This window comes from Eschrichtius robustus, chromosome 4, assembly GCF_028021215.1.
Source record: "Eschrichtius robustus isolate mEscRob2 chromosome 4, mEscRob2.pri, whole genome shotgun sequence".
In the NCBI taxonomy this organism is placed as follows: Eukaryota; Metazoa; Chordata; class Mammalia; order Artiodactyla; family Eschrichtiidae; genus Eschrichtius; species Eschrichtius robustus.
In genome coordinates, this window is record NC_090827.1 from 58,256,454 (window position 1) to 58,314,469 (window position 58,016).

General features: G+C 35.9%; 1 protein-coding gene across 1 annotated transcript; it reads right to left on the reverse strand.

Moving 5' to 3' along the window:
* Positions 1–492: 492 nt before the first annotated feature.
* Positions 493–57,676, reverse strand: MRPL1 (mitochondrial ribosomal protein L1). The gene is made up of 9 exons (XM_068542137.1): positions 57,601–57,676; positions 49,376–49,487; positions 38,733–38,991; positions 36,260–36,343; positions 35,058–35,129; positions 31,597–31,708; positions 25,272–25,378; positions 2,106–2,187; positions 493–685 (listed from the first exon to the last, which is right to left on the reverse strand). The coding sequence occupies exons 1-9, from the start codon at positions 57,638–57,640 to the stop codon at positions 567–569; spliced, it is 987 nt and encodes a 328-aa protein (XP_068398238.1). The 5' UTR covers positions 57,641–57,676; the 3' UTR covers positions 493–566.
* Between the last annotated feature and the right edge of the window lie 340 nt (positions 57,677–58,016).

Genomic DNA, 58,016 nt, shown 5'->3' on the forward strand with positions numbered 1-58,016 from the left:
AAATAAATAAATAAATAAAATATACAATATTGTTATTACAAAAAAATACAAATACTATAAATTGATTCCTAAGAGAAAAAAAAGGTTTTCCATCCACTTGTTTTAAGGGCTTAATCATTTTCCATATTCATGCTATCACAAAAGACATTAAGGAATTATTAGAATGAAGATTTTCCATATTTTTTCTTTAGAAAATAGTCATATTTGTGATGTAGCTCATGATTCTGCCATTCTCTGTCTTATGGGAACTGAGGATGTTACTTTTCCCTCAAATGGTATGGCTCTCAAGGGAAAGTTATTAAGCTAGAAATTGCTGCTATAATTACCAGATTGTAGAATCTGAATACTAAGGAAGAAAATTTAACAGGATCTAAAAGTTAGGTTCAGACACAGAGCAAATTTTATTTTCTTAGTTTTGAAAGTATTATAAGATTTTCCAGTGTTAAAATTTACTTTCAAGTATGATGATCAAGAAATAACAAGACACCAAACTTAGAAATTAAACAGTTTTTAATTTTCTCTGTTGTTTCTTGATCCACTGAAAATAATTTCTCAATGCAACACATTTAGGCAACTTTTTTGTCACTTTCTTTGGGTTCTACTTCTTTAGGCAATAATGACTCGATCTTTAGTAACAAACCTTCACTTGTTGAACTTCGAAGGAAAGCACGTACCACAAAGGGTCCTGAAAACAAAGACAAGAATCAATTTTCATTTTATTCCACAGATACCTAATGAGCAAATACAAACATACAACAAGAAACTTTATAGGACTCGTGTTATATTTTCACTTGAAAAGTACTGATATTACTGAACTATTATTTTGAATTATAACAAAGGGAAGATCGCTTCATTTCTAGAGTAGAAGACAAACTAGCTGTACCATAGTATATTAGAGATTTATAGATGAAACTACACATATTCACTAATAATTCATTTCTCTCTTTCAGAAGGTGATCACCTAGAATTTATTTCATTGCAAAGTCAACAGTAAAGGGAACAGGTGATGATATTTACATTTGATGGCAAGATTCTAAATATTTATTTAAAACAGTCAGCACAGATGCTAACTCTGTGTTACCAAACATTTAGTAAAATTCCTTAAAAATTAAAAAGCCTTTCTTAAGAACAATGTTAAGGGACCCATTTCTCTTAAAATGGCAAAGAGAAGATAACTCCATTGCTTTTAGAGATTTACTGTTCATCATTCTACTCCTGATATAGGTTCAGAGGCTCCTATACTCAAAACAAAGTTCTCCATGAAAGAGAAGAATCTATACACATACAGTCACTAAGTACTATGGTCATATCTAGCACAACAGAATTAACAAATGAGGTATTTATTCACCAGTGTGTTTAACTCCCAAAGAAGGTTAAACATAACGTGAGATTGTGTTTTAATTATACACTTGGTTTATAAAATGAAACATGACAGATTCCTATAATGGTAAGCCTGTTAAGTGCAGAGTCAATTGAGGGTTACAGACTCTTGCTTGCTTTCAAGCAGCGGAAAGAGAACACGTTTGCCTGAGGAAGGACTGTGAATGGCAGGTAATGCAGTGGGTGCAACACGTGTTCCTAGCCTATGACACAGCTTCCACGTCAAGTTCCACTGTTCTCCATGAATCACCCCATTTATAGATAGTGATTCTTGTGACATGATTAAAAACCTTGTTTCTTTTCTAAAATAAATAAGATTAAGAAAGCCAACTGCTAGTACCAGTGACAAAGTGAATGGTCTGGCTTCAAAATACCATCTATCTCATAAATGACTTTAGTTTCTGCTTAAACACTATTGTAAGTTTAAGGCAATCCGTTACAGTTTTCTTCCAAACTTTATTACATTTAATGGTAGAAATAATGTGGGAATTTATAAAGGTTTCACGATGTATTCCTTATTAATGTTAAAGAGGTCTCCTCTCCAAACAACTACAACTTCTTAATAAGGTCATTAGGAATCCTTTGGAGAATTAAATTGTATTTCTTTAATCCCTGGAAATATTATTGTTATTGCAGTTGCATATTAACTGGATTGTTTTCTTAATATTTTACATTTTTAAAGTATCACAGAGCTACAAGGAAGTCTACCCCAGAGAACCACTTACCCAAATTCAGCGGTCTTTGCCTACAAACTTCACTGATAACTGCTTGCAGATTGGCAGCTATCTGGTCACTTGACATATCCAGCTGAAAGAAAAGGATATATAACGTTAATGATGTGAAAGTGAGATGATAATACAATTTTTGATAACTGTATCAGTAGTTGTTCCAGACAGTTTTTTCAAATATTCAACTAGTGCAAATTATGTATTACGAGACCCTACTGTGAAAGAAAAAAACTTCCATAACTCTTTTTTTCAGAATACTACATTAACATGTCTTTACATGTCAAGACTTAATTACCTTTTAGAACACATTATAGCAAAGTGTTTTAAAGTTGCTCCACTTGCGATTCCTTGAATTCCAAGTAATTTCCCCAAAGCAAATCCTGGGGCAGAATACACCATTCCCCCCATCCCTTCCCTATCACCAAGGAATTAGTGATATTCTTTCTTCAAGTTATTTGTTTATTTTTTAAAAGAAACTAAGAAAATATTTAGAAGTTAATGCTTTCAAAAGTCCAAAATGAAACTACTTGACAACACACATTCACATAACATATCCCACACAGAGACATTTTCAAGATGCTATGCTAACACTCTAACTCTGCAATAACAATTATCGTGCTACTTAGTAAAAGCTACAGTAAGTAAATATATAGTGAATGAGCCCTATTCATAAAACACCTAAACCCAGCACACATCTTTGGAAAGTCCTTGAGTTTATCATTCAAATTCAGTGCATGTTATTCTTCTTAAATATACCAGTTAAAATCAGTTCTATTGCATTCCTATGTTTAGAGGATTTTGCACTTTGCCAAGTGAATCCAGTTTTTAAAATTCATATAAAACTTATTAATAGTGTAATTGGCAAAAATTAGACAGTAAGAGTTCAAACAAGAATTCTATTTTCCAATGACTCTTGAGACCATTGTGAGAAATGTGGTACTTAAGCATAAAGAGAATTCCTCCTGAAACAAATTATTATCATCATCATCAGACAACATTTATTCGACATTCACTTAGGCATGATGCAGTACCAAACCCTAAATGAGAAGGTTTGGGCATTACCGGAGGAATTTTCACTTTATGCCCATCCACAAGTGGGAGTTTGGAGAGGGAAAAAATCAAGCAATGCTTAGTTCTCCTTATTAAATCCATAGAACTTATAGACTTTAAGTTGTATTGAAGTAAGTAGTTCACTGACAGACAGGGCACCTTACATTTGCTATGGTAAAAAAAGAAAAGAAAACAAAACACCAAGAGTATCAACATGTGTCCTTTCATTCCTCTCTTAATTCTCCACTTTCCCTCAAAATGTCCTCCTTTCTATTATCAACTGAAGTAACCGACACAGCTCTAAGGAGTTCCTTTACCCTTTGTAAAGACCTATACCTACCTTAGATTTGGGAAAGCAATAGATACAAGAAAAAGCAAGAGGTCCAATATATCTTCCTTGATAGTTACAAGCTATACTGTTGGACTGTATATACTAAGCTTCTCAGATTTTTGTAATTGTACTTTCTGCAGACTTATATTGCCACTCCTACAATAAGCTAACAACATAGGCTTTAGAAATGCAAAACAAAAAAAAAAAACAACAACAAGAACAAAAAAGAAATGCAAAACAGATGCCTTCAATGGTTTCATTAAGTTTTAAAATATACAAATTGTTTTAAAATATAGTTTACACTTTTGTCCAAATTTTAGCACCTCTAATTATCAGTACTATGTCCTCTACTGAATCTTAAAATATATTTTTAGCCATAATACCTCATTTTACTTTTTCTTTTAGATATTTTGTAAAATTACGAAAAAGATATATTTTATGGGCATAACTTTGGTTACACAGTTGACTACCGATGATAAGATAGCTATGTAAAAAACAAATGTATGCATGCATGCATGCATTTTATCAAAACTTGCATAGGAAATTTATTTGGGCCGACAATGATCTAGAGATAACTCAGGAAAGCAACATTTACAAGCTTCTCCATCTATATCTCAGTTGCTCTGTTCTTCCAGTAGTGCTTTTCCACAGCGTAACATTTTGTGGCCTGACAAAGGTAAGGAGGACCATTTTGAGGATATATTATCTGTTAGATTCTCAATAGCAGAGCATTAGACTTGGCAAAGCAGGAAAAAAGTGGGGGCGGGGGGAGTGGAACGGGTTGACCTTGAAGGCAATATTGAACTATGTTAAGCATTGTATTTTTGTGTGTACATATGTGTGTATTTGAATATATAATAGTCACAACAGTACCTATATGTTTAGCTAAAGTGATTGTCCACTACAGGGCAAAATAGTTATTCCTTGTTCCGTAGCATAAATGTTTTTAAGAAAAGACTGATTTACTGAATCCTCCCTTCTGCTTAACATCCTTATTATAGCAGAAGTAATTCCCTAAGCAGACTAGATGGAAGACTTCCCAAAGATGTCAGGGTGGTGGCTCAATCGATACAGCTGAACTATACCTCTTTGCTTTAACTCTCAGATTTTCCTCTTTCTATGCAATTCCTAACCTTTGTCTTCAATCACTCTCCACCATTATGAGAAAACTAAAAAACTGTGGTTCTTAACCATTGTTTGTCCCTTTGAGATGCAGACATACGCAGGACAAACTACAGTCATGAGAGTGTCTAAGACAGTGATTCTTAAACTTTTTTCGGGTTATCAAACCTTGCTCCAGAAAAATGCACACAGGCACACAAAAATTTTAGCCTATGCTTTTAGGATCTTCAAGGATTCTTTGATTAAAAGAAAGGGGAAGAGAGAAGAAAGGCTCCTGAGGAAAGGGGCTCAGTTAAAAGGGCTACACTTTGAGAACCACCAGTGTCGCTGTTTAATTCGGCTCAAATACTTTGAAGGACTAAGGACAACGGTATGGAAAAAGGATTCAACTTAATTTTCTACATTTTACAGAGGACAGAAATAAAAAAGAAAAAGCAAAGTATGTGCGCACAGTTTTTAAATAATCACATGTTCCACCTAAAGTGGCCAGTTTGTGTCACTGTAAATGTTGTAACAGCCTCTAGATGACTGATCATCTCTAGCTGGGAACTGCAGAGAGGACTGCTGCTTTGGATAAGCACTTGTTAGAACACCTGACCTCCAAAACTCCTTCCAAGTGCAACGTTCTAGGGTTACGAAAAGGGTAGCCTGGCAATGGTTTCTGCAGGTGGGCCAATACTCAATTCCCTTGACTCCTGAAAGTCTAAACCAAGAAAAGGAAGACAAGACAGTCTGTGTATCTCCTATACAACATTAAGTAATAGTAGTATTAGTAGTAGTAGTAGTAGTGGCAGCAGCAGCGGCAGCGGCAGCAGTAATAATAATAATAATACTAGAGCAGCTCTATTTATTGGGTGCTTACTCTAAGCCAAACTCTGTTCTAAGCATTACATAGATATTCTCATTCATTTCTTCCAAGTATCCTAAAGATGGGAACCATTATCATTCCTCTTTTACAATTAGAAACTGAGACTTAGAAAACTTTGTAACTTATTCAAAAGCACCCACATGATAAGGAGTGGCCCAGCAGCTATGTGCGTGAGCTCTAAAGGCAGAGAGATGTGACTCTGAACCCCATTTCCACCATTTACTAGCTTGTGACCCTGGACACAGCTAGTAAGTGTTGGTAATCCTTATGAAAATTAAAGTGTCAGTTGTCTGGGAAACACAAATGAGTTGGTTATAAACTAAGGGGAGAAAAAGAGGAAACTAAGTGAAATACTGAAAGGGAAAGAATATACATTTAAGTGGGAAAAATATGAATTTTTCTTTCCACCTAATGAATCCTTTCCTACCTTCCCAGTTTTTAGATGTTAACAGCATACAATTCAGCAACATTTACTTGGCCTTCACTCTTTGTTGAGCAACATGCTGGGGACTAGGAACAGAAAGATGAGTAAGATACAAACCTTACCATCAACGAGCTTCCCATCTGGTCACTAAAATACAACACGACAGGGGCTGCTCTAATCACATGAACAAAGTGCCACAAGGGTAGAGAGGAAGAAGTGACTGACTTTGACAGAGAAGGCTTCACAAAGGTTATATTTAAATTGAGTCTTAAAGGATGAAGAATTCTGAAGGACAAAGAGGGTCTTCTAGGCAGATGGAGCAGCAAGAGGTAATGTGAGAACAGGCGGATCAGGTGACCAGAAGGCAGCTCACTGCATCTAGGCCCAGGGTTGCAAACTCAAATGGCCACAGTGGCCAGAGCAGGGAACATGCATGACTGAAGAGGACTGGGCTTGAGTGCATGTGCACACAGGACCCACGGGACACAGGCTGTGCATAGGTGGAGAGCACTGCTCCACAGGGAAGAGGCAGCAGCCGTTCAGTGCTAACAGAATGATTTCTGGATTTCTATGTGACACCATCTAGTTTTTAAATGCTGAATCAATAAAACAAAACAAGTCTGGGGGCCAAACTCAGCCTGTAAGCTGCCAATTTGTAACTCTAGACTTCAAGCTGCATCACTGAACATAACAGGAAATCCTGAATTTGAACTTGACATAGTGATTTGACACTAAATTATAAAAAGATCTGAATGTAAAGCTAAAGATTTTAGAATATATTCTGTCAACAGTGAGAAGCTACTTAATGTTTTTAAGCAGACAAATGGTATTTCTGGTTTATGTTTTAGAAAGAATTTTAGAGGAAGGGTGTAAAACAGGAGTTGGCAAACTTTCTCTGTAAATGGTCAGACAGTAAATGTTTTGGGCTTTGCAGGCCTAACGGTTTCTGTCACAAATACTCAATTCTGCTGTTGTGGTGCAAATGTCATCATAGACAATACATAAACAAATGACCACAGCTGTGCTTCAAGAAAACTTTACTTTCAAAAACAGGTGGAGAGGTGGAAGTGGCCCACAGGCCACAGTTTGCAGACCTCTGGTGTGGAAGATAGACCAAAGGATGTCTGAGAAAGTGAATGGGCAAAAGAAACCATTACTTTTTGCTAAAGCAGAAAAGATTTTTGTCTTGTTGTGTTTAACAGAGAGCTTTGTTGGGTGCTGATAGACTTTTGGTATCCTACAATGCATCTACTATGCAGATGAGGCAAAAAAATGTTTTGTCAAGCTAAGAATTGCACTGCCATTTAAAATAAAAGTAGGAAAAATGCTTAGCAACTGTTTCAACAACTGCCATAAATTTTATATATGCACTTGAAACAAGATGTTGCATGGGGCCTTTCTGGAAGTTTCTTCAGGACTGATGACCAGGGCCTAAATCTGAAAGCAAAAAAGGCATGTAGTGCGTGCCCTATATTTTAAAGAAAGATGACAACAATTAAGGCCAAAAAGTTCTCACCATAATCAACAACCATGCTAAGTAGAAGCAGGCCAAGAGGCAAGGCTCCAAGAGGCTCTTGTGTAGAGACTGGGGGCACTGCCAGAAGAAGATACTAGCTTGCTGAACATATGCTTGAAGGACATCAAATCAGTACGAGCTGGCCACTGGCCAGAGAAGTGGCAACAACCAAAGCAGGGACCACAGATACAGGCAGACAAGACGGGGCAGTTGCCTCTTCTCCCTATTCCCTTTGCTAAGCCTCTACCACAGAAGAGTTAGGCCTGGAACAGGGAGTGGGGTGAGGTATTTAGAACTGAATCAAGTCACTGCAGCACTCTACAGTCTAGAGTGGGAGAAGGTGAGTGAAATTTTACTAAGCCCTCCCTGCTTCAGATCACGAGCTATAAAAGCCTGGTTCCAAATTGAACAAGGAAAATCTCTGGATATGAGATTACAAGTTTTGAACTGAATCTCACTGCACTTTTAATTACTGAGAGCCACTAGAATTATGCCTGTCACCTAACATGCCTCTGCATAACAGAGAAGAAAAATTGTACATGGCACACTTGGAATCAGGGGATGGAGAAGACTATTTCATGTTTGTACTCCACTAAATTCAGACTTTTCAATAGAGCTGTACATTTACACATAGATTGTATTCTGTGCACATGAGAATTTATGTGAAGTTATGTTCATAGGAATCATGGTTACAATAATGAGTGATACTGGAAACAATCTAAATGCCCAAGAAAAGGAGTAAAATTGAATAAATTACGATATATCCACAATACAGCTATGAAAATAATACTTTGTAAGAATTTTAATGATTTCGGAGAATATTCAAGATACAGTAATTAAGGAAATGAGAATAGAAAACTCAATATATAGTATGACAGCAATTACATAAAAAATAAATGCATAGTGCCTTGGAAATCTCCTCCCCTTTCCTAGAGCCCTGATGATATGCCTGCCTCCTACCCCTTAAAATTCATTTACTCCCCTCCCCTCAGGGAGAAGGTGTTTTTAGGGCTCGAGGCTTCCCTTTTCCATTCCTTCATCAAGGTTTCTGAATAAGGTTTCTGCTCTGCTACACACACACACAAATACATGCATAGAGAAAGAGCAGTAATGAAAAGCACTAAAATGTTACCAATTGCAATTTTAAAATAACGTTTATATTCTTATTTATGCTATTCCGTATTTTTCAAATATTATTATTATGTGCATGTTATCACCTGTTGATAAAAAAAAAACAAACTAGTTTTAGTTTAGCATTTTAAACTATAAAACCAGTCCTTTAAGATGCTATAAATGACAAGGCATACTTTATTTCTTCACGTTTCCCTGAAACAAAATAAAAACCATTCTCACTGTTGGTACTGAGGGATAGACCCAGACCTCCACATCCCCCCACCACCATGGGTCCTAACAGCTAATTATGTTGTTACAGGCTTATATATATAATTATATTTTTTGACTTGAAAGGCAGTAAAAGTAACCTTTTTGGGGGTGTACAGTTCTATAAATTTTAACTCCTGCATATATTTGAGTAACTACTACCGCAGTACTGGACACAGAACCCAAAAAATTCTTCCTCATCCCTCATGTGGCCTCTCTTAGCCACTCCTAATCCCTGGTAACTTTTCATCTCTTTAAAAATGTCATACAGATGGAATAATTATATGTAACCTTTGTTTTCTTTCCTCCATAATTTAAAAAATTATGGTAAAATATACATAAAATTTACCATTTTAACCATTCTGAAGTATACAGTTCATTGGCATTAAGTACATTCACATTGTTGTACAACTCTGACCACCATCTATCTCTAGAACTCCTTCTATCTCCTGCATCTAAAAGTCTGTACCCATTAAACACTAACTCCCCATTCCCTTCAACCCCCAGCCCCTGACAACTACCATTCTACTTTCTGTTTCTATGAACTTAACTGCTCTAGGTACCTCATATCACATCTGGAATCATATAATATTTGTCCTTAGAGTGTAGGAAGTGCAAGTGTCAGAATTTCCTTCCTTTTTAAGGCTGAATAATATTCTACTGTATGTACATACGCATTTTGTTTATCCGTCCAGCCTTAGATGGACACTTGGGTTGCTTCCACCTTTTGGCTATTGTGAACAATGCTGCTATGAACATGGGTATACATATACCTCTCTGAGTCCCTGCTTTCAATTCTTTGGGGTATATATCTATAAGCGGAATTGATGGATCTTATGGTAATTCTGTTTAATTTTTTGAGGAACCGCCATACCATCTTCCACAGCAGCTGTACCACTTCACATCCCCATCAGCAATGCTCCCCATTCTCGCCAACACTAATTTCTGTTTTTTTGGTAACAGCCATTTCAGTAGGTGTAGTGCAGCATCTCATTTGGTTTTAATTTGCATTTTCTTGATGGCTAATGATGCTGAGCATCTTTCATGTGTTTATTGGCTATTTGTATATCTTATTTGGAGAAATGTATGTTCAGATACTTTGCTCACTTTATTTATCTTTTTATTATTGAGTTATAAGAGTACTTTATGGGGCTTCCCTGGTGGCGCAGTGGTTGAGAATCTGCCTGCCAATGCAGGGGACACGTGTTCGAGCCCTGGTCTGGGAGGATCCCACATGCCGCGGAGCAACTGAGCCTGTGCGTCTGGAGCCCGTGCTCCGCAACGGGAGAGGCTGCGACAGTGAGAGGCCCGTGCACCACACCGCGATGAAGAGTGGCACCCGCTCGCCGCAACTGGAGAAAGCCCTCGCACAGAAACGAAGACACAACGCAGCCAAAAATAAATAAATTAATTAAAAAAAAAAAAAGAGTACTTTATATATTTTATATACAAGTCTCTTATCAGGTATATATATAGTTTGCAGATAATTTCTGCCATTCAGTGGCTTGCCATATCATTCTGTTGATAGTGTCCTTTGATGCACAAAAGTCTTGTTTTGATAAAATACAATTTATCTCTTTTGTTACCTGTGCTTTTGGTGTCGGTATGTAACCTTTTGAGATACTTTCACTCAGGTTACAGTATGTAACCTTTTGAGACTGACCTAAATTGTTGTGTCTATCAATAGTTCACACCTTTTTTTATCACTGAGTCATACTCCATTATACGGACATACCACATGTTTTTTTTTTTTAATCCATTCACACATAGAAGGATAACTGAGTTTTTTCCATCTTTTGATGATTATCAATACAGTTCCTATAAATATTTGTGTTCAGATATTTGTGTGAATGTTAAGTTTTGATTTCACCACAAATGTTTCAACTCTATGGGAATGGGATTGGTGGACCTTACAGTAAACGTATGTTTAGCTTTACAAGACACTATCAAACTGTTTTCTAGAGTGGCTGTACTATTTTGTATTCCAACCATCAATGTATGAGAGTTTCTCCATAATCTTGCCATTTTTTAAAAAAGTAATTTTCTGCACAATACTTCCTCCTTTCCTTTTGGGACGCCGATGATATGAAAGTTAGATCTTTGTTATCGTCCCATAGGGCCTTGATGGTCTTTTTTATTTTTTTTCCCAATCTTTCATCTCTGTTTTTTAGATTGAATAATTTTTAAGATCTACCTTCAAGTTCTCTGACTCTTTCCTCTGTCACCTCCATTAATTTCAGCTCCAGAAGTTAATACACAATTTTTATGAGATCCCTTTCCTAAGCACCCTGCCCCTTGATATCCCCAGTACTTTCTGGTTCCCTGGGGCTCTCCTTTTCAGCACTCTGCCCAGAAAGCTGAGGTTTTACTTACATTTTGCCTCTTACTTCCTCCAACTGTTTTGGCAGTGGGGGCCAACTGGCAGGAAGACAGAGAAGATAAGAAAAGGGTGCATGCCCCTACCTCTTGAGACCATAGATCCTCCAATCAGAAAGTAAGGCAGCCCCTTTCCTCAATTTTACACACCTGTGTCTTCCTCTGCACCCACTGTCACTGTAAGAAGCCATGATCTCTATTTCCCAAGCCTGAGGTAGAGGGCTTCTCTTAGAGCTCTCCTGGGGCTCTCTCTGCCTGCATTGATGTCCACTTCCCAGGTTTCAGGCTATGCTGAGACCAGGCCATGTGACAACACAAAAGGAAAAATGGCAAACTCACCGCCAGTTTGGTGGTACTTCAAATTCTGGCCTTCCCTAATTCACCTGCTACTACTGACTTTTCAGAGTCTTCAAATAGCTGCTCCATGCATTCTGTCCAGGTTTTATAATAGGTGCACTCATTGAGAGAGATAGGGTGTCATGTGATTATTACACCATCTCACTTGGAACCAGAACTTCCCAGGCTTATGTTTTATATATTTATATTTTAGGGTTGGCAAACTTTTTCTGTAAAGGACCAAAGAGTAAATATTTTAGGCTTGGAGGGTCACATATGATTTCTGTTGCATATTCTTTTTTTATACAACCTCTTAAAAGACCATTCTAAGCTCACAGGTGGTACAAAAACAGACCATAGAGCCATTGTTTTCCAACTCCTGTATTAGAATACATTATTTATCTCCAAGTATACAAAAATTCATGCAAAGACAGGTTGTAGTATGATTTATGCTTTACATCACTTTAACAAATCAATATCTTTACCAAAATCTACGGGCGCTGTAAGGCAAAAGCAGCCTTCATCATTGCTCATGATAAAGTTGTTTGAAAAATCCGTAATTTTGTGTTACATTTAATATATTTAATAACTCATAATAGGATTTTATAGATGTTTTATTGTTTACTGTAAATACTATACTACTAAATGTAATTATTTGTTTAGAAGTAACACTAATGAAAATTGCAGGGAATTATCTTTCAGATCCATTCAGTTTCTTCTACCAGGATTTGGATAAAGACAGAATTCAGTAAAAGCTATCATACTTATCACTGGTTTTTGAAATAAAGCTAAAAAAAGAAAGCTGTGTGTGCAGTATACTGACAATTACTTATTAACAAATGGGTTGGCAAACAAAGGAAAGCAAGTCAGTTTACTTCCCTACTGCGTGTTGTGTCACATATTTTTCATCATGTGTTATTCTATTGATCAATGATCACTACATTGTTGAGTTACTGCAATGAATTAAAAAGCAAAGTTAGCTGTTTCTCTCAAATGGTATGGTTTTTCTTATGCTATTATTTATATCTGATTGAAGGGGAGAGTCACACTTCCAATCCCAAAAGTTCTGGGAAATTAAAATCTGATTTCATGACAGTATAGATAAGAAAACTAAAAATGATAATAAACTATTTTTAATTCTAATATGCCTACTGGTAAGAACACTGATGAAAATCCATACAATGGATATACCCTAAAATACTACAAGGACTATTCATCCCAGTTAAATAAATATACATCTCTCACAATAAAGCATCAAGCAAAATGCTGGCACATACTGGGTCCAGGATAAACCTTATTTTCTCCTCTTTCTTAGCCCCATACTTTTAGAAATCTAAGATCTACTGCCAGTCTACTTCTTTTATTTTTAATGAGAACTAAAAAGTATAGAATTTGACTTTCATATTCTACAGTTTATTTTCCACCTTTAAATTTCCTTATCTATGACACAGTACACTGCAATATACCAAAAATAATGCAATGAAAGAAAAGTTAATCATCAACTGGAAGAAACGGAGGAAAAGGAGGAGGCGAAGTGGCAATGAGCCATGAGCCAATGAGCTGCCGCCTTGTATCCAACTATTGTTTGTATCTAATTGATTTAAGCAATACTCCTTGCTTGCCACTTTCTCAACTTGTGGATCTAGATGCTTCAAAATAAGGCTTCATTTTCCATGCGCTATACTATTCACACCTCGTTTAACTGAACTCCGACACATTCACTTTTCCTGTTCTAACATGTTCGCTAAATCTGAAGGCTCTGATTTCAACACAAGATTTTACTATGCTTATATTCCCTTGCCCTGAACTTGTTTATTTTTGTTACCATATACATCATCTTTTATCAGCTGGCAAGTTGACAATATTCTTGCCACAAAACAATTCACTATTACACAAGCAAAACATAGTGATACACACCTATGAATGGAACATGTCTACAACTTTAAAAAGAGGGGGGAGAAAGCACATCAGAGACACTGCCTTTATATTAAGTATGTCAAAGATACAAGTATATTTGAAACCCAGACAAGAAACACTAGTTAAATCAGGTCTTGGCATGATTTATTATAAACAGAAATCTGAGATGTCCTATCCTCTGGTTTTTTATTTTTCTTTTAAGAAAATGGTTTGATTTGCCAATAGCATTATTATTTACAAGTCCTCAAAATCTGGATATTTACATGATTGTAAAAGGGTTCCAGTTGTTTTTCCTTTAATGCTATGATAACCATTCATGTCAAAGCTAGGCTATTATATTACATTTAAAAGATGTTCTTCAAAATTTCAATTATATTTAATGAAGTTTTTAGAAGTCTTCCTCAATCCAAATTATTTAAGATTTTATGTTCTAATTCCATATTAATAAATTAAAAGAAAAGAAATAGCAATAGTTTCTAAATCAAAACAGAACAAGTGGCATACATATTTTGAAAGTACAGTTTCTTTAGAATACTTTACTCTTTTATTTACTTAAGTTGATTTCACAGGATACTAGTAGGAATCTATCTGTCTTGTGATATAAGAAAATAAATAGGAAAAGTAGGACTCCACTCACTCACAGGAGGAATCAATGTTTCATAATAAACTTACTGACGCCACTAATTTGGAATTAGTAATAATTCAAAGACTGTCAAATATGTTTTAAAAGTTTTATGATGTAATGAATGTGAATGTAATGAATATGATGTAATGAATGTGATATAATGAATGTGAATTAAGATTACAGAAAAATATTTAAACATCTTTAGAGAACATTTACATTAAAAACACTGCTTAATATAAACCACTGATTTGTTAATTATATAGCATAATTAACTGAGGCAGCATCTATCAAGCAACATTTTTGGATTAGATACTCTGTGTTATCAGTTAGTTGTATTTCATTGAAAAACTATTCTGTGGCATTCACTTTCAACTAATTCACATTAATTTTCCCATAAATTTAATTCTATTTTTCATGTCTTTCCAACATGTAGGTGAATGAACAAGGAGGTAGGGAAGAGTAGAGAAGAGAAAAAAAAAGAGATACAGAAAAAGAAAATAGAAAAGAAAAACTTCAGAGAGCTATTAAAAGAAGGAAAAAATAAAAGGAAAGAGAAAGAGGGAGGAAGGAAGAAGGAAGGGAAAAGGGAGCCTGAAAACAAGTATCAGAAACAAACTACATTTAAAAAAAAAAACCCTACAAATAATAACAATTATTTTTAAATCATGTCAAATAATTTTCATCAAAGTACCAGAAATGAACTAACTCTTCATCCAGAGACTGAAAGAGTAAAACAACCATGAATGTTCAAATGGGAAGGAAAATATTACAAAGCTGCTCAAAAGCCTATTATAATTATTCTTGAATTAATCCTCAGCTAATCTCCTGCCTAGATTGGTGGCCAGAATTCGGAGAGCCAGGTAAGGGAAGAGGACTGGGTGGGGAGGAGGGAAGGATTTCTCAACATTCCATATACATATATTCACTTAATCTCCCTGTTTTCAATTTTCTCAACTCCTGATCTCCCCCAGTAAGAGACCTTTGTTTTAATCTTTCCCACCATCTGCTAGCATGGGAAAGGGCAGTTACCCAGGGTCATGAAATATGTAAAAATCTTCAAGAGTTTTCAACTAATCCTATTTCAGAGGGTTCTTGCCCCATCCCCACACATACCATTAACACTCAGTTCCAGAGATATCTAGAGCCAGATCCTAGCCTTTTTAAAGATCCTGAAATTTAAATTATATTAATATTTTGGCTTTCTCCATTGCTGACTTAAGATTTGACATTTTCTAATCAGTTACAACTGTGGTATGCATTCAATCCATCTTTACCTGGAAGCCTCAGAGCACATGTTATTTTCAAGTGTCCATGTGATACTTGGAAAAAGAATATTAATCTTATACTATGGGCCACAATGAAAGTCTTGAGGAATTTTTTAAAAGTAGAAACTAAAAAGGATGCAGTCTTCAACCATAAGGCAGTCAAACTAGGATATACCAAAAATTTAAAAAGTCAAAAAAGGTTCCAAAATTTTAAAATACTCTCCCAAATAAGAATAAAAAGTCCCATGGCAGATTATTTAGAAAATAATGACAAGAAAACTAAATATCAAACATGTAATTAGAGGCAAATTCACAAATTTAAACTCTTATTAAGAAAAAAAAAAACCTCACAAACCTCATATAAAACTTAGAAAATTAGAAAACAACAAAACAAATCTCAAGATAATATAATAAAGAAAAAGAGCAAATCAATAATTTATAAATAGAAAAAAATAGCAATAAATTCTAAAAACTATACTAAAAAACAAAAGTACTTTAAAAAACATACACAGGATAGCACAGGGAACTATATTCAATATCCTGCAATAAACCATAATGGAAAAGAATAGGAAAAAGAATGTATATACATGTATAATGGAATCACTTTGCTGTACAGTAGAAATTAACACATTGTAAATCAACTATTCTTCAATAAAACAAATTTTTAAAAAAATATACAGAAGAATGTCCTATTTTAGGCTATGCATATAAATTATGCATATAAAATATTTGCATATTTTATATGCAAATAAAAGTGTTATGATGAATGAAGTGTTATGATGTCTGCAACTTAAAGTGGTTTAGAAAATATAAAAGAATATCTACTATTTTCTCTAAGCAAACTACTTATACTAGTTTTTCTAAGCAAATGTGACAAAATTGGTGAATCTAGGTGATGAGTATATAGGTGTTTGTTATACTATTCTTTCAACCTTTCCATTCATTTAAAATTTTCCAAAATAAAAAACTGAGGAAAAAGATATGCTGACATTGAGGGTATTTAAAAATAAGAGCTTAAGCTCTTTCAAGTAAGAGCTTAACTAAGCTTTATTAAGCAATAAATTCCAAGAAAATGTGTAATGTTTCATTATTTTCTTACCTAAAATGTTATGTGATTTAATTTCTCTTTAGATTTTCTTTTCTAAAGTGCTATGAACCAAGGAGTCCCCAATGCTCTAAGATAAAATGAAGACAGATCATCAAGATTCCTGATTTTATGGTGTTTCAGAAAATATTACAGTGAAAAGTCATTTTCAAAAGCTTGTATGTACATGTATACTTGAATTACTTTGAAGTGAAAAATTAAAACAGAAAAAGTTGATTGGACATAATCCTATAGAGATTTTGTAAGCATTTAAGAATAAAAATATGTAGATGTTTTAATTGTGTAAATATAAAAGCTGGTATGCAGAAGTCATTCTTCTTTGTACTTATTCATTTTTAATGTTCTATAAAGTGAAATGTGAAGTAATATTTCCCTAGATAAATGGTTTTATGTGGATTTCAATCATATTCTAAGTCAAATATCTGCATAAATATCAGCTTCAATAAAAAAAAAAAAAGAAAAAGTTGATTGGAAATATAGCAGGTCACTAAACATTCTTTTGAAAGTGTGGAAAATCCCACTAAGTTTCTGTGCTGACACCAAAGCACTTATAAAGGGGCCAAAACTACAAAAAATGATCTGAAACTGAGTAGATTTTATAGTACACTGCACCCTTTAAAAGGTCCATTGTGCATTATAACACAAATCTACGTTTTTATCCTCAAACTTTATCTAACTTTATTAATCCCAGAAGATTTCTAGGTTAGACTTGATTTGAAAATCAAAGTCTAAAACCCATGAAAACTACAGTAACTATTTCTACATATGTGAGATTCTACTGAACTGGATTCAGACATAAAAGTTAGTTGCTACTTGAAAACATATATACAGAAACATGGGTCAAATTTTATAGGTTCTTTTAGGAGTGTATATAATAGGCCATGAGAGTCATAATTTATTATGGTATGAAATACTATGATAGGTTAAATACATCAAATAGGCACATTCCAAATTTTCCTTTAAACTACAGTTCATGTCCTTTCTTCTTGATAAATGCTCCCTACTACAAGTCCTAATGTACCGTATTTTACAGCTGTAGAATTTTTTTCCTAGTGAAAAGTTCTATGTCTTGATCTCCACCACTCTCAGCAAATGAAACCTAACAACAACACTATCACCTTTGATTTTAAAATATGTGAAGCAGTCAATATTAACAAAAGTGAAAGAAGGAAGAGAGAGAGAACATTTTAGTTTTTGACAAATATAATGATATTATGTGTGCCTCTGTAAAATGGGAAAGTCAACATTAATAGAAACTTGGAAAGAACTTTTACCTTATAATAAAGGACAAGTTAAGAAAACCAGTCAACAGTGGGACTGGCTTACAATTACACTTACAAGTGATCTCGAAACGTAGGCTGGAGGCCAAGATTCTTAAATCAAACAAGCAGTCTATCAGTGAGAAAAAACAAAGCATGTTTCTGAGAGCCTCCCAGCTGACATAAAATGGATTTGTGGTATGTTATACAATACTAACAGACACCCTTTGAAAATTACTTCAAAGTCTTCATTCTGGCAGGTTTCTGCTATAATATCTGGACACTGTTTAGTTTTTTTGTGTAATGTCAAAATATACACCTGACTAAGCATTCCTATAATGAATAAAGGACAAGATTCTTAATTCTGACTCTCATTTTGTGAAATCCCAGGAATGAAAATTTTCACTTTCAATATTACTTCTAAGGACTGTTTGAAAAGTTTAGTGTAAATTAAATTTTTATAAAATAAAATATTGATTCACCATATATAATATATATTTTTTAAGGGTGTTTAGGTTGTAACATTTCTGGAAGGACAAGATGAAACTATTAATAGGAGTTCCATAAGAAAACAATGCAGAGAGATGGGATTTAGTGTTCCCTTATACATTTTTGTAAACCGCTTGAATTTAACCAAGTGAATACATTAATTTGAAAAATTTTAAATGTCAACAGGTTTATCTGGGCAGCAGAATTATAACTATGACATTGTTTTCTAAATACTAAACTCAGATTAATCATTTGTAAATTATCTAATTACTACCTGAAATTAAACTGCTATTTAGAATATATATACTGAGACACATTATGTCTCAATTTCATTTTTTGAGAATCTGCCTTAGTTTCATTTCTATTTCGTGGAAAGAGTCATAATTTAAATTTTTTAAAAACTTAAGGTCCAGTTGAAGAAATGTGCTTTTTCTCCCCTGTAAACCTTTATTTTTAGTTTTATGCTTTAAGACATTTCCCTTGAACCTGATCACTTAGCAACTCACTTTTATCCCAACCAACTTATTCTTCATGCCAAGAGAGAAAATAAATGGTGATTGCATAACAGCAATATAAGAGACTGAAAAATAAAATATTCCAATAATAGTCTGTTCTGTCAGCATGATGTTCAATATATCATCTGAATGACATTTTCACTGATATGAGTATTTTATCTGATAGTGCATGTAGACATAAACAATTTCATGAATATGTAAACTACAGGTACAAATGGTAGGAAAGATTAAGAAGGAAACTAATTTACCTGCAAGTAATGCGGACAAATGTTAGATACTGGTTGGCTATAAGAGCATTAGTAAAGTTCTGATATACAAAGGCATTAGTGGTTGAGTTCTAATAACCAAGATGCTAATCCTCAAGTCAGATAATTAAGAAAGATCATTCAACTGATTGTATTTATCACTTTGATACAGAAGAAAAACCAGCTTAAACTACTCAAGATTAATTTCACATTACAGCAGTATTAGAACTGGATCCTGAAGCAATGTGGCAGTACAGAATTATAACAAGGGAATTCTAGGTGATTTAACTAAAGTAAGATAGTCTCTCCCATACAAGCAAATAAAAACACAAAACTAATATATTTCACTCTCCCTCAAAACATCTTTCTAGATTAGGAGTCAGCAAAACTTTTCTCTAAAGATCCAGACAGTAAATATTTTAAGCTTTGTAGGTCACATATAATCTCTGCAAACTCTTTGTTTTGCTTGTTTTTTAAAACTGTAAAGACGATTCTTAGGTCACAGGTTATAAAAAAAAAACAGGCCACAACTGGATTTGGTCCATGGCCGTACATGGGTTTGTTGACCCTGCTCTGGATAGGCCCCTTTTATCCAAAATGAGGCGGACCCTGAATGGGCATGTAAAGCTGTCAGTGCCCCTTCATCTGCACACTCATCCTAAATCCAATCCTTGTATCATATAGGTGGCAACAACAGAAACAAAGCAACAACAAAAATAAACCTTTAGTATTTCCAACTATATAATAAGAATAACATCACTCGTGGAAATCACCAACTTTTAAGGAAGATATATTACTTTGCTTTGAAATCTTTTAAAAAAAATCTGTTACCTCTGATAATTATAAAAATAAATATTTTTATGGAATAGTTATATTGTATTAGATACAACTGTAGATAGATTTTTATTCCTTTTTCAACAACTTTATTGAGGTATACTTGATAACTTTATAGAGGTATATTTTGCCTATTATGTTATTCACCATTTTCTAATTTATAATTCAATGATTTTTTAGTACGTTTATCAACCAACACCATAAATCAGTTTTAAAACTGATGATCCCTGAGGCACATTTACTGTTAATGCCTGTTTCCTCCCACCCCCTCGCCCCAGGCAACCACTAATCTACTTTTTGTCTTTATAGTTTCACCCTTTTTTTCGACATTTCACATAAATGTGGTTTCTGCATCTGCTTTCTTTCACTAAGCATAATGTTTTTGAGGTTCATCCACATCATAGCATATATCCATAGTTTGTTCCTTCTTATTGCTAAACAGTATTCCAAGGGATATGTTGCACATTCTTAAAGTGTCAATTTATTAAGTTTTGACATATGTATACACTCAAACCATCACCAGTCAGGATAACAAACATGTCAATCATCCCCAAAATTCCTTGTGCTCCTTTGTAATCCCTCCTCCCCACCCCATCCCAGCCACCTTGTCCCCAAGGCAACTACCAGTCTAGTTTTTGTCACTATACATTACTTTGCATTTGCCAGAATTTTACATAACTGGAATCACACAGTATGTACTCTTTTTTTTCTGACTTCTTTCATTCAGCATGATTTTTAAAATATTCATTCATGTTAAAGCATGCATCAACTGTTTCTTTTTATTACTGTATTAAAGAATATTCAATTGTATAGACATAACAAAGTTTGTTTATACATTCACCTGTCAATGGACACGTGAAATGTTTCTGGGTTTTGGCTATTACAAATAAATCTGATATATTTGTTTACAAATCTTCGCATAACCATATGTTTCCATTTCTCCTGAGTAAATATCTAAATGTGAAGTAGTGGGATCATATAGTAGGTGGGTATTAAACTTCTTAATCTACCAAACTGTTTGCCAAAGAAGTTGCATCATTTTACATTCCCACAGCAGCATATGAACATTCCAGTCGCTCCACATCCTCACCAACATTGGTATGATCAGTCTTTTTAATTTTAGTCATTCCAATAGATGTGTAATGATATCTCACTGTGATTTTAATTTGTATTTCCTTAACAACTACAATAATGTTGAGCATCTTTCAATGTGTTTGTCATTTGTCTGCCATGCGTTTGTCATCCCTTAGTGAGGTGTGTTCAAATCTTTTGATTTTTAAAACTGGATTGTTTTATTGTTGAGTTTTAAGAGTTCTTTATATATCGTGGATTTATCAGACAGATGATTTACAAATATTTTATCCCAATCTGCAATTTACCTTTTCATTCTCTTAACAGTATCTTTTAAAGAGAAAAAGCTTTTAATTTTTAAAAAGTACAATTTATCAAGCTGTTCTTTTGTGGATCACGCTGTTGGTGTCATATCTAAGAAATTATTCCCTGACCCAACATTTTCTTCTAGAAGTTTTATAATTTTAAGCTTTACATTTAGGTCTTTGACACATTTTGAGGTAATTATATATGGTATGAAGTGTGGATCAAAGTTCATTTTATCAGATACAGATATCTAACTGTTCCAGTGCCGTTTGTTGAAAAGACTTGTTTCGCCATTAAAAATGCTTTTGCATCTTGTTTTAAATCAGTTGTCCATATGCGTTTTGTCCTTTTTTTTTTTTTTGGACTCTCTATTCTACTCCATTGATTGTTTTGTCTCTTTTGACATCAACATCACATTGTCTTAATTCCTGTAGCTTTATAAATCTTGAAATCAGATAGACCTCCAACTTTGTCCTTTGTTAAAGATGTTTCGGCTAGTCTAGATCCTTTGTATTTTCACATGAATTTTAGAATCATGTCAATTCTACAAAAAACCTTAATGGGATTTTGACTGAGAATGTACTGCATCTATACATTACTTTGGGGATAACTGACACCTTAACAATATTAAGTTTACTAATCCCTGAACATAGTTCATTCCATCATTTATTTAGATCTTCTTTATTTAATTTCTCTCCACTATGTTTTGAAGTTTCCAGTGTATGGATCTTTCACATCTTTTGTCAGATTTATCCCTAAGTATTTCATATTTTCTAATACCACTATAAATGGCATTCCTTACTTTTAAATTTTAATTTGTAAATGTTCATTGCTGTTATATAGAAGCAAACTGATTTCTGTATATTGATCTTGTATCCTTCAACTTACTTAACTCACTTCCTTGTTCTAGTAACTAGATCATGTCATCTTTTGAAAAATAAGTTTTACTTCTTCCTTTCTAATCTGATGCCTCTTTTTTTTGCCTGACTACACTACTTAGAATCCCTAGATTAATGTTGAACAGAAGTGATGAGAGTGGATATCCTTATCTTGTTCCTGATCTTAGGAGGAGAGCATTCAGCCTTTCATCACTATGATATCAGCTGTTGCTTTTTCTTAGATGCCCTTTATCTGGTTGAGGACATTAACTTCTATTCCTAGTTTGCTGAGACATTTTAGTCAGGAACAAGTGTTGGATTCTGTCAAATGTTTTCTCTGTATCTACTGAGATGATCACATGACTTTTGATTTTTAGTTTGTTAATGTGGTAAATTATAATGATTGATTGTTGAATGTTAAACTAACCTTGAATTCCTAGGATAAGCCCTACTCGGTCATGATATGCTATTCTTTTTATACATTGCTGGATTCTATTTGCTAAAGTTTAGTTTATAATTTTAATATCTACATTCATGAATGATGCTGGACTGTGATTTCCTTTGTCTGGTTTTGGTATCAAGGTGATGCTAATCGCTTTAGGTGGGAGAGTAAATCAGGTCCCTGTTACTCCATCTTAGCCAGAAGTAGAATTCTGTTTAATAGTTATTAGGTCATTATCTCATCTACTCCTTCCCAATCTAGAAAGTATATATCATTATCAACATCATTTTACATGTAGGGAAAATGGGGAATGGGGAAAAACTGAGGCTCAGAGAGCAAGGTAACACAGTTCTAATCTGGAACTAGGATTTGAATCCACACATATGAATCTAAAACCCCTTCTCTTAACCTCCTACTATACTATACTATTTAAATAGTACTCAGGGGCTTCCCTGGTGGCGCAGTGGTTGAGAATCTGCCTGCCAATGCAGGGGACACGGGTTCGAGCCCTGGTCTGGGAAGATCCCACGTGCCGCGGAGCAGCTGGGCCCGTGAGCCACAATTACTGAGCCTGCGCGTCTGGAGCCTGTGCTCCGCAACAAGGGAGGCCGCGATAGTGAGAGGCGCGCGCACCGCGATGAAGAGTGGCCCCCACTTGCCACAACTAGAGAAAGCCCTCCCACAGAAACGAAGACCCAACACAGCCATAAATAAATAAATAAATAAAAATTTAAATAAATAAATAAATAAATAAATAGTACTCAGAAAAGATTCTCTTGAGGCACACAGATTAATTTCTTTTTCATTAAGAAAAAGCATTATATCTCTAAAAGACCCAGGTAGTCTGGTCTGGAGCCCATGTCTTAATCACTATGGTATTTGTTAAAAAGAATGAATGAGATGCCATGGTTTCTTAGACACTGAGTTAGGATCTATATAAACTATTAACTACTCAATATACTGAAAACATTACTTAAGAACAAAGATACATCTAGGAAGAAAGAGTCTTATAAAGATACTTTACAGACCTAAACAGTCCAACTAAAACAGTAACAATAGGTGTTATCATTCTAAAATTTTATTTAATCTTTGATACCACATTGTGAAATAGATATTACTATATAAATTTTACAGATGAGGAAATTTGAGACACAACAACATTAAGAAACTTGTTTGGGAGGAGGGGCAATATAGGAGTAAGGGGTTAAGAGGTACAAACTATTATGTATAAAATAAGCTACCAGGATATATTGTACAACATGGGGAACGTAAACAATATTTTATAATAACTATAAATGGATTATAACTTCTAAAAATTGTGAGTCACTATATTGTACACCTGTAACTTATATAATATTGTACATCAACCATACTTCAATTAAAGAAACATTTAAAAAAAAAGAAAAGAAACTTGTCTAAAATCTGCCATCCCTTAAGTAGCAGAACAGGTATTCAAGCCCAAGTCTCTACAGCTCTAGAATAGTCTCTTAAAATTTGTATTTGGTTTTCTGTTTGTGTTTCACATTGCCATGTTGCCATCCCTGAGAAACAAGACACACTGCCAAGGGCCTTTTGGGAACAAGGAAATTCCAACATCAGATTCAAGCAGAGCTCAACGCCAACTGAATTAGAGCTAAGCTTTGATGATAATGAAGGCGATGGGGGGTTTCCCAATCCCTGACTGGATTAAACTTGCTTTGCCCCCTTTCTAAAGCAAGTTTTCCTTCCATAAAACTAGATAAGTTCCTTTTATATATTTCTGATGATTTACAATAGGCACAGCTCAATGAGTTTGGACTGCTAGTGGTGGGCTATAATGCAGAATTGCTCTCAGGAGTAGGATGGGAGGAGGAATAATAGCTCTTCAAATAACTACAGTCATGAGGCAAAACAGGCTAAAGAGCCTGGACTCTTGAGGAGACTCCCAAGGTTTAAATACCAAGTATGCCTCATACTAGCTGTGAGACACTGGAAAAATTACTTAACCTCTTTGGGCTTCCATTCCTTCATCTAAAAATTAGGGATGATAACTTACCTCTTATAGGGTTCAGGATTAAAACACAGAATATATGAAAAATGTCTGGAATAGTGCCTAGCACTTGGTAGGCACTGTTTAAATTTGCCTAACAATATTATTATTACTCCTATAGTTACTGCACAGGAAAAAATTACATACATTAAATAGGCACGTTAGAAATTCTGTAGGATTAAGAAATATTAGCAAAAAACTATATCTTTTGAAACACAGTCCTATAAAAATCTGATTTATCTATATTAGTGTCCCAAAAATGGCTTTGGAAATTAATTTCCAGCATCTTCTATAAGTGGGCAAACAGCTTTTAAAACACAAGCAGGAAAAAAAAAAAACAAAAAAAACCAAAACAACACAAGCAGGGATAATCAGAAACAATTCATTAAAATAAAGCAAGTTACTCAATTCCATTAAAGTAGTATTAAATACTTACTATGGACTCAGCATTATGCAATACTCTATAAGGTACATGTAAGATCTAGACCCAACTCCCAAAATGCTTAAAATATTAGCAAAAATAATATAGAATAGACTAATAAGGCAAAGTACAAGTAAATGTCAGAGAGTGGCACATAACTCTAGAAAAGAAGGAATTCTAAAGCACTACTAAAATTTATGAATTCAACCTATAAAAAAAAAAATCTATGTATATATTTAGTGCCACTCCTAATGCTACTGACAAGGACAAGTTCAAAGGGCTGGTATGTTATAAGTTATTAATGAATCACTTAAGCAAAAAATAAAAGGGGTTACTGAATAATTTTCACTGTAACTTACTGTTGCTATTTTGGTCTCCAGAAAGTTCTCCCTTTCTTCATCTACCTTAATTTCATGTCCAGTTTTAAATAATTCAAGCATTTTGGGGATGTCTCGGCCAATGGAATCTGGTTAGAAAAGGAGAAAATCCAAAGTTATCACTACATCTAAACAAGTAGCAAAAATTACTGAATAAGAGAAACATTCAACCAAGTTAAGATATAAAAAATGATTTCTGGCAGATAGACTTTAGGGTGGCCCAATTCCTGGTGTTCATGCCTTTGTGTGATCCCTTCCCCTTGCATATGGATAAGGGTTGCAACGTGCTTCTAAGCAAGAGACAGTATGATTATGCATACCTGATTACATTACATAAAACTGCAATGCCTATCTTGGAGGAGTCTCTCTTCCTACTGGCTTTGAAGAAGCAAGCTACAATGTTGTGAGGTAGCATATGGAGAGAGCCATGGGTCAAGAAACTGAGATCCTCAGTCTAGAAACCTGCAAGGAACTGGATTCTGCCAAAAAGCCACATGAATCTGGAAGGGAACTTTCTCCAGTCAAGTCTCAGATAAAATCACAGCCCCAGCTGACACCTTGATTGTAGCTTTATGAGACCCTGAAGCAGAGAATCTAGCTTAGCTGTATACATATTCCTGACACACAGAAGCTGAGATAGTAAATGTGTGTTGTTTTAAGCCACTAAATTTGTGATATTATTGTTGTACAGTAATAAATAACTAATAAATAAGTATATACAATGATGATGCTTATACTTTAGAAACACTGATGACAAATTAAAATAAAACCTATAAAATAACCCATGATAAAAGCTGACAGTAGAGTCTTGAAATCTTTGAAGAACTTTTTACTTACCTTTGTGTGAAATTTGTCTGACCTGCCTTACCATAAAGAAAGGAAGGAACTAGAAAAGTAGCAAGATCTAGCAGTAGAAATAATATCTCAGTTGAGTGGTACAATCTGGAAGCAGCTCATTGCTGCACAAATGGTTACAGAAGCTGGCAGGAAGAAAGAGTTAAGAATTGAGACTTTATTGGATTCTAATGTCACTTTGTCCTCCATTAGGGTGGAAAAAAAGATGCAACTGAATAAAGAAAGGAGAAAAAAGGAATCAAGGTAAAAACTAAGAATTTTCAAAGGATCATGGAGGAGACTCCAAACGTAAACTATACCTTCCTAATCTTTAATCATTAACATTTTAACTCAAATTCAACACATAAAAATATATATATATATTTTTTAGTTTTACTTTAAACTTATTTTAAATTTATTTTTTATTGAAGGACAGTTGAATTACAATGTTGTGTTAATTACTGCTCTACAGCAAAGTGACTCAGTTATACATATATATATTCTTTTTCACATTCTCTTCCATTATGGTTTATCACAGGATATTGGATATAGTTCCCTGTGCTGTACAGTAGGACCTTGTTGTTTATCCATTCTATATATACCAGTTTGCATCCGCTAATCCCAAACTTCCAATCCAACCCTCTCCCATCCCCCTCCCTCTTGGCAACCACCAGTCTACTCTCTATGTCCCTGATTCTGTTTCTGTTTCACAGATAGGTTCATTTGTGTCATATTTTAGATTCCACATATAAGTGATATCATATGGTATTTGTCTTTCTCTTTCTGACTTACTTCACTTAGTATGATAATCTCTAGTTGCATACATACTTCTAATATTCTACAATACCATAACTTAACCTGAAAAAATTTCAATTTTGTACCTAGAAAATGTGATTTATTTGAAGGGTAAGAAATACAATAAGGAACATACCACTAGAGACACACCACTCTCAGTGTGTCTCCAGCAGCTCTTCCCATGATAAGTCAATATGAAAATCTCATTATATGCAGCCACTGTGGAAAACAGTATGGAGGTTCCTCAAAAAACTAAAATTAGAATTACCATATGATCCAGCAATCCCACTCCTGGGCATATATCCAGACAAAACTATAATTCAAAAAAATACATGGGGACTTCCCTGGTGGCACAGTGGTTAAGAATCCACCTCCCAATGCAGGGGACACAGGTTCAAGCCCTGTTCCAGGAAGATCCCACATGCTGCAGAGCAACTAAGCCCGTGCACCACAACTACTGAAGCCCGCACACCCTAGAGCCCGTGCTCTGCAACAAGAGAAGCCACCACAGTGAGAAGCCTGCACACCACAACGAAGACTAGCCCCCACTCGCCGCAACTAGAGAAAGCCCGCGTGCAGCAATGAAGACCCAACGCTGCCAAAAAGAAACCAAAAAAAAAACAAAAAAACACCACCATAATGAGAAATCCAGTTATAATGGGAAGTGGAGATTAATATTTTATATATGATGGTTACAGAAGGCTTCTCTGTTTAAGGTGATATTTGAATAAGAATGTGAGCCAGGCAAATTAGCAAAGAGCATTACAGACAGATGGGACAATGAGTCCAAAGACCTGAGAAAGAAGAACACTTAGTGCATAAAAAGAAGGGCAAAGAGGCCACTATGGCTGGAGTAAGGGAAATGAAGGAGAGCAACAGAACCAGCTGTAATATATCAATAATTCATCTATAATAATTATAATCATACCTAATCATCATTGAAGTCTTTCACACATAAACAGTTTTTAAACTAACACATGAGAGAGGGAAATTTAGAAATATTTCAAATTGGTTACACTGCAAAACTTCCCTGTGTTTTAGCATTTTTCTTTATATAATCAAATTGTATCAATAATGCAAGCAATACTCTGAAGTACAGCATGTCAATCTATGAGTTAAAAATAATTTACATTAGATTTCAATAATTTTATATCCATTACTCTCAAATATGATACAATACCAACTTCCATACAGAAAGCAGTGTCCTACTCAGTAGATGTGAATACTCTTTGGACAAGTCTGCTGGAATATCCTTTTGACAAGACTCCAACTGGAGCACTGATGTTCAATCCTAAGAACTATGTGTTAAGAGGAACACACAGTAGTGGGTTCCAGTTTTCTAATCATATCCCTTACCTGCCAACAACTTAGTATGCTTTAAAAGAATTCAACTATTTCCCATATGCCATAGTACCTACTATGGCTTAATATGCATAATAGAAAACTGATTCCATTAAGTCAAGATATTTTTCATACTAGTATTTTTTGTTTAGTAAATGCTAAAAAATAAGATTAGGAATAAAGAAAATCAAAAAATATCAATAAGATATATCTATATTAGATATGAAAGAATTTCAGAGGGCATTTGTATTGTGGAGAAAAAAAAGCTAAGTTGACAAGCAAAATGAAGGCCAATTTCTTCCAAGAAATTTTAAAAAGCAAGTTTTAAATGTCTTTTTTTAATGAGATAAAAAAGAAATACTCAGAAAACAAGCCAAATGTGCACTGGAAAAACAGAGAACTTGCCTATAGTTACGTAAGCAATTAAAATAAAACAAATAAAACTGCAGCATTAAACATGCTGCAAAATGTGCACATTCAATCCAGCCAGTTGGTTACACCCACTCCCACTAAAAAAACAAAATGTAAGATAAAATGGGAAACTAATGAGCTCAGCTGCAGGGGCTTGTTTGTTTGTTTTTTAATTCCATCCATTTGCTCAAAACGTAATTTCTATTTTACCCTTACGTCTTTCGTTGGATGTAAGGGGAATCAAATATTCCTAAACAAGATTCTGAATAAGCTCTAAAAATGCATAATACAAGCTTCATTTGTTCTAATGCACATCTGGCATATTCTGTTTTTACATTTTTGACAGGTTAATCATTTGTCATGTTTAAAGAACACAAATGTTTTGCCAGTGCTGTTAAGCAGATCATGTGGGGCTGAAAAGAAGTTAGGGAAGGAGAAACGTCTGCCTGGTTTTCCAAGATGATTTGTTAAGCAAATTGGGGGGTGCTGGGCGGGGAGAACATACCTAGGTAACTTGACCATGGTATACACAAGCTATGATTCATTATGAAAGCAGAAACAAAGCCCACTAATAAAAATAAACATTTTCAACAGAAACTTTTCTTATTTGAAATAAAGAAATAAGTTATCTGAAAACCTTTCAGTCCCAAAATTTGCAATGAAAATGGTAATAAAAAACCTCAATGCTAAAGAAAATTGAGGCCAAAAGAGTTACTCAAAGAAGGGATAAAGCAGCAAAGGTGACAAAATTAATTTCTGTGAAAAACCAGTTAACCGTGCAAAGCGAGGAGCGAGCTGAATACAGATATATTCAGTATTCAGTTTCAGTTTTGTTTTTTTTTTTAAATATATCAGCTTACTTTTTTTTTTTTTTTAAACTTTGGGTTTATTTTATTTATTTATTTATTTATTTTTGGCTGTGTTGGGTCTTCGTTTCTGTGCGAGGGTTTTCTCTAGTTGTGGCAAGTAGGGGCCACTCTTCATCGCGGTGCGCGGGCCTCTCATTATCACGGCCTCTCTTGTTGCGGAGCACAGGCTCCAGATGCGCAGGCTCAGTAATTGTGGCTCACGGGCCTAGTTGCTCCGCGGCATGTGGAATCTTCCCAGACCAGGGCTCGAACCCGTGTCCCCTGCATTGGCAGGCAGATTCTCAACCACTGCGCCACCAGGGAAGCCCCAGTTTCAGTTTTAATTGACTATATTTAATATTGTTTGGCTTTGTTGAGCTTGAATTTAATTAGAAAAAAATATGAGAATTATTTTCAAATTCAACTGCAACTCTGGTTTAATTTTTTAAATAATGTTCAATTTCAGGTCCTACTTAGGAAAGAAGGTAAGTGTGCTTCCATGAAAACAAACACTACTGTATTGGAAATCCCTAATAAAAAGTGTCAAACCTCAGTCCAATATCTCAAAAGGATGTGTTATTCAATGCAGGCTATCAAGAATAAACAAAACACTAGTACAACAAAACTGAAGAGTACATTTGAATTTGCTTACAGCATAGAACATGATCTATAATTCAGATGAGCATTAGTGGCTATCATGTATGAAGAATTATCGCAGGATTTTTTTTTAGCTCAACTAGAGTTAAAATTTGAAGACCAATCTACTAAAATAATTTTAAAATACTTGCTCTTTTACCTTATAAAATTTTATTTGAAATAACATCTATCTATAGCATATATCCAGCACCATCTAAAAGAAACAATGTCTGCAAATGAACTTACTTTTCCTCCCAAATCTACTCCCTGTTTCCATTAATGACATGAACTTATTAGGAGAGATCCCAAGGTTTAAATCTCAGCATCATTTGACTCTTCCCTTTCTCTCTCTCAACATGTCCCTTCCTAACTACTTAGTGCAAAGTCCTATTATCTTTGACATCCGTCCTCTTCACACCAGTCTCATTATGAAGACTTTAAACATTACCTTTATTAGTCTCTGGCGATTGCACCTGAACTGGTCTCCCTGCCTCTACGTTTGATTCATGCCAGTACATCTTACAAACTCTTGCTAAATTAAAGCTCTGAAGAATCCCCCACCTTAAAAACTTCTAAGAGATTCCTGCTGAATACAGAATAAAAGTCCAAATTTATTAGGATCTTATTCAAGATTCTGCTCAACATGGCATCAATCTACCTGTCCAACATATTCTCTTTCATTTCAAAGCAGGGGTACCATTCACTACAGCCAAAGAGAACTAACTGATATTTCTGGGATGTAGCCTATAATTTCTAACTTACTTCAGTGTCTATGATTAACAGATTCTTTCCACTTAAAATAATATCCCCCTTAATCTGCTCACCAAATTATTCAAGGTACAGTTTAAATGTCACCCCCTTCAGGGTGCCTTCTCTGATTTCCCCACCTATGTATAAATTCCTCCTCTACTGAACACCTACAGCACCTTGTGAATTTATCATATAATACTTCATACTTTATAACAAGGCTATTTATGTAGCACCCTTACTTCTCTTACTAGGTTTCATAAGGCGGAAATATCCACAAGGGAAAAGCTGCTCAAGGGAAATAACTGCAGAACCATACACAGTAAGCATTCATACATATATGTTGAATGCTAACATAAATGAGCATACATGTTATATTGATAAAGAGGTATAAAATAGTATGATGATAACATACCTAGTGGGTAATATGTTCCACTAATTTAAAACTAGAATATGGCCTAAATTTAAAGATCTGGTATTATAAAGTAACTAGGTCTTCAAATTACATTAAATCACCAATATTAGTGCCAAAGGAAAAAAATGCTAAATCCATATGTTCCTATATAACACAAAACTCAAACACCAGAACATATTATTTATTCTACACATATATTAGCAATTTTGTTTTCTAACTAAACATATATATTAGAAAGTTGTTGATAGCATATTGAAATAGTAAAAGAATTCTCCCTTACTTCGAGTAAGCTTAGGAAATCTTTTTTTCAGTTTCTTCCTTAATGGATTAAGCTCTGGCATTATTTCTGGAACAGCTACATAAAAGTCTGGTTGAATTTCATCATCCAAAATCTAAAAATCAGGGGGGAAAAGATAACCTTAGATTGTATAAAAAGCTTTATCCTTCTAAAAATAAAGTCTAATGTAGCAATAATTTCCCTTATAATTTAGAAAATAGCTATTAAGCACAATTCTTTAATCACAAGGATCATTTGAACACATTTATCAATTATGAAAACCATCAGAAGCAAAACATTTTCTGATGTTTTCTTTTAAAAATAGCCACATCCATTAAAAACAAACAAACAAACAAACATTTAATGGGCTTAATTCTTCCATGGCGTTATGTTAGGCAAAATGTTACAAGCTAGAACATATCACTGATGTGTACACAGCTCATACAGTCTCACAAAGTTGAATTCATATGTCCATCAAAACTGAAGAAATATGTTGAAAATTTTGTAATAGATCACATGTAAAATTAATAACCACTAGCTGCCAAATCACTAGCAACAACACTGCTTTCCTAAATTTGGAGCGTCAGGAGAACTGAATCTATAATTATTTTCACAAAGAATTGAAACCAAAATTCTCTTTGCCTCCAAAAAATAAAAGAGGAGTGGAATGGTCAAAGACAAGTTTACTTATAGTTTATTATCCATACTCTATTTCCATTCTAAGAGCAAAGAAAATAATTTCAATTTTTAAAAGACATTTTAAATTAATTCAGGCAGGCACCCAAAATAATTGTTTTACTCCTACAGTATACTCCATTTAAAAATTCAGTTGATTATAAAATGAAGCAACGTTTTAGAACAATACTGCCTGGGCAACAAATATTTTACCAATGATTTTTTTGCATAAAGTCTTATCACAGTATGTCATTCAAAGCCTTGGTTTGGGGTTACACACTGAACTGTAAAAACCTGGACTCTGGCAAAATTAAGTGTGATTCTGGAATTTTACCTTCCTTTTACTATTTCTTCTTTTTACAAATTCTTTACTCCCTAAACAACATACTGTGCTCCCCTAAACAATAACAACTTACTTTAAAAGAGAACTTAGAACATGCCAAGCATTCTGCTAAGCATCATACGTGGTTTAGTTCATCAAGTCTTTACAATAAATCTACAAAGAAAGTACTATTGACCACACAATCCAGATAAGGAAATGGAGGGCTTAAGGAGGACGAGTCAATCTGTGCACTTTTAAGAGGCAGACCCAGAACTGAAACACAGGCAGTGTGGTTCCAGAACCAGGGCTCTCATCACTAGAAACATGAAAGCAGAGGCAATTTTGAAATGTCAAAGAACTGAATGTGACATTTCTACTCCAACATCTTGTAATACTGAGTCTAAAACATGTTCCTTTGAATTAAATTTAAAATTATGTTTGAAAGTTATGCTATAGTTAACCTTAAGATCATATCATTGAATAATATAAAACTATATGGATGAAAATCATGCTTTAGACACAGTAAAAATGAAACTATTTAAAAATCCCTCAGAACCAAGCATACTTGTGATATTTCAGAAGTACTGTAATTAAAGCAAAATGAATTTAGTAAATAAAGTCTTACCTAAGAAATGACTAAAAGTTCAGTAAATTCATCCTACATTTACCTACTATAAGCACTAAGTAAAATAGTATTGATATTTAAACTAATTAAAAAATAGAAGAATGTGTAAAAAAAAAATTGCAGCCATGATACTATTTACAAAACTGTACTGAATTTACTTCACAACCTGAATACCTTTTGAAAATAAAATGGATGAGTTTTAAAAGATACCAGGGGGTAACCTGCAAGAATATATTCGTTTTGATGCCTCATATAGGTGGCATTTTTCCCTCTAATAATAGATCATCAGTGGGGCACCTAAAGAGAAATTCTGTACCTGTAATATTTTACTTACCAAATAATTTCAAAATGCACCTGGTTTCCTTATTTGGGTTACTTTTTTCAAAATATTTTATTTAATGAACTTAATGATACAGAATACTTTCTGCTCCCATACCATTTCTTTCTTGAGAAGTAACTTGTTACTTAACATTTAAGAAGTGGAGATATCTAACTCCACTGTTGCTATGACAGTTCTATAAGATACTCTTATGTTTGCGGAAGAAAACAGATGGAAGGCAGTACACAAGTTTAATAAGAATAGTTAGTTCTCTGACTCTGGGGTCCAAGCTACACTCTCAAATTCCAAAGAATCTGTGGTATTGTTTATTTTTTAATATTAAAAGAATTTTAATAACCTTACTAAATTAAAATTTATGATACATCAGAGAGAATTGGGTACCACCCTCTGACTTTGACCTAGAAGCTGTATCAAAGTACAATCTCTTCATATTTTCTATTAGTTCTGCTTCCAAAAATAATTCTCGAGATTCCCCTTAAAAATCCAGAATCCACACCAAATTCAGAGAACTACTGGGGTAGAAAAAAACACGCTGCAAGCACTGTTGTGCTTGGTCCAGTTAATGGTCCAGTTAAAACTTCCCCCAAATCAAAATCTGGATACAGGACAAAAGATAAATTTTCAAATCACTTTCTCCCATTCTAAAAACAAAACAATAAGTATTCCACAGTCTAAAGGATTAAATTTAGAAGAGAAGATTTTAGAGAATGTTAGGGAAATCTTTTGTATTTCAGAAATAACTCCCAAAATTCAACAGATGTGCCTCTTCTCCCCACATCCTTTTTTTTTTTTTGGCCATGTGGGATCTTAGTTCCTTCGTCAGTGAAAGTGAGGAGTCCTAACCACTGGACCACCAGAAAATTCCCCTCCCCACCTCTCTAAAAAAAAAAAATGTTATCTTTGTTTCAAATGGGCTCCACAAATTCTTTGTTATTTTCTCAAGGCAGGCTATATAATCATTTTTTTGCCTCCTTGCTAAGCCTACATTACTTGAACTGATGAAGTTGGGGAGGTAAAAGTTAAGAGTAACTAAAAGTACCATATTATAGAGGTCAGACACTATCCTTTGTGATCTACTAAAGCAAATCACACTTTTCACTCCAAGAAAGCAAAACAAATATCTGACCTTCAAAACGTGAATAGAGATATCCATGTGTGCTACCTTTTGTATTTCATCTCAAATCTCACATTCAAAACCAGAAAGAGGCATAGTGCCCTTTCCAGTCTACCCACAGAACTCTCACAAACATATAGGAAGCAAAGAAAAAAGAATCACAATATAAATCAAGCATAGTTAATATCAGAAAGTCTGGATAGTTTTCTCTTAGCTTGATTTTGAGACTCAAAAGAGTAGGAAAATTTTCCCCTGTTCTGTAAAGCTCTACTAACCATTTATCAAACGATATGAACAGAGTGGTTATGTTTCACATGTAATAAATCAATAGATGGCAAAGATAACAGAACAATTTCTATAACTAATGAACATGAAAACAATACTGTACCTTCTGAACCAGATTAGTTCCTCCTGCAAATGCAGCTCCATTTTCTTCTGCTATTTTTATCTCTGATGCATTCTACCAAAACACAATAGTATGAACATCAATCTTTAAGCAAATTCAGTCTGCTTTCAAGTATTTGTCAGAAATAATACCACAGTTCAAAATAAAAACTGTGTGTTTTTTTTTACTTTTAATTGAATGTGCATCAATTTTCAACTAGATGCATCAGAGATATTACATCCAGAACAAGTTTAGTTTAGAGGTGATTAAAGTGTTTCTTGACTTAACATATGAGGAAACACATCAAAATGGCATATTAGGAACCCACCAACTGGTCCTTAGTCTCCAATGCTATCAATACATCATCTTCCAAAAGTAAAAGATTAAAATATATTTAGTTTTGCTAATTTAAATGGAGACACTTTATCAAACCAATATACAAGAGTAAAATTTTTTAAATTTAAGAAACGAGAACCAAAATTTAGCCTATTGTCTGAAAATTCAAAAGAAAAATGCACAGTATTAGGGTTTTTTTTTTCTATATGTTCCATTCATGCCATTTGGTTTTACTGTGAAAATATATCACTCTCTTATTTACTCAAGTTTTGTGGCATTCCAAGAGCTATATTCTCTACTTTCCTAGGAAAAGAGTAAAGAATTTCTTCATTGAAAGTGAGACAGATAGAGAAGAATCAAAACACCTTACAAAACAAATTCATGAACATGTTATAAACAAATGTTTATAATACAAAAAGAATGACAAAGAGCTGTATTACTACACTTGTTATCGCCTTGACTTTCTTGACTTTCCAGACTAGACCATTTTAAAAGTGTGGTTTCTATGTCTTCACAGCCCACTGTGAATGGGCCCACTGCTTTAACGTCAATGTTACTCTTGTTTGAAGAGTTTCAGTAGGAAGCAGCAGCTAGCAGGATAAATTCTATACTTCTCTTCAGTTTCTTGTGAGAAACATAATATGGTAGATGAATAATGATGAAGTTAATGTGGTGGCTTAGCTCTTTCTCAAGCTAATGACATAACCTCAAATAAGTCATCTAATTGCTTTGAGCTTCATGTGGGGAAAATAAGTCTAGAGGAATGCTAAGGTTTCCTCTAACTCTACTCATTCAGTTATTCTAATCATTGACTAATGTGATATGTAAAAAAAATTAAACGATATGAAAAGTTGACAAAGGTTACTCACCCCTGTAAATACAGCAACTTTACTGATCTCTGAAACAAATGGGTATGGCAAACTAAGAACACTGGCAAATGGCTCCACTTTTTTCTAAATACACAACAATGGAAAAACAATTATGAAAAATTCATTCAGCTTTTCTATATCTGAAATATTCACTGGTTACACTTTAAGGCATAAGAGATTATATTTCTTTTGTAAGAAATCCTAATAAAAATCTATATCTCTCTCCCCAGCTCCATACTCCCGTGGCACTTGGCTTCTATCTCTACATCATTCATCACAGTCTCTCACATATTAAGAGATGTGTTTGCACAATCCATATCTTCCCCAGCACCTAGTACAATGTTTTCCGCATGATGGATGCCAATAAATGTTTGCTACCCTGAATTAAATTCAAAAGAACATGTAATTTTTTTTATACCATCAAGTAGGACATGTATATAGCTATGCATATTGAACAATATCCAGCTGATCTGCTCAGTAGGTCACCCCTAATTTCCATCATTGGCTCTAAACAATCAGGTAAATCAGATGATACTAACCTTAAATTCAAGATAGATTGCCAAACCTGAAAGGCTCTTCTGAGTGGGTCTATTTTGAAATTACCTGGACCACTCACCACTTTCAGATATATTCGGGAAGCCAGTTGGAAAATCCCAAATAAATAATGGCATGCATTTGAGGCGCCCTAATACAGGTGGAGTTTCTACAGGGCCTCAGAACTAATATGTTCAGTCATTGGGTCAAGGACCTGTCTAGGCCTATGGCTCAGATCTCTTAGGGAGACATCACAGGGAAACAAGTTCTAGGCCCATAGTTTTGGTGCAGCCTTAAGGTCTGGAAGAAAGAGTTGCTCCCTAATTAAAACTGTTTGAAAGATTATATTTTTAGAAAAGCTTTGCATAGAGATAACCTCCTGAGAATTTCTTTTCAGACAAGAAGGCACAAACTCTTAAGCACACTTTATATCAGACATGCAACTCAGTTTTACTGACTGGCATTCCGTTGCCATTAACATGTCACAACTGACTTCAGTAAATTTTTCAATGGCAAGCAATCACAACAATAGCATCCCCTGGGGGAATGCTGGCTTGTTTTACAAGCACTCTATCAATAATAAAAAATGTCTCAGGAAAACAACTGTACCCTTTCAATGTTATTAGTTTACAAGTGGCTTCCATTTATGAAATGAAACCTGTGGTCCTACAAGACTTCGTTATAAACTACATTAATGGTTGACTGAGAAAGTGATTATCTTGGACACTACAACATTTTAAAATAAAAGAACAGTAACACTATGGTATAAAATAAAATTACAACAGGGCTGGTATGAACTATAATAAATAAGAACTAAGAAATGAGACAGACCTTGGTTCAAATCCTAACTCCACCCCCTACTCTGGGACCTTGAGCAAGTTACTTCACTTTCTGTGTCTCAGCTTCCTCTTCTGAGATTATTATAGAATTAAATGAGCAAATGCATGCAAAGCATTTAGCACTGTGGCTGGTACATAGAAAGTTTCCAGTAAATGTTGATCGTTATTATTAAACTCTTACCAAATCCTTCACTATCATCTCATTTAATCCTCACTATAACCAAATGAACTAATAAGCATTTTATCCCCCTTTATAAAGAGAGGAAAAAACTGAGATTTAGAGAGGTTAAACCAGAAGCTCAAAGAGCAGGTAATTGGTGATGCCAGGATTCTGGCCTGTACTGTAACCCGACTCCAGAGCCTATGCTCTTAAGCACTATGCTGTACTGCCTCCTTCTACATGCTCAATTAATTGTTGTCGTTGAGGCTGTTAAATTGTATTCAAAAATACATACCTTCTAGTTTGACCAAAAAAAGACATTCTCAGAATAAAAATTAAAATATCATCTCCAAAAAAATTAGACTTCTTAAGTGAGAAGCTTTTAAAATTTAGAGCTGTAATGGACCTCAAATCTAATCTAGTGTTTTTCCCACTTTCAGAATTTTATAAACAAGTCTTCCATGGAACTGCAATATATAAACAGACAAAGTAGAAAGGTTCTGGCTGAGATTAGAGTAAGGGGCTTGGCACCCCACCCAAACTTAGTCTCAACTTTAGGATTCTAAGGAACACATCTGAAGGCTACTAAGCTAATCCAAAGTCCTCCTTTACAGAGAAGGAACAACATACCCAGGCAGCCTAAGTCATTTTTCAAAGTTACAGCAATAACTCAATTAATTTTAACACTACTTTTGTTGAAATTTATACCAGCGACTTTCAGATGAAGAAGAGATATATGTTCATCAACTCTGCAGAGTACATTCAACATTTTATTTTATATTTGGAAAATTAAGACAAACAAACATATTTTTCAACCTAAAGTTCAGAAAGAGCACAAGATTTTCTAAAAATTATTACAGGAGACAAAAATTGCTTAAATGAAGAAACAGCAATTCATTCAACCACTGTTCACAAATAAATTTTAATTGAGTCTACATACCTTCTTCCCCAGTGTCATATCCAGTGTCAAATCAAGATAGACACCTTGCTTTGGATTAGTAAAGTCCAGAACTTGAAATTTCTTAAGTAAGTGAATAGCTTTCTCCACCTCGTATATCTGCCTTGGATATAAGCGTTTGAGGTAGACATCATCTTCAGGTTCACCTTCCATAAAGGGATATGACTTTATTTTTTCTATCTCATCTTTTTTCTCATCCGATGCTTTTTCTTTGGCACCTTTTTTTGTTTTCTTTGCAGGCCTTAAAAAAAGAAAAAAATTCAAGATCAGTTATCTCAATACGTAGTCCAAGAGACTTAAAAAAAAGGCAATGTACATTAGACCAAAAAAAGACAAAAGATAAAGTTTATTTTAATTCAAAAGCATAATTATTTTATAGTTTTTCTAGTGCAACAAATATTAAGTGAACTTTTGAACTGTTTGCAATTGATACAAAGTTGGATAAGGCATTGATGTTGCTCTCCAGAAACTTAGAGGAGACAGACATGCAAAGAGATAATTTCAATACGATGTGGTAAATACTTTGAGAATGTTATCAGGGCCATAGGGAAAAGACATTAACCCAGCCTAGGAGGAAGGGAAGAGTTCTGAAAGAGATGACCCCAAAGTCAATTCTTGAAGGATAAGGAAGAATTAGCCCAGATATATACCCAAGAGAAATGAAAATATATGACCACACAAACACTTGTACACAAATATTCATAGCAGCATTACTCAAAAGAGTCAAAAAGTAAAACAACCCACATGTCCATCAACTGATGAATGGATACACAAAATGTGGTATATTCATACAGCAGAATATTAATAGGCAATGAAAGGAAATGAAGCACTGATACATGCTATAATTTGTATAAACCTTAAACACATTATGCTACGTGAAAGAAGCCAGTCACAAAAGCACCACATGTTGTATGGTTCCATTTATAGGAAATATCAAGAATGGGCACATCTATAAAAACTGAAAGTAGATTTGGTGGTTGTCTAGGGCCAGGGGAGAGGGTTAAGGAAATGGGGAGCGACTGCTAATGGACATGAGGTTTTGAGGGAAGATAATGAAAATGTTCTAAAACTGACTGTGGTGATGGTTGCACAATGCTGTGAATATACTAAAAACCACTGAATTGTACACTTTAAATGGGTGAATTGTTTCATACGTAAATTATATCGCAATAAAGCTATAGAGTTATCCAGGTAAAGAAACAATGTAATAAAAGTACTGAGGCATGATAAACAGAATGGTACATAAGGGGAGCTATTATAAGTTCTAGCTGACTAGAGCAGGGGTTGGTAAACTTTTTCTGTAAGGGATCAGAGAACAAATATTTTACGGTCTCTTGTCTCAATGACTCAACTCTGCCATTGTAATGTGAAAGCAGCCACAGCCAATTCAAAAATGAATGAGTGTAGCTGTGTTCCAATAAAACTTTATTTATGAACACTGGTTTAAATTTTATAATTTTCATGTGTCACAAAATAGTTCCTTTTTTCCTTTTTTTTTCCTAATCACTTAAAAATGTGAAAAACATTCTCAACTCATGAACTGTACAAAAATAGATGGCAGGCCAGATTTTTTGGCCCCCTGGCCGTATTTTGCTGACTCCTGAACTAAAGGTAAAGCAAAAGGCAGGAAACAGCAGCACATGAGGCTGGCAAATCTAGATCACAGAGGGCCTCCTCTAGAAGCAATGAGAAGCCACTGAACAGGAGTGGGATCTGTACTTCAGGTAGAGTATTCTGGCTGCAATATAAGGGATGGATTTGAAGGAAGCTAGATTGGAGACAATTAAGAGACAACTCGCTCCCTCTCTTCTTAAGGAGGTATGACAGCCTGAACCAGAGCAATGATGGTAATAGGCTGGACAGATTATAGAGATCTTTTACAAGGTAAATATTGAAGATAGGGAAAGGGGAAAGAAAAGACTCTAGAATACTTTGTAGGGTTCTGGCTTGGGTGACTAGACATAGAGTAGTATCATTAACTAAAACCAGAAATAAAGAAAGCAAAACAGGTTTCTTATGACGGAGGTAGTCACAGAGATGAGTTCAGTTTGGGGCAACAGAGTTTGAGTGTGGGGTTAGTTGCATCACTGGCCCCAATTCCTTACCCCCTCTCTCTATTCAAGTCCCTCTGCTAAGTGACTCTGCAGTTCCTCCCAATTAAAAGGGTGGAGTATATTTCTCAGTGCCTTGATTTGGTCATGTGACTAGTATACCACTAGAATAAAGCAAAAGTGACAGTTTCTATGCTCTAAGCTTAAGGCATAAGAGGTTTCACCTGTTTCCACTTGTAAGTTTGTATTTCTGCCATTTTCATAAGAATAGGCCCGGGGTAGCCCAAGGTGGGAGGATGCGAGAAGTGTGAAACACAGGTGCCCCACAGAGCCCCTAGATTAGACAATTCTCAGCTGACCTGCAGCAGACTCACGGATGCACAGCAAGCCCAGCCAAGGTCATCAGAGACACCCATCCAAACCTAGCTTAGATCAGCTCACCCAGAGATGTGTGGGCAATGATAATTAATTATAAGGTAGTTTGTTACATAGCGAATGCTAACAAGATGCTCACAAACTAAGAAAATATGTTCAACAGAAAATTACAGGTAAGAGTTTGAAGTTAAGAAGTCAGAGCTAGAGGTCATATATTTTCTCAGCATTAATTCAAATCACACCTCTAATCTTTTAACCATAAAAGTTTTAAATCAGTGAAATAATATTTTAGAAAGATGTCTGGGTTCTAAGGTAGACAGAATAATGGCTTCCCAAAGATGTCCATATCTACCTGGCAAAAAGGACTCTGCAGATGTGATTAAGGTTAAAGAACTTGAGATGGGGAGATTATCCTGGACTACTCAGGTGGGCCCAAATCACACAGTCCTTGAAAGCAGAGAAACTTTCCCCTTTCTCATCCGCATCTGATAGAGATGGGAACAGACAGGAGAAATTTATTGAGCATGAAAGGGACTCAATATGCCATTCCTAGCTTTGAAGACGGAGGAAGGGGGAGCCATGAGCCAAGGAATATGGGTAGCCTCTCGAAGCTGGGAATGGCAAGGAAACAGATTCTCCCCTAGAGCCTCTAGAAAGGAACGAAGCTCTGATGACTCCTTGATTTTAGTCCAGTGAGATCCATGTCAGAATTCTGACCTACGGAACTGCAAGATAATAAACTTGAGTTGTTTCAAGCCACGAGGTTTGTGGTAATTTGTTACAGCAGCAACAGAAAACTAATATGGGGTCCTATAAAATTTATGCAAAAGAAAAGGATGACAGTAAAATGATATTTTAAAAAAGAACCTCAAAAACCAATCCAACATATAATTCCATTCTCACTTATAGCACTCGATGAATCCTTATTACCATAGCTAATAAGAGTATCCTCCCAACTAATAAGCAATTTGACCGAAGAGCAGATAATGACAGTGCTCATTTTTAACGGGACACAGGTATCCTACCACTGGACTGCTGATAAGTCTAAGTAGGTGCCCGAGTGGATGATGCGACCTGCCCCAATGGTACTTGGGAATACACCACAAAATCCTGAAACCTTCCAAACTGGAGAAATCACATTTTATATTTAGTAAAAGAGCAGTGAGGCCAATAGAAGAAGAAGCCTAGAGAGCCTGTTTTAGTAATAAACTCTCTAAGATAAACAAAGGAATAAATATTGTAACTATAACCTACAGATTTACTTTATGTAAATGCTGATTTCACCCCTATATTTTTAACCATGACTGAACCTGTCCATTTAATTTGCAATTAGTAATATGAAGTTCCCAGAGGCTAAAATATGATTTTTAAAGTAATAAATATTTGCAAAACCCCATATAAGTCTGATACATAACGAGACTGAGTTGGGATATACAGCAGTTTACTTATTTATACTTTAGACCTTGTTTCACAAAATATTTGAGATGGTTCAGTGAAAATATTAAGTTACAAACAGAACACTATTTTAGTAAAAAAAAAAAAAAATAAAGTACATCATTATAACACGGGGCAAATAGGACTCTAAGGAAAACACTGTCTTCCAAAATTAAAAAAAAAAACAACTGCAATTGAATAAAATCTGTCAATAATAATTAATTTTATAAACCCACCACCTGTTGTTTTCCATGACGCTCCAAAAATTGTCTGCCTTTATTCATAAGAATCACATCCAGGGCTTCCCTGGTGGCGCAGTGGTTGAGAGTCTGCCTGCCGAGGCAGGGGACACGGGTTCGAGCCCTGGTCTGGGAGGATCCCACATGCCACGGAGCAGCTAGGCCTGTGCGCCACAACTACTGAGCCTGTGTGTCTGGAGCCTGTGCTCCGCAACGAGAGGCCGCGACAGTGAGAGGCCCGCGCACCGCGATGAAGAGTGGTCCCCACTCGCCACAACTGGAGAAAGCCCTCACACAGAAACAAAGAACCAACACAGCCAAAAATAAATAAATTAATAAATAAATTTTAAAAAAAATTAAAAAAAAAAAAGAATCACATCCAGAAGAACTCTGTTGTTCATGCAATTATGTAAGGCCCTATCAGGAGAACTTAAATACTATGATTCTCAGAGAATAAAATAATCATATTAGAAAGGTTTTGGGGAAGATGAGGGAGAAACGCCTGGCAGTCTGAATTAGAGAGAACAGAATTTAGCTGTAGTTACCTGGGTAACTAAACCACACAGATTAAATGAGTAATAAGAGACTGTTTTCAGGTAATAACTTTCTCCCTGCTTCACCTGTCTCCTACCTCCAAGAGCATGAAAGGAAAAAATAATTCCACGCTCATACCCAAATAAAACAAGATAAGAAAAAAAATCAGTGCTATAATAAAGCTCACTTCAAGATCCTTGAAGATCTGTGATCCCAGAGATCCAAGTCCTTTTAAGGCTGAAGAAGCCTTTACTTTGAGGAATTGGGGTGGAGGCAGGAGGGTACACAACCTCAGTCAAACTAAACTGAACTAAACAGAACTAAAGAGAAAATGCCTAGGGCATATAACTATTAATGGAACCCAATGTTTGGAATTCTTACTTCTCAGTGTAATCACATAAATAAAATCACAAACACCCACCTCTGATGCTGGTTTATTCATTAAACTTTAATGCAGGGACTTCCTGGTGGCGCAGTGAATAGGACTCTGCGCTCCAAGGCAGGGGGCCCAGGTTTAATCCCTGATCAGGGAACTAGATGCCACATGCATGCCACAACTAAGAGTTCACGTGCCACAGCTAAGGAGACCACCTGCCACAACTAAGACCCCAAGCAACCAAATAAATAAATAAATAAATAATTTTTAAAAATAAATAAATAAACTAAATGCAGAAGTTCTGCTTATACCTAAAACGTAAAAACTGACAGAATAAAACCTAGTCAATAATAATACAAATAAAAGCTGGAAAGAGCATTAACAATGACAGAGTCAGATAAAATCACAACTTTTCTTGAACCCGTCACAGAGCTGAGATCGTAGGGCAACGAAGTAGGTCTGAAATCTCCCCACAACCCCACTCCATATGCATACAGCCAGGAGAGTCTCACCTGTAGCAGAGAATAAGAGGAAGGCAAGCAGGCAGCAAAAAAATCAGCTAAACTTTTAGCACTAACGTATAAACCCCCTGAGAGATCCAGACACAAGGGGAGTTCACACTCATTGCGTGGGCCTTTTCCACAGACCTCCACCAGATGCTCCTGGGAAAGACGGGAGCAGGCCAGGGGACTAGGGAGCCTCCTTCAAGGGTGCAGTATGGAGAAGATCAGCTACTACGTCCGGAAAGGCAAGTAACCCTGAAGCCCTCTAGGGCACAGGTAAACACCCACTGTATGTAGGGAAACAAAAGAAGAAAAAAACACTAGAAAGAAGAAAAAACACTAAAACTTCTATCCTCGGGGGTAGGGCAGGAAATAGTCCTGAGTACAGTATCATCTACCAATAAAGCTATGGAAGTACCCAGACACTATGGCACCAGACCTGCAATAGATACATACCATGGAGGGGAGGGAGAGAAATACTGAGAAAACCTCATCCCCAAGGACCAGCAACACTGCGCCTACTTAAGACAATGGCTGAATTTGGAAACCACAGAATCCCTCCTGCACCCATCACCAGCCTGACAAGCACTGAGTAATAAGCAACAGCAGTCTTCTACTTGGGGAGGAGCAAGGGTATGGAGAGTGACCCCCTTCTGAGGCATAGCTGCACAGGCAAGGCTGAAAACTGAGCATGCAACAGCAACACTGAGGAAAAAAACCTTCCAGCAACCCAGCCCCCACCCTAAGCAAAAGGTAACAGTACAGAAATCTGAAGCTGGTGGTGGTAATCATAGCAGTAACAAAACCAAACCCCAGCTCAACTTTTGACTGGATTGACTTAACACTGTGACAGTGGAGGCATGCCCATTTCCAGGCATAAATAGTATGTACTTTAGTCTCAACTGTTGGAACAAAATATCTAGCAGTCAATAAAATATTCTGAGATACACAAAGAAGCAAGAAAAAGAACCTATTGTCAAGAGAGAAGCAAAACCAGAGTCAGAGATGCCACTGGCAAACCATGAGTATATGCACATATACGGAGAAGAGAGGAGATTCAGAGTGACAAGAGAGAAGAGAGAAGCAAGCACAAGCCCCTCTACCCTGTCTCAGATCCTGATAAAAAATCAGCCATGAAAAAACTATTTTTTTAGTATATTATAAAGTCAATACATTAAAAAATTAAAACCACAATTAAAATTACGAATACTATGATCCTCATCAAGCTACTGAATAACTCTCATTGTTAGACGTGGAAAAAATTATCTGCTAATAAATTTTCACAGTTTTTTTTTTAAACATGCACATTTCTTATGCTACAGTTTTCAGGTGAATGGAAACTCCTTTTAAAGTTGTACTGGAATAGAATATGGGGAAGACATAAAATGAAAAATTTCTATAGGATAAAAGAAAACAACACTTAAAGATAAAATATTCTCAAAATAATTTATGTCCCTAATAAACGAATACTTCCACAAAGCAGAAAGAAAAAGACAAACAGCCCAACAGAAAAACGGGCAAAAGATATAAATTAGACACACAATGAAGAAACACCAATAAAGACTGATGATATCCAGAGTTGTTAAAAATGTGGGCACTCTCACTCACTGCTGGGTAGGGATGTAAATTGGTACAACCAATACTCTTCCAAATTCTCAAAAAGAATCCAGGTACTATTCAGACTCAAAGGAAGCCTCCATTCTAGCAGCATTTCTGCCTCCTCTCTCTTAATCCTATATTCAAGCTATATCATTCACTTTCATCCTTCTGCACCAGTGAAGTACCTTTCTCCCAATTCCCCTGCAAAATCCTATCTATCTTTCAAGACCCAGCTCAGGGCTTCCCTGGTGGCGCAGTGGTTAAGAATCTGCCTGCCAATGCAGGGGACACGGGTTCGAGCCCTGGTCTGGGAAGATCCCACATGCCACAGAGCAACTAAGCCCGTGCACCACAACTACTGAGCCTGCGCTCTACAGCCCGAGAGCCACAACTACTGAGCCCACGTGCCACAACTACTGAAGCTTGTATGCCTAGAGCCTGTGCTCCGCAAGGAGAAGCCACCGCAATGAGAAGCCTGCACACCGCAACGAAGAGTAGCCCCACTCGCCACAACTAGAGAAAGACCATGCTCAGCGATGAAGACCCAACGCAGCAAAAAATAAATAAAATAAAATAAATAAATTAATTGAAAAAAAGAAAAAAGACCCAGCTCAAATACTTCTTGCCATATTCTCCTACAGGAAGAATTAATTGACCTTTCATCTGTGATCCCACAGTACCTGGTCCATTCCTCTACTACAGCAGTTAAGACATATTATAGTGCAGATATGTGCTAATTTATAATGTATAAAGAGCTCCCACTAATCAACAACAAAAAAATAGGAATAGGACATGAACAGAAAATTCACAGTAAAGAAAATAAAGATGGCTCTTAAACAGATAAAAAGATATACAACCTCAATAATAACAGTAATGAAATATAAATTAAAACCATGATGATACCATTTATTACCTATCAAATTGGCAAAGTTCAAAAATTTTGACTACATTGTATATGGGAAAATAGGCATTCTAACAATACTTGCTGATAAGGACATAAATTGGCAAGATCTCTATGAAGGCAATTTGGTAGTACCTATCAAAATTATAAATGCACACATCTTTTGATTCAATTCTATTTCTGAGTTCATACTACAAATATATTCATAATATTTGACAAGATCTATGTACATGATTATTCAATGCAGGATCATTTGTAATAGCAAAAGGCAAATGTCTTTTGGAAAGACATTTCCAAAATGTGTTTCAATAAGGGAATGGTTAAGTAAGTTATGGTATATTCACACAATGAAATATTATACCCATGTTCACTGTAGCAATATATACAATAACCAAGACACGGAAGCAATCTAAGAGTCCACTAATGGAGATAAATGGATAAAGAAAATGTAATACACACACACACACACACACACACACACAGAGGAATATTATTCAGCCATAAAAAGAATGAAATCTTGCCATTTGCAACAACATGGATGGAACTTTCTCTTATGCTAAGTGAACTAAGTCGGCCAAAGAGAGACAAATATCATATGATCTCACTTATATGTGTAATCTAAAAAAAAAAAAAAATGCACTTACAGATGCAGCAAACAGATTGGTGATTGCCAGAGGCAGGGGAGTAGGGTGTAGGTGAAATAGGTAAAGATGGTCAAAAGGTACAAACTTCTGGTTATAAAATAAATAAGCCATAGGGATGTAATGTACAGCATGGTGACTATAATTAATAATACTGTAATGTATATTTGAAAGTTGCTAAGAGAGTAGATCTTAATAGTTCTCACCACACACAAAAAATTTGTAACTCTGAATGGTGATGGATGTTAACTAGACTTCCTGTAGTGAGCACTTCCCAATATATACAAATATTAAATCATTATGTTGCATACCTGAAACTAATATATGTCGATCATATCGCAATTTTTAAAAAATGACTAAACAGCTCCATCTGAAACAATCTCCAAGATACACTGTTAAGTTAGAAGCAAGGAAGTGAGATGCAGACAGGGTGTACAGTTAGACGGGAAACTATTTTCCTCTACTCACAACAATTCTGACACTAAATGTGTGGATTTTTTTTCCCACACCCTCCAATTATCCAACATCAGCTGGATAGCCTGTAATTCAACACAATTCTGACACTATTTGGATTAAACATCAGATCCCACAAGTTAAGGGTTCTGTCCCACAAGACTGCCCCTACTTCAGATGCCAATTGCAAGTCCGGGCCTCCAGTACTTTTGGTCAACAGCTATATATCGGGGGGGCCCCAGGACCTCCCTCCTCAGGCTTCATAATTTGCTAGAATGGCTTGCAGAACTCACACAAAAGCTTACTTAACATTTACTGGTTTATTACATAAGAAACGATATGATAAAGGATACAGATGAACAGCCAGATGAATAGGTACAGGGGACAAGGTCCAGAAGGGTCTGGAGCACAGGAGCTTCTGTCCCTGTAGGGTTTGGGTGTACCACCCTTTCAGCACGTGGATGTGTTCACCAACCCAGCAGTTCTCCAAACCCCATAGTTCAGGGATTTTTATGGAGGCTTCATCATGTAGGCATGAGCAATTATGAACGCAATCTCTAGCCCCTCTCTCCTCCCTGGAGGATGGAAGGTAGGGCTAAAAGTTCCAAGCTTGTAATCACAGCTTGGTCTTTCTAGTGACCAGTCCCCATACAGGAGTCCACCAAGAGTTGCCTCACTAGACAAAAAGACACTCCTATCACCCAGAAAATTAAGGGTTTTATGAGCTCTGTATCAGGAACTGGGTCAAAGACCAAATATTTTTGAAAAATGCTCCTAGCCTCCCTATCACTCAGGACATCACAAGGATTTTATGAGCTCTGTGTCAGGAGCTGGTGGCAGAGCCCAATATAAATAGTTCTTATTATGTCACAGAATCCTAGCTCCAACACTTACTAGATCTGTGACCTTGGGCAAGTTACATAGTCTATTGGTTCCTTGCTTTCTGCCTCTAAAAAAGAGCATAACAATGGCTTCCACATAAGGTTGCTGTAGGTATTAAATTAGTTATTGAATGTTAGTATTCAATACATGTGAAGTATTATTATAATAAGTCATGCCTCTCCTTCAGGACTATCAGGTCAAAGAAGCAGAGATGATAAACTTTTACAACTATATATCCCTGTATGTCTTTACAGAACCAAGCATATTGGTTTTTATTTTTTTTTAATTTATTTATTTATTCTTGGCTGTATTGGGTCTTCATTGTGGTGCGTGGGCTTCTCAATGCAGTGGCCTCTCTTGTTGCAGAGCATGGGCTCTAGGCACGCGGGCTTCAGTAGTTGTGGCTCGTGGGCTCTACGGCGCAGGCTCAGTAGCTGTGGAGCACGGGCTTAGTTGCTCCGTAGCATGTGGGATCTTCCCGGCCCAGGGATCAAACCCATGTGCCCTGCATTGGCAGGAGGATTCTTAACCACTGTGCCACCAGGGAAGCCCCCCAAGCATATTGTTTTTTAATCAAAGATTTAAATGATAGCAAATGAAATAACTAAAAAAACAAAAACAAAACAAAAAAACTTACCTTGTAGCAGCAGCAAAATGTCTGTTGGGCACTGAAACGTATACAGAACAAGGATAAAGAGACGTCTGAGAAGCCATCTTGGAAAGACTATGCCTTTGATGATGTATCAAGACTTGAAAGAAAAAAACCATGTAAAATATTAATATTAATCACTACATACATAGTTTTTACATTCTCAGTGTTCTCTAAAACAAAAATATTCAATATTTGTGAGTTAACCACAATCTTTAAAAAGTGTAAAAATGGAAACTGTACTTCTTGAAACTAAAGCCAAGTAAACATATCTAATTGAAGAATTCTGTCCTAATTTATTTTTAACTTAGTCTAGTTAAGGCTCAACAAAGTATGTTAGCTCTATTATTATAGATTACAAATACGTATCCTGAATTTTTAATTTAAATTTTCTTCTTCTTCTTTTTTTTTTTCTTGTATACATAACACATTCAAGTTGCCCAAGGTACTTCTGAAGGATAAGAAAGTGGAGGGTACTGTCTTACCAGAGGTCAAGACTTGTTATAAAGCTATGGTAATTAAGACACTTTGGTACTGGCACAAGTACAGAAAAATAGACTAATGAAACAATAAACAGCCCAGCAACAAGCCCATGTACATATGGATACTGAAATATGACAGAGATGTTATTGCAAATCACTGTGCAAAGAATTCAATAAGTGGTGCTAAGACAAGTGATTATCAACAGGGAAAAGAGTATATTTAGATCCCTATTTCACACCACACACACACACACACACACACACACACACACACACAATCAATCAAATCTAGATGGACTAAGGACTTACATGTGAATGGCAAAACTTAAAGGTTTTCAGAATATAGGAAAATATCTTTATGACCTTTGAGAAGGGAACAATTTCACAAACAAAATCCAAAAGCACTAACCAAAAAGTGACTACATTAGTGTTAAGAACACCTGTTTATCAAAAGATACTTTAAAGAAAGCGAAAAGACAAGCCAAAAACTGGGAGATTATAATAGTAACATACATACTGGACTAAGGATTAATATCCAGAATATATAAGATCAACCCAATTGAAAAATAAACAAAAGAGATGAATAGACTTCTAACTGAAAAGGAAATACAGATGATGTATAAACATATAAAAAATGTACAGTCTCATTAGTAATCAGGTAAATGTTAATTTCAACCACAATAAAATATCATTTTACGGTGCTACTTAAAGAGTGGTCTGTGAGCCTGTTACAGCCTATCTGTTACCAAATTAATATTACCCCAGCATGTAAATCAAACACATCACTAAGTAAGTATATTATTTAGTGCAGCTGACAAATTTTTTTCCACAAGACTTTCTCAATGAAGAAAGAGTGCTTTGATCTTATTTTGGACAGGTAACAGTTTGTAGATGAGATAATTTAAGTAGCACTGTTTTACATGTAGCAAATTGGCAAAACTTTTTTTAAAAGTCCTGTATAGCTGAAAATATCACATAAGGATAAATTTTACACATAGCAGTTAAGAGCATGAATTGGAATACCGTCTTGGAAAACCATACGGCATTACCCAAAGAGGATGGGCACGCACACCTCAATGTTGCAGCGATTCTACTCCTGGGCATGTACCCTAGAGGAACTCCTGCACACGTGTACTAAGAGACATGCACAAGAATGATCATCACGTCGTTGAAATGGCAAAACTGAAGAAAAGAACCCAAGTGTGTATCTACAGTAGGATGGATAAATAATTTGTGGTATAGTCCTATAATGGAAAGCTACAGGACTGTAAAAATGAATAAACTATATGCCATATACATAGATGGATCTTACAAACATAATTTGAGCAAAAATGTCACTGGCAAAAGAATTCATTTGGTATTATTTAAATTCAAAAACATGCATAAGTAATCAATATTGTATTTAGGAGTGTGTGTGTGTGTGTGTGTGTGTGTTAAAACTATACAGAAGGGGACTCCCCTGGTGGCGCAGTGGTTAAGAATCCTCCTGCCAACGCAGGGACATGGGTTCGAGCCCTGGTCTGGGAAGATCCCACATGCTGTGGAGCAACTAAGCCCATGCACCACAACTACTGAGCCCACGAACAACTACTGAGCCCATGTACCACAACTACTGAAGCCCATGCACCTAGAGCCCATGCTCCGCAACAAGAGAAGCCACCGCAATGAGAAGTCCATGCACCGCAACAAAGAGTAGCCCCCGCTCACCACAACTAGAGAAAGCCTGCGCGCAGCAACGAAGACCCAATGCAGCCAAAAAAAAAAAAAAAAAAAAAAAACTATACAGAAAAACAATGGAGTGGTGAAATAGAAATTCAGGAAAAGTGCCTTACCTCTGGGGAAGAAGCAGATCAAATAAGACAAAGGCACTTGGGCCTTTGAAGGTATTGATAATGTTCTTTCTTTTTTTAAGCTTACTAGTAAGTATCCACAATTTTAAGTTATTATTCTTTATATGTTATAAATATCTTTTGTATGTAGAAATACTAGGAAAATATTTTTATTTAAGGATTACAAAAGAATATACAAAAGTAAAGTCTTCCTCCAACCCCTAAAACCCAGCTTCCATCCCACGTTAGTAATTTCTTATGCATCTCTCTAGAAATATTATTTCCCTACTCTTTTATTAAATGGTAGCACACTCTACTCACGGTTCTACACCTTTATTTTTCATGTAAAGGTATTAGAGCCCATTTTCACACATAGATATAGATGTACACACATTATTTATAAGAGATGTGTATATATAATCTCATGTATGCCTTTCATAAAGGTACATTTATACGTATATATTACAGCAATAATTTCATATCAGTTTATAAAGACTTCATCTCTTCAGGGCTGCAAAAGTACTACACTGGGTGGTTGTATCATAATCAGTGACCAGCCATTAGTTCATTTATAATATTTTGCTATTATAAACAGTGCTGCAGTGAATGACCTTGTACAAACATCATTTTGCACACATACAAGTATATTCATAGGATAAATTCAAGAAGGGAATTTGCTTGGTCAAAGGATATGAACGTTTGTAATTTTGATAAATACTGCTCTCTACAATAACAGTGCCATATACATTTCAACCAGCAATGAAAAGGTTGCCTGTTTCCATACACTCATGCCAACACAGTATGTTACCAAACATGTTGATATTCGTCAATCTAGTAGATGAAAGATGGTATGCAGAGTTGTTTTAATTTGCATTTCCTTATGAATTAGGCTGAATACGTTTTCATGTTTGGTCATCTACATTTTCTTTTCTGTTTAATTGGGCTTAAACTCAATTTTGTTTTCTTTTTTTTTTTTGGCTGTGCCATGTGGTTTGCAGGACGTCAGTTCCCCAACCAGGGACTGAACCTGGGCCACTGGCAGTGAAAGCCCAGAATCCTAACCACTAGGTCACCGGGGAACTCTCTAAACTCAACTTTTTAAATTAGTGCTCTACAACTAGGTTTTCATGTAAAATAACTGTTAAAACCTAATATCTTAAAATCCACTCATTATATAAACCAATAGCATGTAAACTGTAAGACTTGTCTACACATCAAATGAATTCATGTCATGAGTTAAGTTTCCAAGTGCAAGGCACTGCACATGCAGAAGAGCTACCGAGTCCTCACTGTGGTCTACAAGACCCTATGTGGGCTGGCCCCTGCCTATCACTCCATACCATTCTCTTACTTGCTCACTATGAACCTTCTTTCAGATCCTTGAATCCCTAGAGTCCCTCAAGTTAACTCCTCACTCAGGGCCTTTACCGTTAATGTTCCATTTGACAGGGACGCACCAGCTCCATATCTTCCCCTGGCCTGCTCCTTATCATCAGCTCAAACGTCATGAAAGCCACGTGCCTAACAACTCAATTTCATCTCTAATTCTAATCTTCCAAAACAAAGTTGAAGTACAAGAAAACCACCAAAACTGTGAATTCTGTGAACATATGGGTCCGACATTTGGGACAGTATAGGAAACGTGTTTATTTTTGCTGCACAAAAGCCACAAGAGGCTTTAATGGCTAGGAAAAAGAAGAGAAATAGACTAATGAGATCCAGTTCCTGACCTCCAGAGTCTCAAATTTAGTGGGCTATGCTGGTATGCAACAGTCTAAGAGGAGATTCTCCACATTTTTAAAGAAACCAGCTATCTTGAAAAATCACATATGGTAAATGAAGGAAGAGCAATTATCCACTCAAGATTTGGAAAACACTTCCAAAAAATAATTCTAATTGTACTAAACAAGAACCCCACAACCTTGGCAGGATCCTCAAAATAATAATTCTCTTGAATACATCAATTGCAACCTGCTATAAAATACTCAACCACTACTTTCAGAATCCCCAGTCATGACAACCAGAAATTAAAATTTTCAACAGAAATCAAACTGCTACAGACTAAGAAAAAATAAACTACAAAAATACCACTACTTAAATAGCACTGTTAGGCCATGATATCTGTATTTTCAATCCTTCTGCAGTCAATTTATCTATCTGTAGTATTTTATTATATTCCTTTAATATATTTCTTCTCCTCTCACTCTTAGCAAATAACCTCAGTCGCTACTTCAGAGAAAACAGAAGGCCTCAGAACTTCCTCCACTACTTAGGAACCTAACTGAATCTGCACTCATTCTCAAAAGTTATCCTCACCCCTACCCCATGGCAATGAGATGGAAATAACTCCATCTCCTTCGCTAGCTGATTCTCTTAAACATGATACTGAAAGGTTAGAGTTCCCCAGGGCTTCTCAACCTAACTCTATAATCCTCACTTTCCCCAGGAGATCTTATCCATCTAGTCTTTGCCTTCCCACCATAAGCACTGTAGTCCAGGCCACCATCATCTACATGAAATACTGCAACAGACTCCAAACTATTCTACTACTCTTGGCCTTTTCCATTTCTTTTCCACCTACTAGTAAGAGGGATGATTTAAAAACGAAATCTCATCATATCCTTACAACACTTGGATGGCTGCACCTTGCTCTCTGAATAAAGTAAATTCTTAAAAAGGTCCTCCATGAGCTGCTTCTATCCTATTTAGCGAGCTTCATCTAAGACCATTCTCTCTCATGCTTGCCACACTTCAAATACACTGGCCTCCTTTGTTTCTTGAACACACCGTGGGTTTTACAACCTTGAGATTTTCAAATATAATCTTCCCTCCATCTGTGACATTCTCCCCTACTACTTCCCACTCCCCCTTCCAATAGCTAATTCGTAACTATCCGATGATCTTTCAGGGACTCTGCTTAAGCTACTCCTTCAGAAAAGACTTCCCTGAAGACTCAGAATAGATTAAGGTCTCTCATATACACTCTTATAACAACCTGTACTTTTCCTTCACAGCACTCAGGACAACTGTAATTAGAAAAATAATTATACAATGAATGTCCGCTCTTCAACAGATGATAAGTACCATGGCCAAGGAGTGTATATAACTTGTTCACTGTTCTGTTCCTAACACAAAACACAGTGTTTGGCAAATGAAGACATGATAAACATCTGTTGAATGAAAGAAGGAAATGTCAACTAATGAGAGCAAAAACTGGATTCAAATTACTTTAATATTCATTACAACACATGGAAGAGGGGTGGCATTTTGTTGAAGATCCATGTATTCATTCACTCATTTATTTATTAGACAACGATTATGCCAACGAAACATGTGCTAGCACTGCTTTAAGTATTTAGTGAACAAAACAAAATCCCTGTCCTCACGGAGCTTACATCCTACTGGGGATAGACAATACTAACAAACATAAAATGGTACTGGTAAGAGGAAACCCACTGGGTAAAAGGAATTGAGAATCAAGGGGAAAGTGGGTTGCAGTTTTAAATAGGAAGGTTAAGGTAGGCCCTTTTAAAAAGGTGACATTTGAGCAAAGGCTTGAAAGAAATGAGAAAGTCGGTCATGCAAATATCTAGAGAAAGTGTTCCAGGCCCACTCCACTTGGGAGAAAAAGTCCTCCCCACAAAGGAATGTTCTTGGTGTGTTTAAGGAACAAAGAAGCCAATGTGCTACAGCACAGTGAGTGAGAAGGAGGGCAGCTGGAGAAGGACTCAGAGTGGTAAGCTGGGTGACTGGAGGTGGAAGAAGGTAGGCACAAATTGATATGGAAGACCCTAGGCCAGTGCTGTCCAATGGAAGTATAACGTAAGCCACATGCATAACTTTAAATTTTCTAATAGCCACAATAAAAAAAAGGTGAAACAGAAATCAGGGAAATTAATTAATAATAAAAATTAACATATTTTATTACAGCTAATACCCCAAAATATTATCATTCCAACATGTTATCAATATAAAAAAATTATTGAGATATTTTACTTTTTCTGGTACTAAGTCCTCAAAATCTAATGTGTATTTAATACACTCAGGTTGGATTAGCCACATTTGAAGTGCTCAACTGTGGATAACAAAATGGACAGCACAGCTGTAGGCCATTCTAAGGACTTCAGATTTAGAAAAATGGGGAGGTTTTGCAGAGTTTTGAGCATAGGAGTAACATGATTTGATCTAAGTTCTTAAAGGACCAATCTGACTACTTGTTGAGAGTACACTGTAGAGAAATCTAGGTGAGGGATGGTAGTGGCTTGGAAGGTATTTGCAGTGAAGTAGTGAGAAGAAGTCAGATTCTGGATTTATTTTGAGGGTAAAGCAGAAAGGATTTGTCAACCATTTAATGTGAAGTGTGAGAAAAAGATGGGGAGTCAAGGATATTCTGAGGTTCTGGTCTGAGCAATTGAAAGGATGCAGTAACCATCAAATGAGATGGGGAAGGCTCCAGGTGATGACAATGAGTTTGATTTTAGACAAGTGTTAGGTGCTGATTAGATATACAAGTGGAGATCTAGAATAGAGAGATGAGTTTAAGAATCTAAAGTTCAGGAGAGAGGTCCTGATTGTAGATAATTTTGAGAACCATTAAGATACAGACAATAGTCAAAGCCACAAAACTTGGATGAGATCACTAAAAGAGTGAATTTAGATACAAAAGACATGAGGATGAAGGATGGAATCCTTGCTCCTGAGACATTCCAAGGTAAGAGATTGGGAAGAAGAGGAGGAACCAGCAAAGTAATGTGAGAAGTGACAAGTGAGATAAAAAGAAAATTGAGTGAGACATCCTGAGAGCCATGAGAAGAAAATGTGGCAAGGAGAGAATGATAACCTTTGATTCTCCTTTTGGTTCCTTTAGTTTGTCTAACATAATGTTATTTCTGTCATACATGAAGATAGTGCCATTAATCTCTTTTCAGTAAAGATATACTTTTTGGTTTGCTCACTTAGTAGTTATCAGGGTCTGTTGTGATCTCTTGTCACCCCTATCTTTTAAGCAACAACTGTCCCAAATAGGGAATGCTGGTCTTTACACTGAGCTTTCCTGTTACGAAGCTCAAAGAGAAGACTATGATGCTGTTAAAAACAAACAAAAAAAAATCAATTAATCACTGGCCTAGGAGTTAAGCTTCAGTCTTCCTCTGCCACTAAGTAGTTATATGAACTTGGCGACATACTTAACAGAATCAGTTTCTTCCTCTGTAAAATGGGGGTGTTCCTGGCTGCTGCCTCCACCCAAAAATCCACTATAATTAAATAACAATACGTGTCACTGTACTTCAAAAACACAAAACAAAAAAATTTTAAGTATTGTACCCAAAAAGGGTTGTCATCCTAGCCAACAAATTAGACCTTATTAACTGCTGAGAAGAGCTGCTAACAAGAAGTACCACTAGCCTCCAAATGATAAATGTTGATCCAAACTGGACAACATCTGGAAGTTTAAGAATTGGAATTGCCTCCAACGATGTGCTCCGAAAGCACCAAGCATTCTAAGTTTACGGATGTAAGCCACTAAAATATACCACCTTTTCCATTCCAGATCTCTCTTCACGTATCAAACTCCTTTCCCCCCGCAGTCCACAACCCCAGCATCGGAGATAGAACCAAGTCTCTGCCTCGGTCCCTACGGGTGGCTGGAAGGGTGTCAATGTACACCCCCTCCCACTCCCGTCCTAGGGTGCACAGCTCCAGAAAGGAGTGAAACCCCTGATAAGGTCGTTTTTAAGTAGCAACGACCCTCTAGAGAACTTAAGAGTCCAGAAAGAGTAGAGGCTTATCGAGCCCCCAGTGCAGACCCGCATCTAGCAGAGTCCGGCTTGCACTGTGCAGCCACAGAAGACCCGGCGCCAGAGCTATTTTCCCCGCAAGCCCAGACGACCCCTCACTTTACCTCTACCGAGGCATCTTACAGCTGCCGCCATGTTGACCATTCCGGATTGTGTTGACGAAATTGGTCCCACGCGTCAACTTGGAAAGAATTTACAAAGGGTTCCTATCCGGAAATGGCGGCGGGGGAAGGGATTCGAAGGAGCAAGAGGAAAGGAGGTGGGACCAAAGTAAACCCTCGAGCCGGCACGGGAGGGCGCACCGCGCAGGGGCCCCGTGGCTGTGTTCCCCTTAGTCCTGCGTGCTGTGTAGGGCCCAGTGTTTCCTGGTTCCAGCTCGACAGTTCAACCATCTTCAGGAAAACCTGCCCTTCCTGGAAAGTACGGTCCTGTTGGCGATGCTCCAACTATTTTATTCCTTTTTATTTTTTTCTTTTTGATTCTGCAAGTGCACTCAGAACGATCATTTTATTAATAAATT

Coding starts and splice junctions, on each gene's coding strand:
- MRPL1 (XM_068542137.1), bottom strand. CDS start 57,640: ATGGTCAACATGGCGGCAGCTGTAAGATGCCTCGGTAGAG. Junction 36,344..38,732: donor ATATGACACTGGGGAAGAAG/GTATGTAGACTC, acceptor TTGTGTATTTAG/AAAAAAGTGGAGCCATTTGC. Junction 25,379..31,596: donor ATTTCCTAAGCTTACTCGAA/GTAAGGGAGAAT, acceptor TTTTCTAACCAG/ATTCCATTGGCCGAGACATC.